We start from the raw sequence: 54,689 nt of genomic DNA on the forward strand, positions 1-54,689 counted from the left end.
TGATTTATTGACAGGGTCTCAAAAGCACACCTACTGAAGTTTGGTTATCTTTCGTTTTCAGGGTATAGAGCAGTTGAAAAAGGAAGAGAGAAGATGGGCTAAAAAAACTAAATGGATGAACATGAGGGCGGTGTTCGGACACCCTTTCTCCTTATTGTGGTTTAGTCCCTTCTCCACCCCTGACCATGGGAAGGCTGAGACATACCAGTATGTGGTGTGAGAGCTCAGCGCAGGGAACGAGGCAGCCGGGTCAGAAACAAATTGGGATGCCCGGTCCAACCCCACAGAGCAGATGTTTGCCGTTTTGTTGCTCCCAATGTTGAACACGATTTACACTGTATCATGGACAGCTTCTCATCTCTTTTTTTTGTTGCCAAACCAAGTGCGCTATACATTAAATTTTGTGTTAAGTTGCAGAGAAAAGGAAACTTTCAGTTTGTGTATCCTGTTTCAAACTATGATGATCTGTTTTTGTCTGACCTTCTCTGTGTTGTATCAGAAGCCCATTTTCTTACTGTGTCTTGTCTTGCTTTCCCTTAAGATGTTATTTCAGCTAATTTACGAGAAGTCATTTAACCACCTTTCCCGATTGATTTCTTGTCACTCAAATAGTTTTAGATTTAGGTACTGAAGTTTTGAGACATGCACCCTGACATTTCTACTGCCATCCCAGTACAATTGGAAAAGACAAATTCCTTAGGGTTGCAACTTATCATTTAAAAAATATATATATTATACCCAAATGTATAAAATTTACTCCCACAGAAGAAAAATAGAACAAACAGGACATTGCTTCTGGCAATACATACAATTTAGCTTTTTTTCAAGTTTAGAAAAATCCCAAACTACATACAACTAGAGGTAAGTGGTAAAAAATTGCTGTAATTTTGGTGAATTTTTCAAAACAATTTTACCATACAAAAACAGCTTGAAAATCATCTTGATGATGACACTGACTCGTACTGTGCCTCTCTCGTTTTCACTCTGACCCTCTTCAGAAATGTTATCAACATCTGATCTGGGATCTGATCACAAGTGGTCAGAGTTAAGCGCAGGTCTGAACGCACCCAAATGCGTCCTGAGATCTGATCACTCAAGCCAAATGCGGAGGTGGTCCAGGAAGCATGTGATCAGAAGTGAATGCAAATGCAATCTGGGCCACATAGGAAGGGCTGCATACTCATCTTACCTACCACAGTTTCACAATGAATTAAACATATTTAATAAAGAATCTAACATTTTTACACTTCTCAGTGCCCATATTTTGTTTGTAGCCACAGCAAAAATATCAACACTTATCACAACATAATGATTGATGTTTTCCTTAAATTGATAAACTCCTCACAGCTATATGACATTAATTCAACCCCTCCATACTCCTCTCTCCCTACCTCTTGCTTGCTAGCTCACACCAACTCACAGAAGCACACAGTCACATCTGCATATCCAATCTGGATAAAAACACAAACCAAAAAAAATTGTATTGTAATGTAATTATCTGCATTTAGAGTGGGAATGTGAGATCTGATTGCAAGTGGTCACAGGAGACATTTAGGATGCATTTAATGTAAATTGTGACACAAACTTAACGCTCTCCACTTGTGATTGAATCTCTCAGGATGGATGTTATTACTAGGTGTGAACATGGCCTCTGTGCCCAGAAAACCCATTCTTACACTGACTGAGCATCTACAATGTTCAAAAAACATTGTTCAACTACAGCTATTATTAAGCAAAGAAACTTTAAATATCAGGAGTTCGCTGTGTTTGTTTCAGTGACTGCACTTCCTGTTCAGGCCTTGTTTCAGTTAAGTGAGTGTGGCTACGCAGTGAAAGATTGATGGGCTGTGTTCTCTGTACATGGAAAAACTGCATAACGGCCACAACTCAGAGCTGTTACTCAGCACAAGTTACATAAGCTGTTTTTAAGACATTTGGGTCTCCTGAGTTTTCCTTTCACACATGCACATCACAGCGGGAGATTCTCTGCTTAGACACGTTTACAACAGGAACCAATCATTTGCATGATTCAGGTGAGGGGTGGTGCAGCAGGCTGAAGGACATAATGAATTCTGCTGCAGAGATCACATCGACACCAGCTTCGACTGTCATTGCCACAAACTGTCTTGACATCTTCATCGGGGTCTTCTTGTATGGTGCCGCTTTTTCATCTGCAGATACTTGTTTTCTTTTTGTTTTTTTCATGTTTCCATCTGTTGCGTGTCAGAAACATCATTAACAGGTTTACGAAACTATTTAATATATAGATAGGTCACATCTGCATAAATGATCATCAGAATGATCCCTGATTTTTATGCCACACTTGATTGACAGATTGATGCATCTCAATTTAGAATACACAGCAATTACAAAATAAGGTCTGACCCTACTAATGAAAAAAAAACAGAACATAGAAGGCTGCTGTAACCCAAGAGGTTACCATGGTCAGTTGTCTCAGTACGGAGCACACCGCACACAGCTTTCAGCTTACAGATCTCTTTAATGATGGACACATACGTTTACTCAGTACCAGTCTACACTCCCCTCTGCTTTTCTGCAGGGCTGGCTATTCGCTCTGTTCTTTTGTCTCCATGGCTTTCAGAGGACCACGATCCTGTGTGCAGCATTCCTGTCTCTGTCTCCCTCTGTGACAGTTGTCAAATACCCACCAGGCACAGCTGGAGGTGTCCCTGAGCCACCTCCTCATCCACAGCTGTAAATCATTTTGATTGATGATAAAAAAAAATTTTTTTGTTGTTTTTTCCTCCAAACAAAATCAGTTTGCCAGCTTGCTTTGCTCTTGCCTTGTTTTGTTGAGTCATTGTTGCACTGTTAATCTGGGAAATTTAATGGCTTTTGACTGTGCAAAATTCAAATGTCAACTTACAGTATCTGTATTCTCCCCTTTTTTGTATTTTCGTAGAAAAGCTTAGCTTCCTGCAGTAACACAGATTATCTCTCTGTTTTCTCCTTTTTTTGGAGAAAAGCTTGGCCTCCTGCAGTAACACCAATTCTATTCAGTGAATGTAAAAAAATAAGTCTTGGCTATAAAATTATCTCTACCGGAGAAAAGTATAAAATCCTGTTAAAGAGAACCTGTGTAAAAAAAATGTGAACTTCTGCATAGAGCATATTAAGCAGCATCTGGGTTTTAATGGACTTCAAAAATGCCTTCAAAAATGTATTAACTTGACATTCACAATTCACATTTATACTAATACTAAAATCGGCACACTGTATCTATTATTTAAGATTTTCACCTATGTGAACTGCTCTCTGCATTTTATACCTCTGTTTGTCCCATTTTTTTTTAGAAATTTGAATTCTTTCCAAATATTCTGGAGATATTTTCAGCACACGCACAGAGAATAAATATTTCTCAGTTGCAATACAATAACTGTGTTTGCCCACTTTATTTGTAATAGTTTCAATTTGACTCTGGACAACTGTGTTTTTCACTTTTTAAAAATTTATTTTTACTTTCCCCTCACACACTCCTATTCTCATTCACCCTTGCATTGTTAAATTTCACTTCTGTCTTTTATCCTCCTCCCACTTTACTGTTTGTAATCTGACCCTTTTCTCCCAATGTTCTCTCGACACTCATGCATTTGCTTTGGTTGATAACGCACTCTGCCAAAAGCTTTCTGAAGCAGACAGCTCTTTAAACATTGACAGAGGTAAGCTTGGATCAGACCTCATGTTAGACATCCCATCAAGCTTAACACATCACAAGCATGCTGATTTCAATCATGAGGTCAAAGTGCACTTCTTATTTCTTATTTCTTGTCTCTTATTTATTTATTTTTTTTGCAGTTTCAGATTCAACCAAACATATGTATGAATGAGTGAGCTCTGTGACGTCTGCTGTTTTAAAAATATTTTGTATGGTTTCTTATTCCCATTATTACTTATTTTCAATTGCATGTGAGCAGTTTTGTGCTTTAAATATATCTTGGGCATGTTTCTTAGAAAACAAGTGAATTCAGTCTGGTAAAAGAATTCTCGATAGGGATTTTAGGAAAATCAGACATTCACATTCCCTTAATTGCAACATCTGTAATGATCCCTTCACCCACCATCTAGGTCAAAATTATTTTTTTCAATTCTTTATTGTATTGCATACTTTTAGTGGACCTGGAAAAAATTAACAAGAACTGCAGATTTTCTTCCTCATTTTTTGCAGTATAGTCACTCTAGGACAGGATTGCTCTTGGCCAAAATGGAAAGAAGGAATAAACTCAGGAACAATTTGTTTTCAACATACATACAGCAAATGAGTATTATTGCCTGTTCAATAATTTAATTATCAATGCTATTTTTAGTCTGGTTAGTTTCACGTGTGTCTGAGAAGCTAGCCCACAAAGCTAAACCATAATCGTTTGCTGCAGTTTTTTTAGTACCGTCATCCGTGTCACGTGTGATTGATTATATGTAGAAGGTTCACAGTCAGTCCTTGTGGCTCAGCTCCTTCCACCTCACAGACTCATTGTGTCTTCTCCAGGCAATCGAGCGTCTGAAGGGCGAGACAGGGAAGTGGGTGAAGGTGCCGTGCTGGGAGGCCATGCAAATGGCCTTTGGAGGCCCGTTCTCCCTGTCCTGGTGCAGCCCCTTCACAGGGCTGAGCTGCAAGAAGAGTCCTCTAGAGCACAACACCACCACACAAGGGGAAATAATCGAGGAGGACATCATAGAGATATCGCTCAACTAGCACTGGAGAACATTTTTTTTCTTAGTCTGACAGAGCTGCTCCATTGGCACATGAAGATCTCTTGGTTTCCAACGTTTTCTAATGTAGAAACCACCTTTCTGGAATTTTACATTTACATATATATAAATATATATTAGAATATATTATATATGATATAATGTGTTTAATATAATTTGTGTGTGTGTACTTTTATAAATCTACTGTCCCTTCACACACCGTAAGAGCGAATCTAATGATCTGTAAATTCCTGCTGCCAGACCTGCAGTTTATATATAATACAACTATCTGATGAAATAAAGGCAGAGAGGCTGCAGACCTGATTGAGCTGTCTCAGGAGAAAGCTGTACTCAACTCCAGTGTGTCAACGCAAATGTCCAAGTGAGAGCCTCTGGAGTTTCTGCAGACTTTCTCTGTCTGGCCCCCTTGTATAAAGTCAGTAGAAACTCCAGAGGAGCCTACACGACAATACATCAGGAGACCAATGCGTAAGCGAGTGAGAGGTTGATGATGCTTCTAACACATGACAGACGTGACAAAAATGAAAAAAACTAAAAGAAAACAAATATCTCAGCATGACAAAGTGGAGCCATACACATAGAAGACAGACGAAGAGGTCAAGAGAGTTTTTGGTGATAAGGGCCGATGCTGGTGTTGATTCTACCTCTGCAGCAGAATTTAGATGTTACATCCTGCCTGCTGCACCACCCCTCATCTGAACACTCCATGGGATTTGTCGCTGTTGTGAACGCACCTGAGCAGAGAATCTCCTGCAGTGTTGTTCATTTGTGATAGGAAACCTCTTGAGAAAGACCCAATTATCCGGAGTTCCTTCGGAGGTCATGTCTGAGAATGTCTTTTCACTACTCTGATTCATTGTCTCTGAGGATTTGAATTCACCTTGTGCCTTATATGTCTTTCATGAGAAAATGTTTAATTGTGACATACTTTGCATATTGTTCAACTTCTGATCTAAACTATGGCATATGTGTCTGAGTTTCCATTGTCATTTTTATCACTCCTGTGGAAAATGGAGGGTAATTGTCTTCAGTTTGAAGTGATTCCTCTGTAATTGAGTAAGCTAGAAAGTGGCTGCTGGCTAAGGGCTTTTACATTTTTAATGGGTGCTTGATGTTTGATAATGTTTACATTATTTTACCTACCTGTGTTGTATGACTTTGTGAGTTTAATCATTACATTTTTTTTTATTCAAAGTTAATATTAAATCTGTATTTTACAAATTACCATGGGTGTGTTTGACTTAAAATCAAGTGTGGTCAGACACCTTATTGGTGCATTCCTATTACTATTTTTAGGCAGCAGCAATTGCAGTATTTGCACAATTGACCAACAAAATCTTATCCAGATCCACATTTTCAGAATATTAATATTTAGCGGCATAGCCAGAAACACATTGTGTGCCATGCACACTCTGCTTGTTACACACACACACATAATCTGTTTGTGCACAAAATGAACCCTATTCCTCTTCAAAAGCATTCTCACTTATCTGGTAAATTGTCTATTATGACCTTATGGCAATATGCTGATGTCTAATGACATGACATTAGTGTCTGCCTGTTATGCCTAAAACTCACCAATGATTTATTAGGAAATTAACTACAATGCTTTTGAACAATGTGCCTGGTGCCTGGTTGCCTGGATTTTAACATGACTGATAGCACTAACCCCAATGTGCTTTAGACCATGAGCTTAGATAAATGAAATAGTGCTCTTTTTTTTAATATAGGAAGAGATGTTGAATATCCCTTGTACGTTTGAAGGTCTTCTGCACAATTTAGGTTACCAACTACCAGTAGATGTTAGCAGGTGTTAGTGGCCACCAGCGGATGTTAGGGACATAACTTCAGGTGTGCACCTTTTCTTTGTCAAGTGTTTTGACCTTGTAATCAATGATACAGCCCGGACTTAAGGGGACCCTGAGGCAAAAGGTAAATCTGACTAGCTACTGGCTTGTATGGCAGTACTATGAAAGCCATGTGGCCCGCTCAGTAGATCAGACATTTGTACCTCTATGCCTTTTTAAACTAAACACTTTCCCTTTTTTGAACATAGGACAAGATGGAGAATATCCCTTGTACGTTCTGCCGCACTAATTAATGCCGACTGCCAGTTGATGTTATTGGATGTTAGTGACCACCAGCGGATGTTAGGGACATTCAGTTGTGTACCTTAGTGTCATCAGGTGTTTCTGCCTTAATCACAAGACAGCCTCTTTTAAGGCAGGCCCACCACAGGTTGATCAGACCTGGATGCATGTCCCTAGTATCTTGGGGCCCATTTGAGATCTTTCCTCCTGATCCAGAGCCATTGGCTGCAGCGTTCTGCAGTGTGTGATGTTTCTTTTATGGTCTGGCGCAGATCTTTGAGCAACCTGATGGTGGATGTTGCAAGAAAACCCCTGCATCCAACCTCCACAAGGCAAACTATTGCTTTCCAGCCATGCTGCTCTGCCTAAAATGCCCTGTCTGCCATGTCTGCCTTTTCCTCTCATTCGCTTCGTCAACATTATCCTCCCAGGGTACTGTCAATTCTACGAAGTAGACGACACGCAGGGTGTTGGACAAGGGTTCCAAGTCTGGTCTCAGGGTGGTAGTGACAATATGGGATGGGACTGTAAGCCGCTGGCCCACGTCCACCAACATCTCCCAGTCTCTGGCTTTCTCCAACTGACCACTCCTGGTCAGTGGAGGAGACCCTTTCTGTCCCTGTTCCCACTCACGGACCAAAGTTGTCCTTAGGACTGTGTATGATGTTTTTGATGGCAAGGCATTGGTAACAGTTCTCTTTGTTTCTGTTATTGCTGCAAGGCATTGAGTCCCTGGTTGCGTCTCCACGTATACCTTCCTTGGGACAGACTTGTTTTACAACCAGTGAGGATAGGCCTGAGAGTAGCTGGAGTTGAGCATAGTGGGCAGGATGGATCTTCGTTCAGCCACTGCTGTAGGTTTTTGTTTGAGGAAAGGACGTCATAGGTTGCTCTAAACAGAAGGCTAATCCTGCTTGCTTCCATTTCCCACAGGTCCTTCCAGCTGATCTTTCTTTTCTCTATGCTCTCCCATTTCATCCACTACCTCTGTCTGACTTGAGTGACAGCCTCTGCACATCTTGCTCCCTCTTTCTGACACCAGATTTCCAGGACTACCAATTTTCGCTGCTCTGAAGGAGTTGCTTTGTTCCACAGGGGTCTACTCTGACATAGGCCCAAACCTTCTCTTCCCTGTTGAACATGGCCCACAATGTCAGCGTGCTGGAGTGCTGCTTTTGCTTGTTAAGTTGCATCTTTTGGTGTCCATTTCCGTCCTGTTGTCAATGATGGTCCAACAGCCTGTATAGATTTGTCTTGGAACTCTGAGTGGGTCATCTCCAGCCTTGTTTTGGTGCATTTAAACTCTTCTACAAGGAGACTTGAGATAGTAACCTCGAGAATGCTGTGTCCATACAGGCCGATGTTGCTCAGACATCTTGGGACTCCTAACCACTTTCTCACATAGGAGTTGATCGTTCTCTCCATGTTCTCAACTTTTGTGATAGGAACGTCAACTACTGTAAGTGGCCACATCAGTCGGGGTAATTGGCCAAACTGTAAGCACCAAAGCTTTAGTTTGCCAGGAAGCATGGACTGGTAGATGTTCCTAAGACCTCTGTTGACATCCTGTTTCAGTTGCTGGACCTGCTCACAGTCTTTGAGGCTTGCATCATAGCATCGTCCAAGGTTTTTTATTGGTTTCTCAGACACTGTTGGAATGGGTACTCCATTAATGGTCTGATCTGTTACCTTTGCTTTTTGAGATGCTTCTTGATTTTTATGGATTGATCCTCATTCTGGCCCATGTTGTCTTCAAGTTTCCCGAGCAACCGTCTGGTGCATGGTACTGTTGTGGTCAGGGTTTTCATGTCGTCCCTGATTGGTGTTAATCAGACCCCCGACTTTTGTCGTGCACCACCTACTAACCAATTTGAAGCTCTGATAATCACCTCCATCGCCGTGGTGAACACTAGTGGGGAGATAGCGCAGCCAGCCATGATGCCCACTTCAAGACGCTGCTATATGGTGGTAAAATCTGGTGTTGTGAAGCAGAATTGCAGATCTTCGAAGTAGGCTTTAATCAAATTTGTGATGGGCTCTGGTACTTTAAAGAAGTCGAAAGCATACCAGATGATACTATGTGGTACTGAGCCAAATGCATTAGCGAGATCAAGGAAGATGACATGTAGATCTCTCTTCTCACTCTTGGCTGATCGGATTTGGTGCCAGATCATGCTAGTGTGTTTTAAATATCCAGAGAACCCTGGAATTCCAGCTTTTTGGACCGTTGTAACTACCAGCTTTTTCTTTACCAGATAGCTTGTCAGCCTTTGGGCCTATAACGCTAAAGAAGATCTTGCCTTTTACATTGAGGAGACAGATGGGCTGATGTTTGAGGATTCCTCCTCTTTTGGTATCAGTACTCCTCCAACTCTCTATTTTCCACAAGAAGCATAGAACATCGGGAGCATTTTCGTATACCCTGTACGGGACACCAATTGAGCCTGGGGCTGATGATGCTCTTGCCTGTCTCACTGTGTACTCCACTTCTTTCCATTTCGGAGGGCTCACATCCTTTTGGTGTTCTGGCTGCTCAAGTGGTGGGATATCCGATGGAATAGCTCTTGAATCATCTCTCTTTGGATCAGAGTGTGATCTTTCCAGGTGCTCCTCTACATCCTGCATTGAGGTCCTTAGGGTTCCTCCCTGAGGACCATCCCACCAGTATGGGTATTTAACCCATGCCAGCCCCGGTGGGGTCTATTTCCTCCAGTCAGCTGTCTTTCTTGCCGTCACAAAGTCTTTCCCTTGTTGTCAACTATTATGTTCATAGCGGACACTGGATGTATCCAGCTACAATCATTTAGAATATAGGATGAGATGTTGAATATCCCTTGTACGTTTGAAGGTCTTCTGCACAATTTAGGTTACCAACTACCAGTAGATGTTATGCCTAAAGTAGGCATTAAAAGATTCTCCCAATCCTTGGTTCTGTTCATAGCTCAGTTTTTCCATTTAAGAATTGTTGTCTAACTCAGCTAATTAAACAATTACCTCAGATATGATCACCAAATCATGGCTCGACCAAAATCATGTGACACATACAGTAAATGTAATGTGTGATCTTTATAAACGAAACAGCTTGTTTTTAAATAGAATAGTTTGTGATTTGCATCCGTTATTGTGTAAATCACTTTGAAATTAGTTTTGTTGCATGCGCAAAGTAAAGAGATCAACAGGCTGCACCTGCAGCATTTGTGAAAGTGATGTCTTCATGTGATGTATATGTTCACATTGGTGCATAAAAAGTACTCTGCTACCTGTATGTCTATCAAAGACCGTTGATTGCATCAAAAAAATGTAGTTACGTTTTTGAAGTAAGTCAAATATGAAGATGGATACAACTTATTTACGCAGGGTCGTCGTAGTGGGGGCAAGAGTGGAACTGACTTCCCAGGGCCCCAAAGGGGAGGGGGGCCCTTAAAAATTCTGAATGTTTGTTTTTGTTTTTATATTTAAAAAAATGTAATTATTTTATTAATTTAATTTCTAAGTACTTAATGAAACTGGCTGAATAAATCGATTGATTGACTGAAATTTGTATCCAAATAGGCTTCCTGAGGTCACCTCTCCCACCCCTACAAACCAAATGGTTTAGTCTTTGCCTTACGCAATCTATATACAGTCTATGCACACGGTCGAAGTGAGTGAGTGACAGCTGGAGAAGTGTTTTTTAAAATGTCAGTCAGGAAAGTATATGATAAGTCGGGGAGTAAGAAAAGAAAAGAGAAAAAGGAAAGAGAAAGAAAGGAAACAGAGGGCAGACAACCAATTTCTTTTTTACAGAAAGGTGAGCCCAACTAGTAATAACATGGTTTATTATGACCGGGTCAGACTGGCTGTGCCGCATTTGTGTGTTTCAGATTCTCAGTTGTCTGATGTTGTAGCCGAGGGTTTAATTCACTGTTAATGAGAGCTCATAGTAAAATAAGAATGTAGAGTTAAACTGGGACATTTATTTTATGTTTATTTTTCCACATCTATTCAAATCCTTCTCAAAAACAAGAGAGAGCCTATTGCCCTTCACTTGAAGTTTTTTTCTAACCCTAACCCTAACCCCTAACCCTAACCCTAACCCCTAACCCTAACCCCCTAACCCTTTTCACAACACGTTAAAGACGTTTAGGGACTCAAGACCCCAAGTGATGAAGCGTTTCAGGGGTCATTTTGTACCATTCTACCTGCAAACAAGTCTTAAGGTGTGCAACAGTACGGGGTCTCCGTTGTCGCATTTTGCGTTTTAAAATCGTTACATATTCTCTATTGTGGCCGGTCCAGCACCCCCACCCTCTTCTTCCGCAGCCATGCCTTTTGTAATATGTGCAAAATGTGGTTTTACATTGTCTTGTTGTAATATGCATGGATGTCTCTATGTACTTTTCGGCATTGATGGTGCCATCCCAGAAGTGTCAGTTAACTTTGCCAAGGGCACTGACACAACCCCATACCATGTCAGACCCTGGCTTTTGGACTTGTTGCTGGTAACAGTCTGGATGGTCCTTTTCATCTTTGGTCTGGAGTAAACAGCGTCCATTGCTTCCAAAAAAGACCTGAAATACTGACTCGTCTGACCACAATACACGTTTCCACTGTGTTACGGTCCATCCCAGATGCCTTCGAGCCCAGAGAAGTCGACGGTGCTTCTGGACACGGTTAACATAAGGCTTCCTTTTGGCACAATAAAGTTAGAACTGGCATTTGTGGATGTAACTATGTATTGTAGTGCTTGACAAAGGTTTGCCAAAGTAATCCTGAGCCCATGTGGTTATATTGCTTATAGATAAATGACGGTTCTTGATGCAGTGTCGTCTGAGGGATCGGAGAGCACGGCCACCCCCTCAGCCACAGCCAATCTCTTTTGGTACAAAAGACAGCAGCAGAGCTGCCTCACGGAGACACACTAGGAGAGACAAAGAGACATGGGACATGTACGAAGCTCAAAGAGATACACTCAAGAGAACACAGAGACTGAGCAGAGCCAAGAAACCTGAAAAGATTATGTCTGGGACAATTTATGTTTGTTTTGAATTTATGTTTGCTCAGTAATAACGGAAGTTAAAATGTTGAAGACTGAGTTGTTCGTCTCTGGCTGCTGTGGTGGTCAACTGCCACAGTGGCACCCAACATGGGTCTCCATGCAGCCAGAGATGCGGACCTGCAGAAGAAACAGTTTGTAGCATAGTGGAAAAGTGTGTCAATGAGTTATTGTCAGTAATGGTAGAGCATGTGAGTAGGCGTATTGTATGTCTTGTGGGTCAACACAGGCTGCCTCTCAGGCCACACCCAGTGAGTCTAAAATTAAGCCAGGGTCTGCGTTCCATCGTAGATCCCTTGAAGGTGACACTTAGTCTTGCTTACTAGTCTTGAATGGGGCTTGGCACGCCCTGTTGGAGGAAAGCGCTCATTCACCTCTGCTTCTTTCATTCCAACGCAGTTGTAGAAGGAGCAGCGCACAGTATACACTGTCCCCTCAACTTCTAAGTGTTATCTTCATTTTGAGGTTCAGGAAACCTCTTAGAGTGGCTGGCATGCATCCAGGTAGCTCTCTCAGCAACTTTCACTGACGTATGCATGGTCAGTAACACCAGGAACACTCCTGTCCACCTTTTCATCATCCAGTTGTTGCTCATCAATACCTTAAACACTATCCAATCTCCAGGTCAAGCAGTGTAGTCTGGGCTGGCTGTGATAGGGAATTCTTCACATGCATGCAAATATCAGATGACAGGTTTTGCGCATTAACAAAGCATTTCGTCATCACATAGTGCTGTATTGGTCAGATGTCTCCTAATTCGCCCTATCCCCGTGTTCAGCGGTCTGCCAAACAACATTCCAAAGGAGCCACCAGCTGTTCCTCACTCTTGCTATCATTTTCTTGATAACAAGGTGGAGAGCTTTTGTTCATGATAAGCCTGTTTCTTCACAGCATTTGTATTTATAATTTTTTTTTAATTGCCATTTTCTCTGTCTACAGCTCCTGCAATACTTTGGTGATAGGCACAGTGGTTTTTTAGATTAATGCAGGCATGGCGCTACACCAGGGCTAAGGTGTGCAATAGCCCTGTCACAAATCTAAGCAGCCCTGGTTAAGCCCCCTCAGGCATTTTAGTAAGCTATATTTTTATTTTTAATAATAATATTTAATTTATTAAGCCTACTTAAAAGTTAATAACCATACAGAGACACACTGTGTGTGTGTGGCTATGTGAGCTATGGATCATTTTCTGATCAAAAGAAAAGTGAGGGTACAGAATGATAGTCCAGAGTCAGACACTGTCTGCAAGGGGGGTGTCAGGGACCGAGCAGGAAGATCAGAGAGCCTCAGACAGTTTCTTTGAAAAAAAAATATTTTAATTTTGTTTTCATTAACAAAAATGCAAAAGGATAAACTTTACAAATTTGGGCCAGTAAAAGGTCAACTAACCAAACTAGCCTCCGGTAACAAGTGAAGACAAAAAACTGCCCCTCAACTGACACAGGGGAAACATATATAGTGGCTGATCAAGCCACTCAAACACAAAAGGGGGATAGACTTAGACATACTAACATTGAAAACAAACTACAGCCACAACATAACACACCAGTATAAGGCCATATAATATTAACTAAGGAAAAATAATTAAAAATAAATATCAAACAGTAGTCAAAGATTAACAACTAAAAATCTAAATAAGGAAACAATGATTACGAGAGACATGGTGCAGTCCAATTAGTGCTTAAAGCCATTTAAGGTTGTCTGCTGCAGCTGGGCCTCCTTTTGATGGCTGGCCAGATGACTCCAGCAGCAACCCCCAGGAACTGGTAACTCAAAGAAAACTTGATTAATTATCACAGAAAAGAGATATAAATAAATTAAGTATGTTGTATGAAACCAAAATCTATGTGTCCACTTATTTATATGTGATGTGGGTGTGTGTGCAAAGAGAAACAAACTAAACTAAGAGAAGCAAATTAAAGAAAGGTTACCACCATGTTACTGAGTTTCAGTGTGTGGTTGCTGGTGCGGCCATCACAGGGGGCAAAAAGGATGCAAGGAATAAGAAAGATGGTTTGGAGAGAGAAACTCGTGAACCACGACCAGTGGTGCAGACAGAACATTTTCAGTGGGGTGGCCAGGATGGAAACTGTGATAGTTTTGGGGTGGCATAAAAAAATCACTATTACATGAACATAAAAATGTGTTTGAGTAGAAAATACGGGGCTATATAAAGGCAAATCTTAAGCTATACAAATGTACAAATGTAGTGTAATATACAGACTATCTTTCAATTAACAGATCATTTATTCTTTTATTTTTATATTCATACTTGTTTTTAAAGTTTTTGTGTAGAGTTGAGTTGATTGATTGTTGCCGTTTTATTTATATTGTATGTAGGGCCTGCCACTGAGGAGTTGCACTGAATTTCAGCTGTGATGATAATAAAGGAATTCTGTTCTATTCTATAATACAAGTGTCCCAAACTTCTGACTATTAGGGCTGCGCAATATTAGGAAAACATGCGATATGTGATAACGTTGTTTAGAATTGGGATAACAATATGGCATGCGACAAATTAACATGAACAGTCCCTGGATACTGACGCAGAGACCAAGGACAGCTCCACAGCCGAGACAAGGCACCACTGGATCAGGGGCAGACACCAAGGAGCCATGCACAGCTCAACTAAGCTAACTTACAGTGTTAAAGGGGACATAGCATGCCCATTTTACCACAAGTTGATATGGTTCCTTGGGGTCTTAATGAAATGTCTGTAACATACTTTGGTCAAAATACCACAAGGATCATTTAAAACAGCACCCTTTTTACCCTGTATAAAACAGCCCTCCACAGAGTGACCTGTTTTGAGTGCCTGTTCCTTTAAATGCTAATGAGCCAGCTCCCCCTCCCCCCCATGATTTGAAACGATATAAATTACATATTTTATATGATATAAATTATCAAATATGCATCCCATACTTTGTATTCCCCTTCTGTTGTCCTGGAGTTTTAATTTTCCCAATCACATAATTAAATGTCCCCCTCTGCCCATCCACTACAAGCACACAAGCAGACAGACAGAGAGAGAAAGAGAGAGGGGGGGGGGGGGGCTATGAAGACCATCATTTACCCCCGAACCCCGACATTCAACGGGTACAACAACAAGCGGAGAAAGCAGAATCGCGGGCTGACCTTATATATACAGTCTATGGGGCTGACCAGCGGAGAAATGCTCGTCCCGTGTGAACAGCCAGGCGGCTGCGCGCTTGAGAACGGCGCTGCGCTGCCTCGCAGCGGCGCTTCCACGTCCGGTGTTAACCCGGCGTAACGAGTGGGGGGGGCTCTGTGTGTTTGTGCCAGTGTTACAGTAGTGCTGAACACTGCGGAAGTCTTCCACACTGCTGGCTGTGTGGCGTTGACACAAATTCCAGCTCACGCACGGGAGAGCGAGCGGTCGCGCCCGAGCAGCTGCTGCAGCCTCCCAGTCCCAACGATCCAGACAAATGCCACATGTGAGTGAATCGCGGGCTGACCAGCGGAGAAATGCTCTTCCCGTGTGAACAGCCAGGCGGCTGCGTGCTTGGGAACGGCGCTGCGCTGCCTCGCAGCCTCGCTGCGTCCGGTGTAACGAGTGTGGGGGGACAGGGGGGTGATGAGGTGGGGGGTGGGCCAAGGCCATGTAGGGAGACTTCCAGTGCCTTGTTACGACACAAAACCCAGGAAGCTCAATCGAGTCGCTCAAGCATGACATTTCTGACTTAGAGGAATCATAACAAAACGCGCGAGTGTTTTTTTCCCAGAGTTTTTGGGTTGGTAGACATGCCAGATACCCACATTAACCTGTAGAAGCACTAACAAAGTGGAATTTGCATGCTATGTCCCCTTTAATGTGGGGTCTTTTCATACATGGACTTTGAAAAGTAATTCTTTTACAGTTTGTCGGTAATTTATCGCTCCTCTCGTGTCACGTGTGCGAGAGAGAGCAAGGAATAGAGTGTGTGTGGAGTTTTTCATTAATGGCATGTAGAAGGTTATATCAAATTATGGTCTGATAGAATTGGATTATGTGGATAGATCTTCAATTTTAACACCATATGACTAGGTCAAGTGTGTGGTTAAAACAATAAGTGGGTTGGTGTACACATTGACTGAAACCAATTGAGTCTAATATTGAAATTAATGCAACACTAAGGCTATCATTATTAAGGCGATCAGTATCAACATGAATATTAAAGTCACCGACAATAATAACTTTATCTGTTAATAGATAGAAAATAGGATTGGCTGGGTGGGTGTGGCAGATTAAGAGCATGACTTTCAAATGAGTTATAGTTTAGTTTACGATTAATTGATAAACTGGATGTAAAAGTAAGCAGCCACTCCTCCTCCTCGGCCAGAGTCTCGAGGAATGTGACTGTTTATATGACTGGGGGGAGTAGATTAATTTAAGCTGACATATTCTTCGGGATGCAGCCAGGTCTCAGTGAAGACGGGGACAGCAAACCTGATATGACAAGGCAGCCAGACAGAGATCCTTCCCACCGGGACAGCAGGTACTTCTGATAGCAGATAGACCACAACTGATATAAGGCTAACTAAACCATTGAAAGACTGAAGTAGGAAACAACTTCAATTGCAACAGGAAATTTTATTAAAATGATAATATTCTTAATGTATTTTCTAATTTGTATATTTAGCCATCACCTTCAAATGTATGTGTATTATTTTACATTCTTTTAAATGGTGGTCTCATTCCGTTGATAGCGTGAATAATCATGGAAATATTCAAGCAGATTAAAACCTTAGAATCATATCACTAGCAAAATTGTCACTACAGACTCTGTAGTGACAATTTTGGCTGCGGTTGCGGAACAAATTAGAGTGGCCAAATCAGCTGGGGTTCAGCCACAGATGGCGCTCTGCTCTTCTAGATATTCAAGGTCTCGCCTATTTCCTGCTTCTGTGTGCAGTTTACAGCAGAATACATAGTGAAAATTATCCTTCACAACAGTTAAATGTTTATATGTTGAATATGTCATGTAGTGGAAAAAAACTAAGTATGGTGGAAAACTATTTTGTAGTTGAAAAGTAACTTTTTGCATACCTGTCTGAGACTTTTATGACCTGAACTGTTTGTGACCTGAAACCTATGTGACCTTTCTAAATACCTTTTTGACCTTTCTATTACTTATTGACTGTCCAAGAACTTAATTTCCGTCTGCTTTATCTTCAAAGGAAACGTATGCAAATCAGTTTCCTGTGTCTTAATTCCTGTCTCAAACTGCGCCTACAGAACCAGTCTGAACTGGCTCAGACAAACAGCCTTAGTTCTCCTATATAAGATCCTTGCATTTGACTGTTCTTCATCTTCACTCTGAGATCCCTGTGACTCTCTGTGTTGATCATTTCTGCAGAAAGCCGCTATTAAAATACACAAAGACAAATTTGGTGTTCCAGCCTCTTGTATTTTCAGATTTCCTTCACAGTCACAAACATAAATATTTCCAACACTTCCTGTAGTTTACCCGTTTCAAAATAAAAGCACTCCAGCCGTTCTGTTGACTTAATCTATTCATTTGTTTTCAAAATGATCTTGTTGTGAAATATTTGCAGGAGCAGAAAATGCATGGCTTCATACTGTATAGTACTGGTATTTATTTGAGTACATAGGACTACTTTTATACAAGGAAATACAGTGATCACACCAGAGACCTCACAAAGGTTGTAGTTATATTAGAAGTTAATGTAAAGAACTTCAGGTGATGGGCAGTATGCTCTCTCTGTCTCTCTAAAACACACACACACACACACGGCCATTTTCAAGGGAAACCCTCTGTATAAACATAGCGCTGGCTGTAGCTCAGTCTGACACAGGTGTAATAAACTGTTATTGCTAGTTGGACTCCCCCTTCTGTGGAAAGAAATCTGTCAACAGTTGTCTTCCATCTGTTTGCTTTCCTTCTCTTTACTTTTTTTCTTTTCTTATCTGATACCCCGACTTTACGTTCACTTTCTTGAGTGACATATTGAACACCACTTCCTACTCCAGCATTAGCATTAGCAGTCAGTCAGTCATTCGATGTTTATAGGAGAAGCGTGTGGCAAGGACTAAACCATTTGTTTGTAGGGAATCAGACAGGTGACCTCAGGGAGCCTCCACTATTTTTGGATACAATATTCAGTCACTCAATCGATTTATTAAGCCAGTTTTAGCCAAGTACTTCAAAATTAAATAATTACAATTATTATTAATATCATCTAAAAAAAATCAAAGTCACATGCATAACCTCTTTATAGAGATTAGGTACACAGTGACTGCTGTTGTGATGATAGTAAAGAGTCAGAGAATATTACTAGTTTAAAAATGACGATTATTTTATTAATCCAAAACCTGCTATAATCTCAATTCAGTGACAAAGTCACATCTATGAGCTAACAATATATTCTAACAGGGGGAAAAAAAATTGCCAAAGGGACAGGGACATACCAGTCTGTGTGCGAAGAGGTGTCTGGGACTGCTGGTACTGAACGTACTGTCAGATCTGTGCAACGTGTTTTACCTGCTCTTATATTAAAACACTGAGTTGCCTCTTTTCATGAGTGAGTGTCTGAGAGATTCCATTATCCTGTCACAGTTTGTCAATGTCAACTTTATTCATATAGCAAATTTAAAACAACTTGGTTGACCAAAGTTTGTTGTGACCGTGAATGAAGAGCAGAGGCCACACAATTGGGACAAGTTAAATGACTTCCATTACTCTTTCTTTTTTCCCTCCCCCTGCGGGGGAGACTGAGGTGTGGATACATGAAGCACCAGCAGTCCACACAGAGTGACAGAGATGCCTGTCCACCATAGAACAGCATGCGTCTCTCCAAAAATCACCCTTCCCAGGAGGGCCTGAACACACAAAGCAAAGAGACTTGTGAAATGGAGATGAGGCACAAACCTTAACACTTTCACTAAAACCTTATGTATTGTATTATAAGAGAGCTTACTGAGGAGATGAAATTGGACGCAGTGGTAGTCACTGTAGCTCTGGCTGTAGAGGAGCAGTGTCGGAGAGCCTTAGAGAAGAACGTCCACATGACAGTGTTGCAGGTGAACAGCAGAGCTCCACACAGCATCCGCAGGGGGGCGTGGAGCTGGAAACACAAAGATGGAAAATAGGACAGCAGAGGTCAGCTACAGATGTTCAGTGTGGTTCAGATCTTTGGGATGTTTCCTTTTTTATTTGTGACTAGATGACATGTGCTGTATTGTTTGTATGTCATTCTTTTTTTCTACATTTAACTATTTATAATAACATGATTAATATAGTAATTCTGTTTAGATTCAAGCCATGTACATGTGGTGCCATTCATGCAGACAGGAATAGTGTGAAAAGCAGCAGGGAGACTAATAAACTTATGAGTTAAAAATCTCATGATTGACGCTATGAATTTCTCTTGTATCGACATATCAAAATAGCTGCTGTAATCAATCTGTGCCCACTTCTGTGAATTTATTTGTTCCATAATAATATATATTAAAATGTTTCCAAAGGTACTGAAAGATATGTAACATGAAATTTTAAAAATAACTAAAAGATACACATGTACAGAGGAAAACAAAAGAATAAATAATCCACAATGAGTGACTGAAATAAAACATAACAGGCAAAACGTTATTATTATGTGTATTGGAAGGCTTTACGAAGGACACAAACAAATCTTGTTGTTCAATGCTTTGTGTGGTTGGAAGCTATATTGGCTATTCATCTATGATGCTGGAAAATGTTGTTATTAAATATTGAATCCTTTATTTAAAATCTCAGGAAAACGCAGGCTGCAGGACCTGAAGACAGAGCATGAAGGTGTCCTTGCTGATTGGTTAGACGTTTTTACACAGTTTGTACAGTGTTTCCCTATGGTGTTTACCTGAAATGAGGGAAGGTTTCTGTCTTTACTGGCCCTGGTGTTATTCATTCAGAGTTACAATGTGCTGTGATGGAACTAACTATGTTAACGTGACATTTTTCAATAAAGCAGGGAAGTAGAATGAACATCCCCAGTACTACTTTTAAAAACTGAAAATGGCAGATTAATCTGAGGTAAGGTGATTCTTACATGCGAGCTCTAGGCTGTGTTATGGCCTTCTTGTACCTTGAACACGTCTGAAAATTGAAAACTTCCATTGATCATGTTGCAAACATGAGGACATTTTAAAAAACATTATGAGGATGCTGGGTCAGCTTGATGGTCCTTGCTAACTTCTTGAGTTCATACTGAATACCATATTTACAATGTCAAAGACTTCTCTATTCCTTCATGGAATCTAAATAAATAAGTGCACCTGTTCGGATAATACAGGCTTGTGTTCTTTTCCAGTTATATGACATTCATTCTATGTATTTGTTTTTCAAAAGGGTTTAAACAGAGCCAGGCCATACATACATTTAATTACATCACGTTTTCCTCAGTATCCTTTAGCAAAGGCATTCTGATATCAATTTAACATGCATTGACTATTCCTCATATCCCCAGTCTTCTTCAAAATAAAGTACAATGTTGAGCAAGGGACAAAACATGGAACTGTGTCTTACCCAGTCACAATCTGTTGTTCCACCGTATTTTTCCATCGTTAACTTACACACGTCTCTCATGTAGTCTGCACCAAGGGACAGCTTTGCAGATAGAGACGCGGCCGCACTCAAAAAACCCGCTAACAACGCGCAAACAGACCACGAAAGCATACTTGACGTGGGTATAATCAGTGTCCCTTTTGAATTGGAGGCTATAGTCCCTGGTTTGTTTCCAATAGTATTTAGAACAAACATCTGCTAAATGAACGTCGAGAGTTATCATTTTACAACAAGCAACACAGTAACGACAAAACCTTCAATTACTAGGGCCGTGTTCCATTAAGCTCGGCCTCGGAACGCCGTAGTAAAACGTCTACAGATTGGACTGTACTATGCGAACGACACATTTAATGACAGAAGTGCTAATAAACAGTAAAAACTACAGCTTTCACTACTGTTGGTATGCGGAAGGGCCATCTTGGATTTCGAAGTCGGGGGTGGTGAGGTTCCTCCGATCTTCCGAGTCGAAATTCCGACTTGAGGGGGCGTTCCAGTTGCAACTTCCGACTCGTGGGTCGGAAATTCCGAGCTCTGAGGTTTATGAAATGTGGCATAAAGCCCAATTCATGCTTCAGCGTCGAAGCTACGCCGTAGGTACGCACAGGGGGCGAGCATCCATAGTTGTGGGTAGGAGTGTGAGTCGCGCTGCAATTACACCGCCGAAGCGCTTTTGGCGGTAGAGTTTCTGTGTTTGAGTGTCTTCCGTGCCTTACGGACAGTCAAAGCGACGCCCACTACGCGGCACGCCTACTACATACCACGCCCATTTGAATTATATGTTTGCGACACGTATTGCTCTGCGGTGGCTGAGCAAGACAACACACTGTAGTACATGACAAATTTACGGAAGCGTATTGCATTCACTTGAAAAAAAAAAAGTTCTGTTTTTCTGAGATAACTAACTCGGAAATTCCGAGATAAGTTCTGTTTTTCTGAATAATAAAACAATTTTTTTTCCGAGATAATTATCTCGGAAAAACAGGAGAAAAAAAAAATTAGAAAAACAGAGCTTTTTTTTACCTGCTTTTATTTTGAAAGTGAAGTTCCTGTATAGACGCTATACGTCATGGCGCTAATATACGGAAGCGTATTGCATTCACTTGAATGCAATACGCAATAGATAATTGTAATCTAGTATTTTGATGAAGTTACATTTTGCATGGACGTTTCGCATAGAGCCCTTGTTCAGCGGGCTGCATGTAACTGTTGCACTCTTAGACAGTCTTTTGTTTGGCACGATTTCTTGTATTAGCGCCATGACGTATAGCGTCGCTTCAAACTGTCAGACTCTCCTTCTGTATCAATAACAGTGAACCACAAAAGACTAATGTAGCCGAGCGTGTTGTTCTCTTATACTGTCACAGGCCTCAGCCGGAAGAGGACACGAGAGATGGTTATTGACTCGGGACATCACACCCAGTTACTTTCCTTCACACTTCAAAACTTCTCTATCGACAGAAGCCTCTTCCGTTAGAACCCCTTTCAAAACAAGAGTCCCAACCAATACCCTGCTTATAACAGGAACTACACATCAATCTTCCATAATAAAGCCACTAAATAAAATAGCTTACACTAACAAACGAAATATTTGAATTATGGACAAAAATGAAAACTATCCTTTATCTATCTGCAGCATATCCCCGAAAGATGGTCGAGACTTTCAACTGATGTTTCCAGGTTTATTTGAAACTTCCCTAAACAACACCGTAAGAGCTTGTGCCTCTTCGGAGGGTGGCTAAAACATCAAACTTTTCCTTTCTGAAGTTACAGATTCATAACAGTAAGTCCGTGTCTATACAGGAACTTCACTTTCAAAATAAAAGCATGTAAAAAAAGCTCTGTTTTTCTAATATAATTTTTTTCCCTGTTTTTCCGAGATAATTATCTCGGAAAAACAGAAAAAAAAATTAATTCGAAAAACAGAACTTATCTCGGAATTTCCGAGATAGTTATCTAAGAAAAACAGGAAAAAAATTATACGGAAGCGTATTGCATTCACTTGAAAAAAAAAAAAAGTTCTGTTTTTCTGAGATAACTAACTCGGAAAAACAGAACTTTTTTTAATTTTTCAGAAAAACAGAGTTAAGTTTTCATAGTATTTTTAATTTTTGACTGTTATTCTGAATGACGCTCTCACTTGTTGGAGATTTGGTGTCGTGGAAGCAACAATGTCCCGTCTGCTTAGTTTAATCCAGTTTTATTTTGTTTTGGGCTTGAGACACTGGGAGATACTTGTGTCTTTAAGTAATATAGATGGTGTTTGTATTAGTTTGTCGACTTTGCGCAGGCACCTCAGGAGTCTGCGGTTGTTCAGACGGAAAGACCATTCCGATCTGCTGGACGTTGCAGTTTTCCTACAGGATCAGTTGAACGAATATGGAATGCTTCACGGATATAAGATGATGCATCTGAAATGCATTCAGGCCGGCTACGTGGTGACTCAAGAGACAATCAGGCATTTGCTGAAAATACTGGATCCCCACGGAGTGGAACTGAGACGCCGGAATCGCCTTCGACGACGTTTGTATCAGAATCCAGGTCCGAACTTTCTATGGCACATAGATTCATATGATAAACTCAAACCATATGGAATCTGCATCAATGGTGCAATAGACGGGTTTTCAAGAATGGTGGTGTGGCTACATGCATGCTCTACAAGTAGTGATCCAAAGGTAATCGCAGGATACTTTATTGATGAGGTGTTATCAAGAAATGGGACTGCTACTCGAATTAGATCAGACCTAGGGACAGAGAACTGCTACGTGGAGCAGATGCAAATATTCATGAGAGATGATCATATGGACGAATTTTCGAACAGATGCTTTTTGTATGGCTCAAGCAATCATAACCAACGGATTGAGCAGTGGTGGGTTTTTTTAAGGAAGCAACATGCACAGTTCTGGATGAACGTATTTCAGGATTTAAAAGAGTCTGACCACTTCTCTGGTGACTTCCTCGACAAAGGTCTGATACAATCCACATGTCTCGAAGTAATAGAGGTAAGAAAAACTTTTTTTTGCTTTTGAAATGTAGCCTATAATTCAAAGTTTTAATACATTATTTTGTCCATGGTGTCATATGTTAAGCAAGTGTGTGAGGTTCTTCTTCTATATTACCAGCAACAAAAGTGAATTCCACTGTTAAAAAAATGAAGCACCACAGGAGGTCCTTAAAAAAATATTTAATACCAATAAAATACCCAGAATACTATAAAGGACTGGTAGTAAATGTTAATGTTCACTGAGATAATGTGTTTATGGTTTAAGAATAGAGTTCAGCTGAGTTAGAAGGATTGTTGTTTAAGTAACCGAGTTTTCCAGAAGGCCAGTGAACATGTCAGTGTTTGGGCACGTGACACTGTTGGACATTTCCAGCTACTAATGGCTGTGGGTTCGGGGATATGGCGTGCTTCTCATTGCCTGGGAGACAGAGGTTGTCCTCTGACCACAGGGGGGATTCTGTGTCGCCGTCGCGCTGTTCTCTCTCGGTTCCGGATCATCCGTGTCTCGTCCTCACCACGGTCCCGCTGCCCCTCCCCACTAGAAGCGCTGCGGCCACTGGGGCGCCAGTGTTGTTTTTCTGCTTGGGGGGTGAGAGAGGGGTGTCTTTTCAGATAGATTTGCCATCAGATGGTTTTGAATCTGAAAAGTAACTAACCAAGGCTGTCAGACAAATTCAGTTGACAGTATTTGCCCATGAGATGTAGGGGAGTAAAAGAATAAAGTTGCACAAAATACCCTAAATGCAAATACTCAAGTAAAGTACAATAACCTACATTGTATCTTAAGTAGGCTACAGTAGTTGAGTAAATGTAGTAAAATTCCCCCACTGCAGACAGTTGTGGTTGGGCTTGGGACAAAAATCCTCACATATGAAGACTAATTATTTTCGAAGAGGATTAACATGCACCCTTTTCAGGGTGCATGAAAATGTAATGAAAACCCCTGCTCTATTGTGGACAATAACAATTTATTTTGCCTTCAGTTGGTTAGCCACGTTTACTAATTTTCTCACTTCCCCACTCTTTTCCCTTATATTTAGAGAGAACTGCAGGATGTTGTTCACCTCTGGAACACTCACAGAATTCGCCGATGCAGAAATGCGGTGTCCCCAGGAGGACGTCCGGTGATGATGTACACTCTTCCCCACTATTTGGTGCTAGGGAGTACCTTAAAGATGTATCCCAACAGAAGATACAGGCATGCAGGGAGGAATGCCTACAGAGAGGACCGTATCCCTGTGATAGTACTGTGTTTGACATTTGTTGCCTTGTCATGGCAGAAAACAGTCTTCATCCACCCACCTCTCCAGAGGAAGCCATTGAGCTTTACAGGTTTTTACGGGCTTACATATATGCCCATATTTAATAATCACAAGTTGTTCTACTGGATCAGATGATTGAATGTGAGCACCCATCCTCAGCAAAATAACACTATATTTTGTTTTTCTATGGGTGGAAAATGTTATGTTGACTGCGAATTTCAGTTTAAATGATTGACAGATGTATTGTCTCTAAGTAATGAATAGCAATGAACTCTAAAATAATTGACATCTCCCCTCTGAGTTTCATATCATCTCTTTTCATTCATCATTATGGAAAAATGATACATCTCAACAAGGTAACTGGGGCAGTCCTGAAAATAAACGTCTCACATTTTGTCTTTGCGAAAAATGTCAAATTTGTCCTCATAGTGGAACTATGTAGCATGACTGAATGTGGTCTGACACACTTTGGTTATTCTTGCATAATCATCCATAAATCAAACTGTTATAATATCTTAGGATGGGTGACTATGGGCTGAAACCTTAAAACACCCACACTTCTGGCCGCAGTCCAGTGGTGTTTGGCATCAGACAAACCTGGTTATACAGAGAAGTGCAACAGTTTAATTTCTCCCCTATGTGATTTAGTGTTTATACACTATTTAAGCATTTATGAAATTCCTTCCTTTTTGTGTCTTTCTCATCAAGATATTTCAATTGCCACCAAAGAATTGCATGGCATTTGGTGATGTAGACATGATATGAAATATATTGTCTATTATTTGGTGCTGATAAGTCAACTATCTTTTATCGTTTTAATAAAAACAGGCCAATCTTGCCTATGTAGCCTAATAAAATGTGGTCTGTCATCCTAATATTGTTTTCATTTGCAGTGTGGCTACCATGATACAAATAAAGCCTAATTTCCACACTAATTAAAGTATGCCTACATTTTTTTCCTTTTTGAATTAACCCATGTTTGATCACATAAACATTTCACAATAACTGTTATGTTCGTGTTTTTGAAGGATGAGGCTTAGTTTAAGTAGCAAAGTAGCTTTATTGCAAGATGCCCTAAGCAACATATATGTGCATCGTAGTGTTTTTTTACTCTAATCTTTTCTGCTTCTTTAATTACTCATATTTAACCACTGCTGCCACCTAGTGTATAAAACATGCAGTAGCATCTGATCACAACAATAAGTAACAGGGAAATGTCTACTTAAAAGATTCCCTGTGAAGGAATTTGATGGATAATATAAGTTTTTCAAGATTTTATCAATTGCAGTTATCCAAAGTCAGCAATTCTGCTCTGTGAGACAGGGTCCACCAGTTTTAGAAAAAATAAATGCTTACAATAAATGGTTTTGTATTTATATAGCACTTTTCTAGTCTTGATGACCACTCAAAGCTCTTTACAGTACACTTTTACATTCACCCATTCACACACACATTCATACAGTGCATCTATTAGCAGCACTTTGTTGTTCTATGAGGGGCAATTCAGGGTTCAGCATCTTGCCCAAGGACACTTCGGCATGCAGATGGGGAAGACTAGGGATCGAACTGCCGACCTTCAGGTTGGAGGACGACTGCTCTACCCGTCAGCCACAGCCGCCCATAGTTGAGTACCATTTGTGGCAATAGGTAGTTAAACTTATCTGCAGTAAAGACAATTAGTTTGATCACAAATGTACAAAACAAGAGAGAAACCAGTGGTTTTTATTTATAAAAAGTAGGACACTTTTGAGGTACTCCTTAATGTATTACAACAGATTAACAAACAAACACAGCCAGTAATAACAGCTGACATGAGCAAGAGGCTCCAATTCAATTATAATTTCTTATTAAAAAATGCAACTGTGTGAGAACCATTTCCAAAAGGATTCTACTCAAACTGATAACAGACAACGTAAATCAAAGTAAATTTGAAATAGATGTTTCTTAGTCATTTACATAACAAAATGTGTGAAAAACATGACTTTTGTAAAAGGCTCAATTTGTTTATAGGTCTAGCTTTTTTATAGAATCACAGGGTTCAACAGATGCTCTGTAAAGTGTCAGCAATACCACTATAAAATAAATGAAAAGCTTTTTTAAATAATTCAAGAAATTGGAAAGTAGTAACATACCCAGCCTGTTCAGGCATTTCAAACATCAACATTTTTCAATAACAACACTTCCAAAATAATTCAACTCTACTTCAGTGTAAAACCTTGGACACCTTAACACAACAAAATGCACAAAAGACTTCCTGTTAACATCAGAAAGGTTTAGAGGATGATGTCTTTTGTAACACTTAAAGACTTTCACATTGTCTACAAAACTGTACTGAGCTGGTATATTTAGATGAAAAAAGTACACAAAAGCAGTAAACAATTTAGCAAATTTGCACATTTGTTTTTTGGTGTAGTAGTCCTTCAAGTGCATGAACAGACTGTTCATCAACCATTTGTTACAAACAGTTTAAGTGAGGTGATGACTTTCTTGATAAAATAGAAAATGCTAATCATGAAAAAAAAAAAATCCCCCTGAGCTCATAATACAGCTCCTGAGCTAATTACCACATCTTCCCCACATTATCTCGGTGTCACAATCACACTGTTTTGTTGCAGGGTCAGGCTGATGCAGCAGCAACCCGACTCCATGCGGGTGAGAGCTTCAGGCAGGACTGAGGTAACGCCTTCTCCCGACAAAACTTAACTCAGAAAAACAGAGGTTGTTTTTTTTTATTATTCAGAAAAACAGAACTTATCTCGGAATTTCCGAGATAGTTATCTCAGAAAAACAGAACTTTTTTTTTTATTATTCAGAAAAACAGAACTTATCTCGGAATTTCCGAGTTAGTTATCTCAGAAAAACAGAACTTTTTTTTTTTTCAAGTGAATGCAATACGCTTCCGTACGCTTCCGTAGGACAACACATTGTAATACATGAAAAATTGATTGGAATTATTATATTTATCAGTTTTAGCAACTATTAAGCAAACACGTAGGAGATAAGGTTTTCATCACCTGATAATACTGACATAACGTTTGTTTTTGGTCTTATCAAGGAATGAATAAACCTTTCCCATCATTTATCTGGTCTGTGGTCAAACAGTCTCTTACCTTTGTTGAATAAAAACACTCACATGTGTAAAATAGTTGTAGATCGACATCTGTGTAGTTTGCTGTTCTTCAGTCACTTAAGTGGAATGAAAAGTCGAGGAAGAGAGAAGGAGATGAATATTATTATATCAATCCTTGTGAATGTGTAGAAATAAGATGTATTGTTGTCTTTTGGGCTCAGCCCCCTCTACTCTCCCCAGCAAAGTGGGAGGACTGTCAGAGGCTGTTTAACATGTTTTATTTTCTCCGTAACAATGTCTACACTGTTGCCCATATGTGTTTTTAAGCATGTAAATGGAATAGAAAGTAAAAAGAGAAGTAAATAGTATATTGGTTCTAATTGAACCATTGATCTTTTCAGGAATCCACATCCTGAGACCTCCTCTGCCCCTCATACACCTGAGCCATCACACAGTAAGATGTTTCCCAAGTCTTATCTTAAGTATTACTTGGCCCCAAATGTGTCCTTTATTGTACAGTCTATAATAAGAATAAAAAGTGTAATTTAAAGTGTTGTGACATCTCGCTATTCTCTTTCTTTTTTCATCCTTATTCTCTTAGCAGGTCCTTCTGTTGTCCCCCCACCGACACTCAGACCAGCCCCTCATACACCTTATCCACCACACAGTAAGATGTTTCCCAAGTCTTATCTTAAGTATTACTGTGCCTCAAATGTTTCCTCTATTATACAGTTTATAATAAGGAGAATAAATGTTACACCTGAGCCACCAGACAGTAAGATGTTTTCATAAGTTCTCAGAATATGTTAATCTTCCCCCAAAATGTTTTCATCTATTATACAATCTACATGTCTAAACAACTACATGTCTTATGGTTTTGTTTTTTTCATCCTTATTCCCTCAGCTAAGCCTTTTGCTGTTGTGCCCCCACCGGCTCAGACACCAGATCAGGATATAAAAAGTTTGACCTGTTCTTTTCATCACAAAGTGTGGATAGGGACAGACCATCAATCTCTGGGACTGTGGCCTGGGTTCCACCATATACTCAAGTCAGGTTGAGAAGTTCTCGACATATGTGTTACAGACAGACAGACAGATATCTGGAATTAATAAATAGATAGATTGTTTATATATTCATTGTTTAATGGAGCATTTTCTGTATGTAAATTGTGTATGTTGTGCGTTGCTTTTAAGTAAAAACCTTGTTTCACCCAATTTCATCTTCATCTGCTTATTGTCAATAAGAAGAAAAGGCCAAATAGGGTTTTCAAATTCTTCAATGCGACAGTTCTAATTAAAAATATGCTTGCAGGGTATTAGTGCATATTGTATTGTACTGATATTACTTACTATACTTCCTGATGTGTAGATATTTCAGAGTGAAATGATGTTGAGTGTAACCTGCCTGTCATTTGAAACTAATTAAACAGTTCAGAACTATTGACAAGGAAAGTACCATTCAGCACCAAGACAGCGGACAAAGAATGTCGCAATCTGATTGGCTGTCAGTGAATTATAACCATACACGGCTGGCCGGAGCTGGCCACGCGTGTGTATTCTTCATAACTCCCTGTGTCTCCTATGAACGATGAGCATCAGTTTGTGAAGCCTGTTATTAAGTATGCAGCGTGTATGCTGTGTTCGGACTATCACCGGATAACATGGGCGTTACCTTAAAGCATATCTGGTGTTATACAGCTGACAAAGTAAAAAACGCCTCATTCAGGTGAAGCGCACCCAGCGGCTTGGTGGCGTAATGAGATCGTCATCAGGCCAGAAGCTAATACTGCTTCGGTTCGTCGTTTCAAAACCCGTTCAAAATTTTGACACTATCATTATTTTTTTATATTGTTGTCTCAACGTGATGTTGCCTCGGACACGTTACATTAACCCGTGAAGGCTTTTTGTTTGATGTTTATTTCAACAACACCCTCATTAGATCACCGCACTTCACACACAGGCGCTTTGTGGAAAATGACGAATCTGCGACCGAGTCTGCAACCGACCAGCAACATCTGGAATAAAGTCAACATATCACCAGTTAAACTGGAAGACCGGCGTTGTTGTACGTCATAATTCTGCGACAATAATGTAATTACCGGCGCGGACAAAGTGCATCAAGTAGTGAAAGGTCTGAAAGCGTTTTTTCCTTTTGCCGATGAGCTCACTAGTGAAGTAGTGGTTAGTGAACCACTCGGGGATTTTGAACGCAGCACCTTTTATCTCATTTGTTGACGTGGAATTTACGGTTTTCCAATGAACAATAAAAAGGTCAGTGGCGTGTCGTGGGTGAAACCAGCGGAACCCTCCTTTCTGAGGAAGTTTAAAAATGATGTTGGATACAAAGACGGACCGACCGTTGATACAAAGGTATGTGGTGGTTTGGTTTCTTTAGCTAACTGTTTGTTGTGTCAGCTAGCAGTTAGCTGCCGAAAACGTTAGCCTATTGTAGTGTATGAGATCTAAATGTAAGCTGCTGATGAAATAGTTTGAAACAAGACATATTTGGCATTCGAGATGTTAAGCATCTGTTTCTTATTCAGTAAAGCTGAGGTGTCTGACCCCGGTTTTAACGAGTGTATAGTAAAACCTTTAAATACACTTTATTCACACCATAAGAAGGGAAACATTTGTGAAAGAGATAACGCACTGCAATTTATCTGGTAATGTTGGCTTAGTAGAGCACATGAAATCCATTTTTATCATTTTCTTAAATATTGTGAGGTGGGGAATTATTTCATTTTTAGTAATTTCCCTGTCAATAATTGATAAATCTTGATAAAAAAAATCTTGCATATTTAGAGTATTGGTATCTATGAGTGTGTGAAATCTGGTGCTACTTGATTGAGGGGACTGTTTGGCCATTCTGGTTAGAAATGTGCTGACCTCCCATAAAGCCAGATTGAAAAGAATAAATAATTTATTCTAAACATAATTTAAAGGGGACATTGTATGCCCATTTTACCACAAGTTGATATGGTTCCTTGGGGTCTTAATGAAATGTCTGTAACATACTTTGGTCAAAATACCACAAGGATCATTTAAAACAGCACCCTTTTTACCCTGTATAAAACAGCCCTCCACAGAGTGACCTGTTTTGAGTGCCTGTTCCTTTAAATGCTAATGAGCCAGCTCCCCTCTCCCCCCATGATTTTAAACGATATAAATTACATATTTTATATGATATAAATTATCAAATATGCATCCCATACTTTGTATTCCCCTTCTGTTGTCCTGGAGTTTTAATTTTCCCAATCACAAAATTAAATGTCCCCCTCTGCCCATCCACTACAAGCACACAAGCAGACAGACAGAGAGAGAAAGAGAGGTGGGGGGGGGGGCTATGAAGACCATCATTTACCCCCGAACCCCGACATTCAACGGGTACAACAACAAGCGGAGAAAGCAGAATCGCGGGCTGACCTTATATATATATACAGTCTATGGGGCTGACCAGCGGAGAAATGCGTGTCCCATGTGAACAGCCAGGCGGCTGCCTGCTTGGGAACGGCGCTGCGCTGCCTCGCAGCGGCGCTTCCGCATCCGGTGTACCCCGGCGTAACTACTGTACCCCGGCGTACAGTAGAGCTGAACACTGCGGAAGTCTTCCACACAGCTGGCAGTGTGGAAGACCGCTGCGAGGCAGCGCAGCGCCGTTCTCAAGCGCGCAGCCGCCTGGCTGTTCACACGGGACGTGCATTTCTCCGCGCTGGTCAGCCCCATAGACTGTATATATAAGGTCAGCCCGCGATTCTGCTTTCTCCGCTTGTTGTTGTACCCGTTGAATGTCGGGGTTCGGGGGTTACAGTAGCGCTGAACACTGCGGACGTCTTCCACACTGCTGGCTGTGTGGCGCTGACACAAATTCCAGCTCACGCACGGGAGAGCGAGCGGTCGCTCCCGAGCAGCTGCTGCAGCCTCCCGGTCCCAACGATCCAGACAAATGCCACATGTGAGTGAATCGCGGGCTGACCAGCGGAGAAATGCTCGCCCCGTGTGAACAGCCAGGCGGCTGCGTGCTTGGGAACGGCGCTGAGCTGCCTCGCAGCCTCGCTGCCTCCGGTGTAAACCCGGAAGTAACGGGGGGGGGGAGACTTGTGTCGTTCCTTGTTACGACACAAAACCCAGGAAGCTCATTCGAGTCACTCAAGCATGACGTTTCTGACTTAGAGGAACTATAACAAAACGCGCGAGTGTTTTTTCCCCAGAGTTTTTGGGTTGGTAGACATGCCAGATACCCACATTAACCTGTAGAAGCACTAACAAAGTGGAATTTGCATGCTATGTCCCCTTTAATGCTTGTAGCATACATTGCTGCCAGAAATTTGTAGTTTGAATTGAGCATGAGGCTAAGACTTTTGTTCGCATTTGAGTGAGTGATATAATGCTTTGTTTCATAGAAACAGTGAATTTATTAATCCGTGTATCATTCGTCTTTTTCATATATAATTAGAAAACCAAAATCGGAAAATTAAAAAACAAGTAGTTATTCATTCATGTATCTGATACCAAAAACAAATAAGTTTGTTTTTGGTAGTTTGGTAGTCATATTTATTGTGTAAAATTGCACAAACCTACGTTATTTTACGAAAAGGTACATGGTCCCAGTCTCTACATCACCAATGACAGTAATGTAGCCATATTTCCTGGGAGTGACGGCCACTTTAGCCCTTTGGACCTCATAGTAAGGGGGCATTACGAGGTGCATGGCGAGAGTATCAGCGTGGATAACTCATCTAGCGTGCCAGTAACACACCCGACCCGCTTTTCCTTCCACCGCCCAGCCAGCGCTGCTGCGGGTTCTGCTCCAATGGCTGCTGCAGCTCCAAGAGCCACCGTGACAAGAACATTCCAAAGGTGACGAAATAAACCATTCATTCCTCATATCCAATAGTTTGCTGTTTGTATCACTCAGGATAGGAGCATCACACTAATGTTGCAGTATGATATGATTACCCTTCTGTTCAAGGCAATATGAATTAGTATCTTATTATGCTAGCCATAACTACATACAGTAAGACTTGCATGTATTCACAAATGTGACTTGAGCATATGAGCACTGATAAAAAAAGTACATCTGCAGACGAATGTGCTTTCATTATAATGGCTACATCATGTCACCCAGTCACACACATACTGTATATCTGCATAATTTACCTTGATGCACTGGCTGTATTACAGGAATCAAATTAGTTTTAAAAATGTTTATTTTCACATCAATATTCAGGACCATCTTCATCGCTGAACTTGTAGATGGCAAGTTGGAGACAAGCCAAACGCTAACAGTGCGTTTTTCTGAATTTGAGGCTTATGTTATGGGCATCATGAGTAATGCCAATGATGCCCTTGAACAAGAGGACTCACTCATCCTCACTGACAGCCAGGGAAAACAATCGTGGACTCTGAAGGAACCAGAGGTATAGTTGAAATTATGTCACCCTTGAACCCCTTGAAACCTGGTTTGAATATAAAACATATATCAGTGCATCTAATTTACCTATTCAATGAAGGAAATAGACCTTTACATCATGAAAAATGCAATTAAAACAGTTATCAAATATTGTAGTTTTTCAAACTTTTCTGAATCAAATTTGCAGGTGAGCCCATGGTTTCATCATGCTGCCATAGCCTTATTGGCTGCAGGAGCTGCATTGAAGAGTGGCAGATAAAGTCTTGCCCAAACGTTTTGTGACAACAGAGAATCACTGGACTTTCTGATGCATTGGCTGCACTAGGAAACATACTCTGAGAGTAATGTACAGTAAATATGTGCAATTACGTAGTTTTGCTGCTCTTAATTGTTGTTTTTCCTTGAATAACATTTATAGTCAGCAATTAAAGCACACTCTTTGATGTGCATACTTTCATAAAGCTATTTAATTTAGTTTTACTCGGTTTCAATGCTGTGACAGTGACAAGCTCAGATTTGCACTATTTTATGTTGTATAATTATTAGTATATATAGTTTACATAAAAGTCTACCTTTTTGACAATACTGGTGCAATGTTTTTTTTTTATGTCTTTGTATATAAGATTTTATTTCAACCTAAAAACAAGTCAAGTACAAAAGATTTTAAAGCAATAAAGGTTTATTTGCCAAATTATTCAACTGACAATTTGGTGGCACAGTGGCAGCTATGTGTTGCTTTTTTAAGAGCAACACATAGAGCACATATCAGTCTGTTTACCTACCTACTTAACACCACGGATCAGGAAAAAAACACCACAGCATTTCAGTCCCCTTTTTTAGACATATCTTTCAGTTACATTCATGAGGTACAACACGGCATCCTGGAAAGGAGTATAGTCATTGTTTTCACATGATTAAAAAGAAGAGAGATGTCAGGATAGTTCTCTGCAAAGGCCTGTTCTGCAGCACATCTATCCTCCTCAGATGAATAGGGGCCAGTTCCAAAAACTGACACCCAAGTCAGCAAGGATCTCAACTCTTGCTCATAAATATTCGCCGCAACAGAGACACTGGGCAGCAGCTCCTCAATAATTTTAGCTGCGAGTTCATTGGGTATCCCATGGCCTAAAACAAGGAAACATGGTAACAAATAACTAACAAAGCAATGCCATTTAAGGTTGTATGTGGCTGGAGTGTAAACAAATAACCATTGCTTCTAAAGGGTTGTACATTTTCAGTTTAGCATACCTGGGATCCTGTGTGCATTCCATGATTGCAACACTCTGTCTAGTCCAATTGGGCTCAATTGACATGTCAGGTTTGAGATGCAGAATTTAGTCACATTGTCCCGCATGTTGAGGGGTTCTTGGTCCAGCAGGTGTACCAGGGCCTTTTTCAATGGGTAGTTCACTCGATTGTTCACCTCGGGCAAAATCCTTTCTACTCGAAGATTCTGTTGACCACAAAACATATTTTAGATGAAATATATTTCAGTATTTCAGATGAATATATTTCAGTACGAAATACAACAGCAGAAAATGTAATAGTAGATTATAGAGGAGTTCCTTAAGCAAGGAAAATTAATCCCCATTTACAATGCTTTATCCACATTTTTAAGAAGAATTTTTTTTTTTTTCCTACACTGTAAACCCGAATAAGTAAGCAGTACTCTAGTTCATAAACTCAAAAGTGGGAGTTTTTGAGAACTCAGACATTTTGAGTTTAAGTTACATGTACTTTTTGATTACAGTTAAATTAAATTAGTGATTAACCCAACTCAAATACTTTCAGTAAAAACAACTCAAAAATATCTATTTGCACTACTCATTGCAATAAGTTAAAAGAACGTAATACATACATAAGTATAGAAACCAGGTATTTTGTGTTCAGTAAACTCAATGTTTATTAGTTCATTTTCTAATCATTTCATTACTTACAAAGCAAAAATATTGACTTTGAAACTCAAAAACAATCTCTCGAAACTTAAAACATTTGTGGCAACTGATTGCCTTAATTGCATTGATTACGACTAAATTGAAAAACATGTATTTTTTCTAATCAAAAGACTGAAACAAAAGGAATATTTAAAAAGACAAAAAATACATTACAAATAGAAATAAAACAATTGCAAAGGCACAATTTGAGCCATCTTTGTAAACCTCTCTCTCTTCATAACTCAAACTTTTAAAGTCAAAACATGTACAAAGGCAATGTGCAGTATAGTTTTGGTTTAAATCTACCAACAACTACATAACTCTTAAAGGGATAGTTCCCTGAAAAAGGAAAGTTCACTCATTATCTACTCACCACTATGCCAATTGAGGGGTGGGTGAAGTGTTTGAGTCCACAAAACACTAGTTTTTTTTTACGTTTGAAGAAGGTGCCCATTTACTTCAATTGTATTAGATTTTGCTGCAACGCTGTCTACCCCTGAAACTTCAAAAGTGATGTGTGGACTCCAACACTTTTCATCCACCCCTCCATCGGCATAGTGGTGAGTAGATGATGAGTGAATTTTCTTTTTTCGGGGAACTATCCCTTTAATTTATCACAAAGAAAATAAAAAGGAAACTTTGCCACTGGATGTCCAATCAGTGCTGATGGTAAATGTAATTAATTGATGCAATAAATTCCTCAGTGTGTGCCATACGGACCGAAAAAGATGTGATTTCCTGCTAGAAAAACTGTTCTTCCTGCATCAGTGATGTCAGAGTGATGATGTTGGTGTTCAAGAAAGTGCAATGCATCTTGGTACATGTAAGCACTGCCTGCATGGCTCCATGAGCGGAAGAACACATTTTTCCTTCTTTCTTAATTAATATAGCAGCACTGAGGAATTTATTGCTCTTTTTGCTCTTCACTTTTTTACTGACTGAACATCCACATTAAAAAAAGGCAATGTTTCACTTTCACAAATGTAAAATTACAAGTACAAAGGTAGTGTGTAGTTTGTGCAATGTGGCTTAAAGCCTGTTGCGTACAGCAGATATTTGAACGTCAACATTGGAGCAGTAGTCAACAGACAATGAAACATTCATGTTGTGGGTGAGACTCCAGAGTCCTCTATTCTTTTTCAGAGCTTGAGTTCCACATATATACATCCTCAAATAATTGTTGACAGTCTTCAGTCCTTCAACAATTTCCACTCATTGAGACCAAGTAACATTTTGTGAGTGAATTCAATGGTGTATGTCAGTGTTTTGGGATAGCTGATATGTAGCTCATAGATCATGGCTTAACATTACCACGAAGGATTCAGCAAGTCTTGGGAGGTTGGGAGATTTTCCCTACGTGGTAGTGAACTGGACTCATGGCATTGTTGCTGATGGTTGTAAGGAGAGCCACTGATGCATCCTCAATATCGGGCTCATCTAAATCATCCTGGGAGGAAGAGAGATCATACACTAATCACATCCACTGACACACCATGGGTATCAAGCAAAAACACACTGGCACTTTTATAGAAATTTTGATTAATGTGTAGCTCTAAATAAAATGAAATAAAAATGTGTTCCCATTGCACTAAGCATGTGAAAAGTGCACAAGCTGTCATCATGGAGGCATGGTAACTCTTGAAAAGTGGCTGTGTTTAAATAAAAGTGTCCTGGTGGTGAAATAAGCTGAACATAACTTACAGTGTCAAGTCATATCAGGGGCAGCCACCGTGTGGATATTTTTAAGACATTGTCAAATCTGTTTACACACACATATTCTATAGACAGATTTGCAGATCCATGTACACATTCACATATCCGATTACACACAGACGGACTGAGGCTCAGATTTGTCAATAGTTTTGCTACAATAATTGCCCCATAGTCCTGAGTATCAAATAAGAAATAGCTAACTAAAGTTGTAGCTCTAATTTGATCTCATTGAAGCCAAGCAGATAGGAGGAAAGTCTGTGTCATATGTTCACACATACAGTGCCTTGCATAAGTATTCACCCCCTTTGGACTTTTCTACATTTTGTCATGGTATAACCACAGATTAAAATTTATTTCATCGTGAGTTTATGTAATGGACCAACACAAAATAGTGCATCATTTGGAAGTGGGGGGAAATATTACATGGATTTCACAATTATTTACAAATAAAAATCTGAAAAGTGTTGAGTGCATATGTATTCACCCCCTTTACTGTGAAACCCCTAACAAAGATCTGGTGCGACCAATTGCATTCACAAGTCACATTTGCAAGTCACATAATTAGTAAATAGGGTCCACCTGTCTGCAATTTAATCTCAGTATAAATACACCTGTTCTGTGACGGACTCAGAGTTTGTTGGAGATCATTACTGAACAAACAGCATCATGAAGACCAAGGAGCTCACCAAACAGGTCAGGGATAAAGTTGTGGAGAAATATGAAGCAGGGTTAGGTTATAAAAAAATATCCAGAGCTTTGAACATCTCTCTGAGCACCATAAAATCCATCATAAGAAAATGGAAAGAATATGGCACAACCGCAAACCTACCAAGAGGAGGCCGTCCACCCAAACTGAAGAGTCGGACAAGGAGAAAATTAATCAGAGAAGCAACCAGGAGGCCCATGGTTACTCTGGAGGAGTTGCAGAGATCCACAGCTGAGGTGGGAGAATCTGTCCACAGGACAACTATTAGTCGTCTACTCCACAAATCTGGCCTTTATGGAAGAGTGGCAAGAAGAAAGCCATTGTTGAAAGGGATCCATAAAAAATCCCGTTTGGAGTTTGCCAGAAGCCATGTGGGAGACACAGCAAACATGTGGAAGAAGGTGCTCTGGTCAGATGAGACCAAAATTGAACTTTTTGGCCTCAATGCAAAACGCTATGTGTGGCGAAAACCCAACACTGCCCATCACCCTGAGCACAACATCCCAACAGTGAAATATGGTGGTGGTAGCATCATGCTGTGGGGATGCTTCTCTTCAGCAGGTACAGGGAAACTGGTCAGAATAGAGGGAAAGATGGATGGAGCCAAATACAGGGAAATCCTTGAAGAAAATCTGATGCAGTCTGCAAAAGACTTGAGACTGGGGCGGAGGTTCATCTTCCAGCAGGACAATGACCCTAAACATACAGCCAGAGCTACAAAGGAATGGTTTGGATTAAAGAATGTTAATGTCTTAAAATGGCCCAGTCAAAGCCCAGACCTCAATCCAATAGAGAATCTATGGCAAGACTTGAAGATTGCGGTTCACAGACGGTCTCTATCCAATCTGACTGAGCTTCATCTTTTTTGCCAAGAAGAATGGACAAACCTTTCCATCTCTAGATGTGCAAAGCTGGTAGAGACATACCCCAAAAGACTTGCAGCTGTAATTGCAGCGAAAGGGGGTTCTACCAAGTATTGACACAGGGGGGTGAATACTTATGCACCCAACAGATGTCAACTTTTTTGTTCTCATTATTGTTTGTGTCACAATAAAATTTATTTTGCACCTCCAAAGTACTATGCATGTTTTGTTGATCAAACGGGAAAAAGTTTATTTAAGTCTATTTGAATTCCAGTTAGTAACAGTACATAATGGGAAAAAGTCCAAGGGGGGTGAATACTTATGCAAGGCACTGTAAATCAGTTGGTCGTTGCAGTCACAAAAATTATAAAGTGAGTTACATACATTTAACCTTTAAACTTACCTTGCAAAACAAGACGATGAGCAACAGGTGGCAGAGGCTAACATTAGCTTTTGGCTTTCACAAGAAGATGAGCATACTCCAACACAGACTGGTTCACCTGGATGTTAAAATCAGAGTTTCCATTATGAACACATTCAAAAAATAACTGACTGCTATGTATCATGGCGTTTGGCATCAACACTTTACAACACATCATTTCAGTTAGCTAAGTTCCCGACAAGGCTAATTGCTAGCTTAGCTGTGTAGCTAAAGTGGCTCACATTCTTAATTTCACACTGAATACTTACAATTATTGCAATGGCGCTGATAACTGAGTAGTAGAAACAGTCTGCAGGTCTTCTCGGTTGTTCTCTGTAGGGACAAGTCTGGTGCGTGCTACCTGCCGAAACATGTCCGGTGCGTGGTCAATTTGCTGCTCAAACGAAAGTCGACCGTTAGAACAGGAAGTGAACGCTTAAACTTCAACATAAAATCGTGTAGGTACTTCCTGTAGAAGCGATTTTGTATTTTATTAACATTTAATAAGTTAGTTAACACTGTAACTGTCATGACTCTGAGCTCTATTTTATTAAACAGCTTTTGGATTTTGTTGGACACTTTTTGATTCTGGACATTTTTCTTTTTCCCTGAGTTCTTGTTATCCTGCTTTATTTTCAAATGATGCTCCTTGTGTGTCTCTTTTGTCTTTGTCCTGTTCCCGCTCTTGTGATTTTCTTCACCTGTTCCTAATGCGTTTCACCTGTGTCCAGTCATCCTGCCTCCCTATGTATTTATTTATCTCACAGCGACGCCACTAGACTGTCCCGCGTCCGTCACTGTCAGTGCACCTTTTATGGACAAACTAACATTACGATGGCTGAATTTGAGTGTGAGTCTTGCAATTTTACCGTGTCAAAGCTGAGGGAAAGCATCATTTCTCTGAAAGCTGAACTCAAGGAGAAAGACAAGCTCATCATGGGCTTCACCACTATCGCCACGACTCAGGCATCACACATCGCGGCCTTGAAAAACTCTGGTTGCAGCTATAACCTGAATGCAACCAAGCCAAGTCTCCATGGCCACTCTGCTCCAGGGTTGGAAAACGATCCTACACTGCCGTGGCTTGGCTCCACCATCAAGATCGAGTTCAAGATCCCAAGTCTACTCCAGCACAGCCTGATGATCCGTGGGTGACAATGGGAGCAAAGCCAAAAATAATAGCCAGCTCCACTCCGTACCATGCTCCAGTAAAGTCGCGATCACCCCAGGGCGGTCGTACCGTGAAGGCCCCGACTACTCCCTGCAAACAGGAGCAGTGGATTGTAGTCAGACTGTACTTTTTTCAGCTCTCCCCGGACCACTGGTAAAGGTGGAGGGGTAGCCACTGTATCTAAATCCATCTTTCAGTGTAGACAGTCGGTAACTGTCACCTATTCTAGTTTCGAGCTTCAGCTGTTCATACAGCACGGGTGAGGAGGCATTTAACTTGAGTTAAATGCCTCCTCCCCCGTGCTGTAGTGTACCGTCCCCCGAAATTCAACAAGGACTTTATGCAAGAGTTTGCTGAATTCATAGCGGGTATTTCAATGGATTATGACCACTTTTTAATTTGTGGGGATTTTAATGTACATATATGCTGTGAAACTAAACCTATGGCTAAAGACTTCTTAAATCTTATAAATTCCTTTAATCTCAACCAGTCAGTGTCTGGACCCACACATGAAAAGGGGCACACATTAGACCTTGTGTTGTCTTATGGCCTACACGTTCATGTCAATGAAATCTGTGATACTTGTATATCAGATCATCTGCCGGTTTTATTTACGATTACTGTCCCTGGCTCATTAGTCAAGCCAGCTCCTCCTGCACGCTGCCACCGTATAATTAATAGTCAAACTCCGTTGCATTTCTCTGCTATTTTTAAAGACTATGTGCTCTATAACTTGGATGGTAGTGATGTTCTCAGTGCTGATGAGCTTATCTCTCTTTTTAATTCAACCTGCACATGCACTCTGGACTCTGTTGCTCCTTTTGAGGATGAATTGCACTAAAGCACTTTCAGAGCCATGGCTAAACGACTCTACCCGCGGTCTCAGACGTTTATGTCGGCAAGCAGAGAGAAGGTGGAAAAAGGACAAACTCAGAGTATCATATGAAATCTTACAGAGCTGTCTATCTGATTACCAGAAAGCGGTAAAATCTGCAAAAACTAAGTTTATATCTAACCTGGTCTCCAATAACTATCACATGCCTCAGGTTCTTTTTAATATTTTTAATAATATCAGAAACCCCGGTAGTCGTACTCCTATTCTGCCTACACCTGTCCTCTGTGATTCCTTTCTTGAATTTTTTGTTGAAAAAATTCCGTTTCTTAGATCATCCTTAACTATGTCCAATGACCATCAACCCCCTATCCCTCCCATGCGCCCAGCTGTCTTTGGTCAATTCAAGCCCATATCAATATCCTTCCTATCCGAGGTGGTTCACCATCTGCGACCCACAAATTGCCCTTCCGATAGCATACCCGCCAGTCTTCTTAAAGAAGTCTTCGACACTGTTGTCCCATGTATTCTGTCATTGATTAACACCTGTCTTCTCTCTGGTAGTGTCCCAGCTGCCTTTAAACATGCTGTTGTACAGCCCTTGTTAAAGAAAAAAAAAACCTTGATCCCTCTATTCTCTCTAATTTCAGGCCCATTTCTAAGCTGCCTTTCCTGTCCAGAATCCTAGAGAAGGTAGTTCTCACCCAGTTGCAGACATTTCTTATCAACAATAATGTATATGAAAAGTTCCAGTCAGGTTTTAAACCGCATCACAGTACCGAAACAGCTCTTTTAAGAGTTTTTAACAATTTGATTTTAACTGTTGATTCAGGAGATTCTGCTGTCCTAGTGCTCCTAGACTTGATGTCCGCTTTCGACACGGTCGATCACACAATCCTAATATCAGGCCTGGAAAACATTGTAGGGATTTAAGGTACAGCACTTGGGTGGTTTGAGTCGTACTTAACAGATAGGAGTTTCTCTGTCCACCTGGGTGACTACTCCTCTGGGAAGGCCCCACTTACATGTGGGGTACCTCAAGGATTCGTTCTAAGGCCTGTCCTTTTCTCCGTATATATATGTGCTGCCCCTAGCATACATTTCTGAAAAATATGTCTCCTTTCACTGCTTTGCAGACGACATTCAAATATACTTGCCCCTGAACCATAAAACTGAGACATCACTGCAGCCCCTGCTTGACTGCTTAAATGACATAAAATCATGGATGGATTCAAACTTCCTCAAATAAAACAACTAAGACTGAGGTTATCATATTTGGACAATCAGAACTACATTAATAATTGTATTTTATTTCTATTACTTGCACTATTATGTATTACGTTTTACTGTCCTTTTGTTGTACTCCTGTAAAGCACTTTGGTCAACCAAGTTGTTTTAAATGTGTTTATATAAATAAAATTGACATTATCTAAATTGAGAATATCGTTCTGGCACTCAATATGTATAAGTAGAACTTTCAAACAATTGAGTTTCCACTACTTAATCCAATTAAGTAATTTGAGCATTCGGGTTTACAGTGTATCTTTCTTATGTTTGAATATATTAGTTGTACTGTTTGCCAGTATTGCAAAAACCTCACCCTTGTTGATGTTGTTTGAAGGTATGGTGGTTGTGTCTGTGTCTTGACAGCTTCTCTTGCATGTACAGGCACATGTAAAACTCCCTGCCATGGTCGACCCTGAGTTGGTCCCACATCCCATGGTTGACCACTGCAGATCTGGGGTAAAATAATGTGCACATGTGCTGCACTGAACTTACCTGATCCAATAAGAAAAAGACACTATATTCAATAAAAAGACAATATACATAGCACAGAAAGGATTATGATGATAACATTGGTTCTGAATGTATTCACCTATAAACTTCCTCATAAATTACAAGATTGTTTTTCACTGGCATGGTGGCATTGGTAATAAGTTTGCTGCTGTAGCCATCCACTGCCAAGACGTGTGTCACTCCAAACATCATAAGCTTCTCATTTTGATCAGGGTGAAGTTTATGGCCCACGTATTCTGCATAAGGGACTGGATTTAGATTACGAGCACCCTGAAGAAAAAAAAAATTATATTATTAATGCATGCAATACATTAATGCATGCAATACATATTTGTCACAATAGCCCACAGTATTCACAACATGTTTTTACCAAAAGGAAATTCTTAAATGCAGGGGCTGCTTATAATAATCTAGTTGTTTTAAGTTCAACTCCTAAATAGATGTTTCTATAGGTGATGTACATCAGCATGTCTATTATTGTTTTTATATTATTATTAGCTTACAATATACTTTTTTTTACCATAATACTAACCTGACGTTGGAATTCATTGTATTGAATTCATTCGTTGTATTCATTCTCCTGTATGCACTCCCATTGAAGACAGATAGCCAGTCATTAACTTGCGGCCATAAGATGGGCCCGTCTGTTAAGAAAACAAGACTAGGTCAAAACCTAGTATGTGGCTGGACAGTGTATGAATTTGTACAGCACTTGTCATATAGTAGTTGTAACTAAAGGTACTGTACACAACAACTGTACAAAACAGTTAAGAGAGAGTTAACATTTAGGTTTTTTTCTATATGTTTTACATATTTCACTTTTAATACATTAATTATTAAGTTAATAATTAATGCTAAGTGTAAATGACCCCACAACAGTGTTTCATGTGTGTACAGTTTTTTTGCATAAATGTATTTGTTATAGGCTATTGCTTTTGCTTCATTTACCATGAACACAGACGTGCTTTATTTTGAAAAGACACTACGCATGAATGTGCGTAAATTGACAGTTTACACTAGTCTGGTGAAGGCGCACAGATAATTTACGTTATTTTGTGAATCTAAATAGTTAGTTTCTTGCTTGAAAAAAATTCCTCTTGTGGTCCAGCCAAATATAGCCAAGATAGGCAGGACATAAAATTTGAAAACGTGAATTAAAACTTGCCTCATAAATGGATCCGATCACAGCTCCAGTTCTGTGTACATGTCTTTTTCGCTTAAAGTCATGCTTAACACAGAATCTAACACTCATTTCCGAGCATCGCTGGATACCCATCTGCTGCAGCGTGGTGGAAATCTCTGACTTCCGGGTCACACAAATCATACAAATTAAATATCAAAATCAAGTTCGGCCCGTGACCCGTTTTTTCATTTTCCTATTTTTGATCTGAGCGAAAAAATCTAAACTATGAAAAACAAACCGTTATTCGTTTTTTGGTATCAGATTCAAAAATGAATATCGAAATAATGACTCAATTTATAATTGAATATGAAAAGAACGAATGATACACGGATTTACACTGATTCTTATTATTGTTTTCTACTTAATACCACATCAGGACCACAGTTATTATGCAACAGCAACTTTGTAATAATAGGTTGTAGTTCTTCCTATGAACTGGAACCTTCTGAGATTTCTGGTAGAAATGGTTTAAGAAAAACCTATTTGTCCCTGTTCCCATTTCCCCTTCTCAGCGTGACGTGATGCCAGCACTGGATGATGACAGTGGGAGCGATCGAGAGGATGAGCTACCTCAAGTTGTGGTCCTTAAGGGTGGAGACCTGACGGCAGAAGAGGTGAAGAAGATCAACGCTGAAATGCATACTGGTGGTGGTAGTGCAGAGAAGGGTAAGAATGAAGGAGCAAGAGCACATGAAGAATCGTGTAATCCTATTTTTCTTTTTTTATTATATCACTGCTGACCAAATTTAAGGGGATACGTTTTTACTAAAATCCCTAACCCTAACCCTTTTTTGTTTTGTTTTTTTATAATTTTATTTTAAAAGAGGAACAGAACAAGAAACAACATGGGGTTGGTTACATAAACAAACATACAAACAAGTTAGGGGTGTTGTACAATAAACATATGAATCATATATCCTGTAGAATTTAAAGATATTCAAAGTTTTAACAGCCTATTTGTTGGCCGATCTGGAAATTAGAGCTCAGGAACATCGCACTTGAACTCTGTAAGACTGATTTGTTATAATGAAAATGATTACAAGTCGCATGTTAGAAATGGTGTCCTATAGAAATACATTTTGAGCAGTGATTTTAAAGATCTGTAATGAGTTGGCGAGCCTAATCTCATCAGGCAGGGAGTTCCAGAGCCCTGGCAGAGAAAGCCCTGTCACCTAGAGTAGCCAGCCTTGACCTAGGGACAGCCAACAGGGACAGGCTGGCCGATCTCAGGTTACGACCGGGATTATAGGGAGTTAAGAGCTGTGAAATGTATGTGGGGGCCAGCCCATGTTGAGCTTTAAAAGGAATACGAATGCCGCTCACTGCTAATTTACAACAAGCCGGCTCTGTTAGATATTGAGCTGAGAGCCAGGATTACAACACAACGGGAAGTTAGGGACTGCTATGCTATAATTTTCACAGAAACCTGGATTTCAGCCAAATTGCCGGAATCCATCATACAGCTACAGACTCGCTCCGTTCACTGTGGAGACCGCACCGCTACCTCCGGTAAGGCTAAAGGGGGTGGCATGTGTGTGTTTATCAACACCTCATGGTGTGGAGAAGTACAGCCTGTCCACAAACATTGTTAGCCAGCCTTTGAGCTGCTGTTGTTGAAATGCCGACCCTATTATCTACCATGGGAATTTGATGCTGTGTTTTTAGCCGTTGTTTACATTCCTCTGCGAGCAAAACCATCAGCAGCACTCTGCAAAGTCCAAGATGTCATCAGCGCAATGGAAACGACTCACCTTGATGCTGCGTTCATTGTCACGGGAGACTTCAACCACTGCAACCTACGGACGGTGCTCCCGAAATACTTCCAGCATGTAAACGTTCCCACACGAGATCGGAATATGCTGAATCATGTTTACAGCAACATCCGTGGTGCATACAAAGCTGCCCCCCACACCCACTTTGGACTCTCAGACCACATCTCCCTGTTCCTGTACACGGCCTACAGACAAAGACTCAAACAAACAAACCCAAGTAAAACTCTGGTCTTCAGAAACTGGGGAGCATCATGCAGGACTGTTTCTCACAGACAGACTGGGATGTGTTTAAAGCTGCAGCCACATTGGAGGATACTTCCAACAACTAATTGTACCTTTTTTTTGTACCCATTTGTGACTTGGTACATTAGCACCTGTGTTGATAACATTGTGCCCACCATACAAGTCAGGAAGTTTCCAAACCAGAAGCCCTAGATGAACAGTCAGGTTCTTCACATGCTGCATGCTCGGTCTCTTGCATTTCGATCAGGGAACGAGATGGAGTACAAAGCGGCAAAGTACAAACTCAGAAAAAACATCTGAGGCTAAAAAGGAGTACAATGAGAAACTGGACAGCTTGTACTACTTCTACTACTGCTGAGGCCGGGCGGATGTGTCTGGGCCTGCAACACATCAAAGATTATAAGGGCACCACGACAGAGATCACCAACTCCACTATCGAGTGCCTAAACAGCTCCCCGAATTCTACGCCTGTTTCGATACCTCCAGCAGCAACTCACAAGGGAGGCACTCAGAATCAGAATTCTTTTTATTGCCAAGTATATTTATATATACAGGAAATTGCCTTGGTGTGGTTGGTGCCTTTGGACATAACAACAAATCGGACATAAAACAACAATATATACAGAAAAAAACAATAGGCACGTGCGGTGCTAAGGTGCAGTGATTGGTTCCGGATAGTGCCAACAATATATAAGTTATGTGCGGGGGGGGCAGAGTCAGTGTGATGCAGGGGGCTTGTTTGTGAGCCCCACTGCCATGGGGAAAAAACTGTTCAGGTGGCGCGAGGTTTTGGTCTTGATGGCCCGGAACCTTTTTCCAGATGGGAGTCTCTGGAATAGGTGGTGGCCGGGATGGGAAGGATCAGCAATGATCTTGCCTGCTCTCTTCCTGGTCCTGGAGTGGAACAGGTGTAGGAGAGCCGGCAGGTCACAGCCGATGACCTTCTCAGCTGACCGAATGATCCGCTGCAGTCTGCCCTTGTCCTTGGCAGTGGAGGCAGCGAACCAGACGGTGATTGATGCAGTGAGGATGGACTCAATGATGGCCGTGTAGAACTCGACCATCACTTTCTGCGGCATGTTGAATTTCTTCAGTTGCCGCAGGAAGAACATCCTCTGCTGGGCCTTCTTGGTGATGGTGGTGATGTTCTCAGCCCACCTCAGGTCCTGTGCAATTATAGTCCCCAGGAATCTGAAAGACTCCACTGTTTTAACTGGGGAGTCGCACATGGTGAGGGGGGCGGTTTGGGCTGGGCTCCTCCTGAAGTCTGCTATCATCTCTACAGTTTTCGAAGCGTTCAGCTCCAGGAAGTTCTGGCTGCACCAGGAAGCCAGGCTGTCAACTTCCTCTCTGTAGGCGGCCTCGTCCCCATTGGAGATTAATCCAATTAGGGTTGTGTCGTCTGCAAACTTCAGGAGTTTGACAGAGGGGTGGTTGGAGATGCAGTTGTTGGTGTAGAGGGAGAAGAGTAGAGGGGAGAGCACACAACCTTGTGGGGCTCCAGTGCTGATGGTCCGGGGCTCAGAGACAAGCTTGCCCAGCCTCACGCGCTGCTTCCTGTCTGTCAGGAAGTCAGTGATCCACCTGCAGGTGGGCTCAGGCACGCTCAGCTGTGTCAACTTGTCTCGGAGAAGAGCTGGGGCGATAGTGTTTAATGCGGAGCTGAAGTCCACAAACAGGATCCTGGCGTAGGTGCTGGGGGAGTCAAGGTGCTGGAGGATGAAGTGGAGTCCCATGTTGACTGCGTCGTCTACAGACCTGTTGGCTCTGTAGGCAAACTACAGTGGGTCGAGGAGGTGGTTGGTTATGGCCTTGAGGTGGGTCAGCACGAGGCGCTCAAAGGTCTTCATTACTACAGAGGTCAGGGCGACTGGTCTGTAGTCATTAAGGTCTGTGATCCTCTGCTTTTTGGGAACGGGGATGATGGTGGATGTTTTGAGGCAGGCAGGTACCACGCATTCAGCCAGTGAGGTGTTGAAGATGTCCGTGAACACTGGAGACAGCTGGTCCGCACAGTACCTGAGTGTGGAGGGGGAGACAGCGTCTGGTCCAGCTGCCTTGCGGGGGTTCAGTCTCTTCAGTAGTTTGTTGACATCTCTCTCCTGAATGGAGAGAGGTGTGATGGGGGGAGGGGGCAGTCTGGGACCATTTTGTGGGTGGGGGAAGTGTCTTTGTCTAGGCTGGGAAGAAGAGGTGTGATAGCTGTGGGGGGGGGGTTCAGAATGTGGGGTAGGGTTAGAACTGGTCCATTGTCTGTCGAATCTGCAGTAGAACTCATTCAGGTCGTTTGCAAGTTGAAGGTCTTCCACAGAGTGGGGGGATTTGGTTTTGCAGCCGGTGATCACCCGAAGGCCTTTCCAGACTGACGAGGAGTCGTTGGCTGCAAATTGATGTTCCAGCTTCTTTGAATACTGTCGTTTGGCCTCCTTAATCTCCTTGCCAAACGAGTATTTAGCCAGTCTGAACCTATCCTTGTCCCCAGTCTTGAAGGCCACCTCTTTCTCCAAACGAAGCTGTTTGAGTTTTGCTGTGAACCAGGGCTTGTCGTTGTTGTAACTCACCCTGGTGCGTGTTGGAATACATCTGTCCTCACAGAAGCTGATGTATGACGTCACAGCATCTGTAAATTCGTCCAGGCTGTTGGAAGAAGTTCTAAAAATGTCCCAGTCTGTGTTGTCCAGGCAATCACGCAGCTCCTCCACAGCTTCACTGCTGCTCCAGTTCTTAGATCGCAGCACAGCAGAAAGTTTGAGTTTCTGTCTGTAGGCCGGGATCAGATGAATAAGCGCGTGGTCGGATAGACCCAGAGCAGCGCGGGAAACTGCATGATAAGCCCTGCTGATGGTACTGTAGCAGTGGTCCAGAGTATTCTCCCCTCTGGTCGGGCATTTAACAAACTGTTTGTATTTGGGGAGTTCCTGAGTTAAGTTGCCCTTATTAAAGTCCCCAATGACAATAACAGGGGAGTACGTGTTCTCTCTCCTTCTCTCCACTCCTAGTATCTGATCAGCGAGTTGACGCTGAGCCTCGCGCACGTCAGCTTGCGGTGGGATGTAAACTCCGGCCAGGATAAAAGAAGTGAATTCACGGGGAGAGTAAAACGGTCTGCAGGTGATGAAAAAAGATTCCAGGTCAGGAGAACAGGATTGTAAAATCACTTTCACGTCGCTGCACCAGCCATGGTTTATATAGAAACAAATCCCTCCGCCTTTTGCTTTGCGTGAGAGGATCGGGTCGCGGTCCGCGCGTAACAGCTGAAAGCCGGTCAGCTGTGCGGCAGAGTCCGGTGTAGATTCCGTCAGCCACGATTCCGTAAAACACAAAACAGAAGAAAGGGAAAAGTCTCTATTTGTCCTGATGAGAAGGCGCAGTTCATCCATCTTATTGCACAGTGAGCGGACATAGGAGAGGAGTATACTCGGGAGAGGCGAGCGTAATCCTCTCTCCCTGAAGCGCACCAGGGCCCCAGCGCGCTTTCCTCTCCGTCTCCCCGCCGCAGTCTCGCTGCGTGACCGAGGACCACGGCACCTTTGATAAGTAAATCCACTAAATCCACGGAAGAGGCGAGAAAGTTGGGAAATAAATCAGATGGTGTTGTGTCCCTGATGTTAAGTAGCTCGTCCATCGTGAAAATAATCCGAGTTGAGTCGCAATTAACTGAGTTAAAGACTAAAAACAAACAAAAAAGTGCGCACCAACACACCGAGGCGGCCGTTCGAGGCGCCATCATCAATACAGACTCACACACCCAGACCACACAACCTGGCTGATGTTCTCCACCTGTTTCAAAACCACCACCATCATCCCAGTTCCCAAAAGGAGACCAGTGACTTGTCTGAATGACAACAGGGCAGTTGCACTAACTCCAATCATCACTAAGTGTTTTGAGAGAGTGTTTCTGCCCCGAACTCGGAGATAAATACCTGAGACGCTTGACCCCTTGCAGTACGCCTACCGCCCAAACAGAAGTACCTCGGACTAGGGGTGGGTGATATATTGAATATACTTGATGTATCACGGCTTGTTCCACGTGCGATGTATAAAATGACTATATAGCGACCATCGAGTATAAATTGTCACGTGAATGTTTTAAGCCGTTTTAATGTTTTTCAATTCGGCTTCTTATCGATTCCCCATTTCGATTCAAAAATGTAACATGAAGCACAGCTACTGTGCTTCATGTTACACCGGGGCAGCAGGAGTAACGACTTATGGTAGACATGCAACATTACAAAAGAAAACCCACACAACTCATCTCAGAGCCTTATCAGACATGCTCAATGTCTTTAACCCAACAGTGTAAATTAGTAGTAACTGAGATAGAGGCAATGTTGAATCTTTTTGCTTTGAAAATACTGGTGTTTAAATTAACCACTCAACACAGTCATATTTGTGGATAATTAGTAGAAGAAAATGTTCTAATTGTCCCTGTAAACTAATGTTACATAAATATTTGTCATCTTTAAGATCTGTGATGAATATTAATCTCTCGTATATTTCATAACAACACAGCCGAAATCAGTAGCAGTTGAACCATTTTTGGATAATTACGTTCTCAGCTGCTTGTTGTATGTCTTATTTATAGGAAACCTACCGAAATAATTCGTACAAGTCATGTTAGTCAGCTTGCTCTCCCTAGCTCTACTGGAAGTGCTAGTGAGGTGCTACTAGCGCTAGCTGAAGATGACACACTCTTTCAGATCGACGCCGTGCTGCCTTAAATGTTTGATGAGCTTCCCACATGCATTGCACTTTGCCTTGTCGTCGTTCTCTTTTTTAGAATCAAGCCACACTTCTGACCGTTTATCGTCATCTTAGCCATGTTAGCCATGCATGCTAGGTCGCGTCTAAACAAATGGACAGGCTGCGTAGTGCATGACGTAGGCAGGTTCTGGCAGATACATATGCCGTCCTTACAGTTTAGGGTCAAGGAGGTTGGAAAAGATGGAGAACAGTTTTTTGGGGTTCGAAAATGAGGATTGAATTTTAGTTTGGTAAAAATAGCTTTTGGCTGCAGAAATAGAGACAGCGAAAGAGGAGAGAAGAGATGGAAAATTGAGCAGGTTGTCAGGGTGTTTAGATTTTCACCATTTCCTTTCTGATGCTTGCATAGTGGCTCTGTCATCGCGCACCGAGTCAGACAACCACAGACCTGGGGAGACTTGCGCACCTATCCTGAAGTAAGCGGACAGAGTAGAAAGGAGAGTGTCTGTGGCAGAGTTAGGATGCATGAGTGAGAAAGAGTCAGATGAAGGGAGGGCTGAAAAAACAGGAGGCCAGAGAGAGGGATCGAATGTTACGGCGGACAGGTACTGAGTCTGTTGATGTGGTAGGGTTGTCAGATTGTGAGAGTTGGAGAGAGTAAGAGATAAAGAAGTGGTCAGAGATGTGAAGTGGGGTTACAGTGAGGTTAGATGTAGAGCATTTTCTGGTGAAAACATAGTCAAGGTGGTTACCAGCTTTGTGAGTAGGAGGGGCAGGACTGATTGAGAGAGCAAAGGAAGAAAGTAAAAGTAGTAGGTCAGATGACTTCTCTGTCTGGACGTTGAAGTCACCCAGAAGGACAAGTGGAGGGACATTTTCTGGGATGTTCGATAGGAGGACATCTAATTCCTCCAAGAAATCTCCCAAAGGACGTGGTGGACAGTAGAGGACAACAATTGTTAATTGTACTGGATGATTAACTGTCACAGCATGAAATTCAAATGACAATGGGGTAAAATGTGGTTTCAGTGAGAGCTAAGAAGTCAAGTGATTGCTTGGTAGCAAAGCCAGAGACGAAGTCTGTCTTGCAGGTAGCTGACTGGCAGTTCCAGAGGCCACCTGTTCCAAGGTGTTGGGTATGTGTGGAACGGGTGGGATAGATAAGTGAGGAAAGGTTACGGTAATGGTGTGAACGAGTGCGAGGCCTATAGTATCTACGAGAAGATATGCGAACAGGGATGGAAATTATACACATATTCAAATAAAAGTAAGGAGAGCAGCGTTATACTTAGCCTCCCCAGAAACTCCTTTGTCTTTATCCTCCGAGTCTTCACTGACGCTGAAGCTGACGTTTCACACAAATTCTGTTTTTTAAACACCAGAGTCAATTATGGTTGGCTACAGCTGTGCTGACCACATCCCCTGCTAAGGAGTCAAATCAGGCACCAGGTGGTAATGGCCCAGCAATAGAAACTCAGCAGAGCTCAACAGCAAAAGACACTTCTCATCTTAATCAGCGAAGAGGTACATGTATTCTGTTGCTTTCGCAATTTCCTTAACTGCATCTAGGAGAGCCAGCAGATTTTTGTACAACCTCCAGAACCCAGGAAGAAGGCTGGGAATTGGACTGTGTGGCTGGCACTGGCCACTGGGAGTGACAGGTCATTTGTACGTCATCCTCTGCTCCTGCATCATCCGGGTCTACAAATTATATTGTTTAGCATATCAAAAAAGCACTTAAAACATGTGGTTATCCTAACTGGGCCTTTGTCCAAACAACAAAAAGGAGAAACGGAACAGTTAGGGAGTGAATACAAAGTCGTGAAACAAAAACCCAATCCGTAATTAACAACAGTTAGTTACAAAAACAACCTGCTGAAAGATGTTGCATGTTGAAGTTTTGTGTAAATACAGACATGAATTCAGCCTAGTGCAGCTTTTCGGCTGTAAGTTACAGACATATCTCCAGGCAGCTCTCTTTGTCACGCCCAGGCCATACTGGCTGCGGTTCAGCGCCGGGCTCCTCTCTTTTTCAGTCTACTGCGAAAATGAAAATATGAACTAGTTCACGTTGATTTGTTCCATTTTTTTATTGGGATGGTTTTTATTTATCGATGGTGTCGGATCATGTCTGCGTGTCGCTCCGCTCACTTTAACACTGAGTCCTGACTGTGTGCATCACGTCTTGTGTTGTACTGAGCACAAAATGTTGACGAGTCATTTTTAATGATGTTTAAATGCAGCCTCAAAAACTCTGGCGAACAATAAGTTACTTCATGTACTGATCAGGTCCTAATAACTGATGAGTGTTTATTAGTTAATGTGAGACCAGGTCAGAGTGTAGGAGGTGTGCGTGCGTGGGTGCGGGCACGCTATCTGTGAGCACATTTTCGCCTGCTCCTGGTATTTCACATGATGGCGTAATACGATGATTTAAACAATGAACGTGACATTCACTCTCGCTGTAGTGAACGTGTGGTGGAAATTTGACCTGGTGAGGCTTCTAAAATAAAGAGACACAAGCAGAAATGGTTTACATGAACAGAGATAATATATAGTATAGTATATTGATATAATTTTCCATTACAATGTCACTCACATTCATCATTTGTAAACTGATTCATTGTCATCGCAACAAATATGAAAACTTGGACAATGTATGTGATGGTGGGGCACTCCATTTGGCAGTGCGCAGCAGGAACGATAAAGACACAGATAGGAGAAGTAAATGACTTATGACAGAGGTGATCAAAATTGTTTAAAACAACTTTTGTACAGTCCAGAACATGTTTGAAGAGACCCAAAATGAACACTGTAAGTGGACTTAGTGGAGCTGTGCATGACTGCCTGGGTGTCTGCCCCAGGCTAGGTGGTGCTGAGGCTGGGTGTCTTTGTTTTTGCACAAACCTAATGAATCTCTCATCCTTCTTTTCTGCAGACGATGGACCTCCTCCTGGCGGTAAAATCTTTTTCAAGAAACCAGCCAAGCGCTCGTCCTCAGACAAATTCCAGGGGCTCACTTCCAGCTCCAGCAAGAAGAAGAAGAGTGATGAAGGGGAGAAGAAGGAGATGAAATCTGGAAAGAAAGTAAAGAATAATAGTCTTCTGTCATTTGGAGGGGATGAGGAGAAAGACGAGGACTGAAAGACTTGTCATTGCAACAGATTAGTCAAGGAAGTATAGAGGCTGACCAATGAGGATTTTTGGGGTCAATGTCAGTATATCAACAGATGTCTGTCTGTCATTCCTAAGATGTCATTTTTCAACTCTTATGACAAAGAAATGGATTTCGTATTATACATTTTTACCATAAATTTGATAATAGAAAAACTAAACTACCATCAAATATGCTAAACTGTAATTAAGACAATAAACAATTTTTTACTTATAAAATGTGATCATAAATGCACAATTTTCCCACATTAATCAGCAAACAAACACTGATCATGATAAGTATGTGAAAGGCTCATCACAATTTTTATTGGTCAACTGATAACTGGTTGGGCTCTACTTAAGTGAAAATTGAGAGCAGAGTTGACAGATGGCTGGAGTTCATCCAAAGTATGCATCTTTTTCTCAGCACTGTGAAAACAACTGGTCTGGTCTGTCTGTTTGATGTAACATTTTCTGATCATTTTTAAAAGCAACTTTCAGAGACACAAATGACTTAATGTAAACAATTTCACACAAGGAAGAATTTCATGCCCTTTGAACCTTTTGAATCAGTCATATTATTGATGTGTGAGAGTATAGTTTTGTGCAAGATTTTTCCAACTGAACTTGGTGCAATCAGGGACCATTGGACATCCACAAATTGCTTGCCTTTTAAACAAAAACAGCTGGGAAAGCAGCAGAGTGAAGCTGCTCTAATCATCTGGTAGGGTCTCTCCATAGACCGTATATTAAGATTGATGATGCATCTCCAGTTGTTTTCAAATGATGCAACATAATTTGATAAAAGGGAACCAGGTAATATAGGTAGATAACCTGGTTGATAACTGGTAATTAAATATATTTAATGAAATGAAGAAAAAAATCCACTATTTTATGTTAGCATAATATTGAACAACTTTCTGGTAGAATCCATTTTTGTGCATTTCACTTTGAGAAAGAGTAAAGTGACAGGACGTCTTGTCATGTGGATCTGACAGAGCCATATAATCACCTGCTGTACAGATCCAGGAGACACT

General features: G+C 41.2%; 3 protein-coding genes across 8 annotated transcripts in view; 2 read left to right on the top strand and 1 right to left on the bottom strand.

Annotated features, from left to right (window-relative positions):
• zdhhc3a (zinc finger DHHC-type palmitoyltransferase 3a) overlaps nt 1–4,721 on the top strand; it is a 16,915-nt gene extending 12,194 nt beyond the window's left edge. For 4 of the 5 annotated variants that reach the window (XM_034611236.1, XM_034611237.1, XM_034611235.1 and 1 more), the window contains one exon: nt 4,505–4,721. In XM_034611236.1, coding sequence (XP_034467127.1) covers nt 4,505–4,711 — 207 coding nt within the window. In that variant the 3' untranslated portion in view covers nt 4,712–4,721. Of the gene's footprint in view, nt 1–61; nt 1,420–4,504 lie in introns of those variants that run through there. The other variant, XM_034611239.1, reaches the window with a different exon arrangement.
• A 13,745-nt stretch (nt 4,722–18,466) lies between these two features.
• LOC117776878 (transmembrane protein 42-like) lies at nt 18,467–20,762 on the bottom strand. 2 transcript variants are annotated; one of them, XM_034611254.1, is made up of 4 exons: nt 20,613–20,762; nt 20,379–20,569; nt 18,793–18,939; nt 18,467–18,694 (listed from the first exon to the last, which is right to left on the bottom strand). In XM_034611254.1, the coding sequence occupies exons 1-4, from the start codon at nt 20,638–20,640 to the stop codon at nt 18,551–18,553; spliced, it is 510 nt and encodes a 169-aa protein (XP_034467145.1). In that variant the 5' UTR covers nt 20,641–20,762; the 3' UTR covers nt 18,467–18,550. The 2 variants fall into 2 exon arrangements, with proteins under 2 accessions (XP_034467145.1, XP_034467144.1); XM_034611253.1 differs by having other exon boundaries at nt 20,379–20,634; nt 20,707–20,731.
• Nucleotides 20,763–29,815: 9,053 nt separating this feature from the next.
• Nucleotides 29,816–53,737, top strand: kiaa1143 (KIAA1143 ortholog). The gene is made up of 3 exons (XM_034611255.1): nt 29,816–30,120; nt 44,293–44,446; nt 53,438–53,737. Exons 1-3 carry the CDS (start codon nt 30,007–30,009, stop codon nt 53,641–53,643), a joined length of 474 nt encoding a protein of 157 aa, XP_034467146.1. The 5' UTR covers nt 29,816–30,006; the 3' UTR covers nt 53,644–53,737.
• The last annotated feature ends 952 nt before the right edge of the window (nt 53,738–54,689 follow it).

This window comes from Hippoglossus hippoglossus, chromosome 16 (genome assembly GCF_009819705.1).
Source record: "Hippoglossus hippoglossus isolate fHipHip1 chromosome 16, fHipHip1.pri, whole genome shotgun sequence".
In the NCBI taxonomy this organism is placed as follows: domain Eukaryota; kingdom Metazoa; phylum Chordata; class Actinopteri; order Pleuronectiformes; family Pleuronectidae; genus Hippoglossus; species Hippoglossus hippoglossus.

Bases quoted from the DNA above. Each gene is read 5' to 3' on its own strand.
- LOC117776878 (XM_034611253.1), bottom strand. From the start codon at position 20,612: ATGTTTGTTCTAAATACTATTGGAAACAAACCAGGGACTATAGCCTCC. The intron at 18,940-20,378 runs GTAAGACACAGT...TTGTGTTTCCAG, and splicing joins GAACAACAGATTGTGACTGG to CTCCACGCCCCCCTGCGGAT. The intron at 18,695-18,792 runs GTAAGCTCTCTT...TTGTGTGTTCAG, and splicing joins CGTCCAATTTCATCTCCTCA to GCCCTCCTGGGAAGGGTGAT.
- kiaa1143 (XM_034611255.1), top strand. From the start codon at position 30,007: ATGAACAATAAAAAGGTCAGTGGCGTGTCGTGGGTGAAACCAGCGGAA. The intron at 30,121-44,292 runs GTATGTGGTGGT...TCCCCTTCTCAG, and splicing joins GACCGACCGTTGATACAAAG to CGTGACGTGATGCCAGCACT. The intron at 44,447-53,437 runs GTAAGAATGAAG...TCTTTTCTGCAG, and splicing joins TGGTGGTAGTGCAGAGAAGG to ACGATGGACCTCCTCCTGGC.